The sequence below is a fragment of the Pocillopora verrucosa genome, chromosome 8, assembly GCF_036669915.1.
Source record: "Pocillopora verrucosa isolate sample1 chromosome 8, ASM3666991v2, whole genome shotgun sequence".
NCBI lineage: Eukaryota > Metazoa > Cnidaria > Anthozoa > Scleractinia > Pocilloporidae > Pocillopora > Pocillopora verrucosa.
Window position 1 is genome coordinate 15,973,931 of NC_089319.1, and position 72,089 is coordinate 16,046,019.

The 72,089-nt window shown below is 38.5% G+C and overlaps 2 protein-coding genes, 1 long non-coding RNA gene and 2 pseudogenes across 4 annotated transcripts in view; 3 read left to right on the forward strand and 2 right to left on the reverse strand.

Moving 5' to 3' along the window:
- Positions 1-24,221: 24,221 nt before the first annotated feature.
- LOC131769143 (uncharacterized) lies at positions 24,222-30,849 on the forward strand. 2 transcript variants are annotated; one of them, XR_010718409.1, is made up of 6 exons: positions 24,222-24,493; positions 25,997-26,046; positions 28,002-28,049; positions 28,566-29,093; positions 29,462-29,533; positions 29,851-30,849. It is a non-coding gene; the product is annotated as an uncharacterized lncRNA (long non-coding RNA). The 2 variants fall into 2 exon arrangements; XR_010718408.1 differs by lacking the exon at positions 25,997-26,046.
- A 6,641-nt stretch (positions 30,850-37,490) lies between these two features.
- On the reverse strand, positions 37,491-38,922 carry LOC136283008 (uncharacterized; annotated as a pseudogene).
- Positions 38,923-66,498: 27,576 nt separating this feature from the next.
- Positions 66,499-66,968, forward strand: LOC131769071 (uncharacterized; annotated as a pseudogene).
- Positions 66,969-68,195: 1,227 nt separating this feature from the next.
- Positions 68,196-70,483, forward strand: LOC136283106 (uncharacterized). Its single transcript, XM_066171376.1, has 2 exons — positions 68,196-68,342; positions 68,484-70,483. Exon 2 carries the CDS (start codon positions 68,496-68,498, stop codon positions 70,191-70,193), a length of 1,698 nt encoding a protein of 565 aa, XP_066027473.1. The 5' UTR covers positions 68,196-68,342; positions 68,484-68,495; the 3' UTR covers positions 70,194-70,483.
- Positions 70,484-70,631: 148 nt separating this feature from the next.
- Positions 70,632-72,089, reverse strand: part of LOC131784260 (uncharacterized) — a 2,606-nt gene continuing 1,148 nt past the window's right edge. The window contains exons 2-3 of the mRNA XM_066171377.1: positions 72,010-72,089; positions 70,632-71,863 (exon numbers count right to left, since the gene is read on the reverse strand). The exon at positions 72,010-72,089 is cut by the window's right edge and continues 108 nt beyond it. Of these exons, the coding sequence (XP_066027474.1) occupies positions 70,950-71,863; positions 72,010-72,089 (994 nt within the window). The 3' untranslated portion in view covers positions 70,632-70,949. The remainder of the gene's footprint in view (positions 71,864-72,009) is intronic.

The window sequence follows — 72,089 nt, forward strand, 5'->3', positions numbered from 1 at the left end:
AAATGTAAGCAATGAGTAAGCTCATCCCCTGGGCTTTCCATCTCCCCTGTCAGGGGAAGGCTACACAATGTAAAACACTCTTCGCATTTTTGAGTACATTTTTCGGAACACTATCGAGCTCCAAAAAGCGTTGTTAGCAAGGATTTATTTATTTACTTATTTATTTATTCATTCGTTCAAACTTATGCTCTGATTGGTGCATCGATATAGGACAGGTTTCTATGTGGAGACAGGAGAGGTCCCCTGGCGATCCTACTTGTTACACTAGCTACTATTGAATGACCACTTTGCCAGATAACAAGACTGAGGTATTCCCCGTTTGTAAAGAGAGCACCACTGCTGACGCGGCTTGTGTTAGTTCGATGGTAAACAACAACAATACGAGGAAATGAGTACCATCCAATTTTTTCACAATTGATGGAACTGAAATTCACGGAAGCTGCTCGTGCGCACCCTAAAGATATTTTAGAGCATTTTCGTTTGGAATGGAGGACTTGAAGTCATGTGGTATCGATATTCTAACTTCTTATAGAGCTGCTCCATACAATTGATGGAACTGAAATTCACGGAAGCTGCTCGTGCGCTCCCTAAGGATATTTTAGAGCATTTTCTTTTGGGATGGAGGACTTGAAGTCATGTCATATCGATATCATAGCTTCTTATAGAGCTGCTCCATACACCTGCAGCGCTGATATCTTTTAATCGAAACACTTTTGAGCTGTAAAAGAAAGTTAAATAATGTTAGCGGGTTAGACGCCTATTTTATTACAAGCGAGTATCTTGACCCTTAAATTAAATGATTAGTAATTCGTTTTGCAGGTATTTTTGCTGTAAAAGTAGGTATCAATATAAGCGAAAAAGATGCAATGTGAATTCATGATCCTGAGAAATAAACACTGATCTTTCTTGTAAGAGAGTACATTGTGGTGCAAATTTAGAAACCAGTTTTCAGGAGTACGAGCGGGAAACACATTTTCGACCGAGATCCTGTCGTGGAAGCTAAAAAGAGAAATCATTTGTCACGTATCACAATCATATCACAACTTAAAATCAGAGTACCGCATATGTATGTTTGGAAGAACTATAAATCTATCCAGCCTTAGGTTTCTATACTTTCGAGAACCCCTTTAATGACGTCTTGAAGAAAAAAACTAAGACCACCTTACCAGTAAAATGAAACAGTGTTTAGCTTCAGTCAAACATTTTGTATCACTTTTTTGCATTCAGGTCATGATTTCCCAGCAGTTGCCCTTGAATCTACTGTGTCCGTTCAATAAGAGAGCATGAAAGAATTACTACGATATAGTTTGATTTAAATGATGAAGACAATTTAATCAAAGATTTATGTTACAATTGTTCGTTTTCGTGCAACTCAGGGTGTAATTACTTCCCCATGCGTCACGTACAGATGCGTCACTCACTTTGCCAAGCAACAAAACAATAGCTGTTCCTACTTGTATGATAACGTCTTACCAAACTGCATGCATCAATCCAGTAGCAAACAACAACAACCAAAGGAAATGTGTTCCATCTCGTATAATCAAGTGAAATGAGTGTCGTTTGATACAGCCTGTTCATGTGCACTATTGAATTGTTTAAGCTCAAGCCTTCTGAATTCTACAATGTTTCAGGAACACAAGAAATACACTTATATCGAACCTTACAATATTCATCATTGAAGTATGTCTCATAATATGTATATGTATATATATATATATATATATATATATATATATATATATACAAGTATTTAAGAACTTATATACATTAAAAAACTTACTGACCCTTTTTTTCGCATTCGTTTACAAGTAACCTTCACATCTTTAAACAAACTCTTTGAATCCGCGGTTATGAAATATTCATCGGTAACTTGAGGGGTAAATGAAAACATTAAGCTTTTCAGTTGTTATGATCTTCATTGAATTCATTTAAGGGTGGCATTCTAATTAAAGAAGTTGACATTTCACTATTTTTGTGGTTTTTCTAGATGTATCACAGGGTGTATTTAACGAACAGATAGTATAGCAGACCTGTGTCCCAGCAGAATCATTTGTTAAAGTCTCAACTGAGCCCACGATAACGTATAACTGCATAATAAAAAAAATAAGTTGACCTGTTTCATTCTCATTTTTAAGACTTCTGATCTCTTCTGTTTTTGAATATTCCATACCTATAAAAACTTTCTTTTCTCAATTTGTCTGCGATATGAAAAAATAAACCTGAATGAAAAATACCTATCAATTCAATTATTTCAATTTTTTCTCCTCTTGGTGAGTTAGAGTCAAATTGAATTTTATCAAATCTTTCTTTTTGATTTTTTCCATTTCGCTAACTTTACTGCTCGAAAATCCAACTTGACTGAAGATGCGTGTTTTTTCCAGATTCACATATATTTTGGGTCAACTTTTTGACGTAGATATTCTGCATTTTAAACGATTATGACAAGATTTGTTTAGTTTTGGTAACTTAATGCACGCTTCTAGATATTTCCGTCTTTTTAAATCACAAATAATACGATAGCTTTACCAATTCCATGTTGCTCCGAAACTGTGTTGATAGCACCGAGCTTCTAAGCGAAACTTTTTTGGTCCAATGAGTGGGCCTTTATGATCATAACAAATAATATCAGTCTCCTCACCTCGGATAATTTTATTTCCTTACTTCCAGTTACTTAATACAAATAACATTTTTAACAACTACTAACCTATTCATTTAATGTTCGAGGTTTATTTCTGGGAACAGTTTAAGCCAACAGACCATATACATCTGCGCAAGTTTTGCCGCGGTTATCGCCCTCTGTAAAGCCACGTAAATCTTCTCCGTACCACAGGCGGAGCTCGGTGTTAGCGAAGATACAGTGGGGCTTCTTGGAGGCACAAAACACGAGGACAGAAGACGAAGTGGTGTAACCTACCAGACTGTACCATCCACCACTATCGGTAGAGATGGGGGCCAATAATTTGTTTGCATGATCTGTTATAACAACACCAAGACCTGAGGCATTTGCTCCACAACCCCAGCAGCTGTAACCCTTTTTGTTACATGTAACCGATCCTGTTCGGTGCACGACCATGAACGAGCTCACGAAAATGTTCCGAGAGTAGGTAAACTTGCCATACTGATTGTCTAGGGCCCCGAAGCAGACTGGACTCTTGTTAAGCTTCATCCAAAGAGGACAGGACTTTGAAGAAGCGTCGTTAATGATCACAGTGGCCACCAGGGTGATTATGATAAAATTGAATAACGTGCCCATTTGGTCTTAATCTGAAGTATAGAGAAGATTTATAATTGTAGCTAGTTTTAATGGGGACAGCAGAAGGATGACACTTCTACCTCAGTTCATTTTGAGATTCGAGAGTAACTCAAGAACAACGAATTGTAAGGCTCAAAAGGGAAATTACTGTTGCATATCATATATCAATTCTGGCAACCAGGTCAGAACTTTGATGCAACGATAAAATTGATCAACTCTCAAATCCGTGATTATTAAGTGCCCGATGTCATAAACAAAATGTTAAAAACGATTTCAAGTAAACAGTTAGCATCATTCAAATTTCTCAGTTACCTTTTGGAATGACGAAAGGAAAAGAACAAGCTTGATTATTGAGTCTCCGATGCTGCGGCTGACAACAAACAGGAATGAGAAATAGGGCAATTGCAGTCAACGTCGACTGCGTCAGAAGTAATAAACTGGAAATTTCTCGTTTGTAAATACGTTTCTTCCTTATTAAAACAGTAACACTATTGACGAAAAATCAGTTATATATAATTACGATGGTTAACAAAATATTCATTGACATAATACTGCCACAGCATGGTTCAAGTTCATTTCATCGCTCAATTGCTATACGTCTTGAAGATGAATGTCTGTTCGTTTTATTGATCTCGACATTACTTATGGTTATTCCTTTTACCGTTAGATCTTCGATACGACTATGCTCTAGTCGTATGCTTTCGATTTTTTCAGAGTCTGTGCTTCTATCTGCCTGAAATATTTACCGGTCATAACGCCACGTTTTAAAGTTTTATGAATTTGATTATATATCGAATGTTTCAGGCCCTGGGGCGACGATTAAATTGTTGAATAGTTGCGAACTTAATTCTAAGATAAGTTTCTATGAACATTGTCAACGGCAGTCTCAATGCACGATGTCAAAGAAAATCATAAGAAAAAAATTGAAAAGAAAATTCTTCATAAAAAACAACCTGCAAATGAAACAAACGTCTCTGCCATCCTTTGTCACACATGGACTCATTCTACCCTAAAAATCACTTCAGGGAAAACAAAACTTAATGAAAAACTATCACACGAACTACCAAACTACCTACCCTCGGTAATTGATCTTCATGAAATGGCTCAGCAGGTGTAAACAGCTTATCAAAATGGTCAGTTTTTCATTCCTTTTCAGTATTCCGTTTGCTTTCCTTAGTTAGGCATACTTGCCTTTGTAACTGAATTAAAACAACACCAAGACGGAACCTAATGAATATTCCTATCATTAATTCAGGTTTTGTTTTTGAATTTTTGACGAGGAAACAAAAGAAGAATGATCAGATTTGTCGCCAAATTAGTGCTAAGCTCGCTGCCGGTTGACGCTAAAACGTTTGTGTCAGAAAATCCGCGGAAAACTACGGTTTTTCCAATGATTAATGTAGTGTGAACATTTAACAGCATGATGAGAAGAAGGTGCCGGAGTCAAGTTCGTAAATAAGCCTTTGTTGGTAACTTATTGTATTTGCATTGATTTAAGCTCTCCAAAGAAATCGTGCTGGCTCCGCTTTTTACATACAAAATTAGATGAAACCCTTGCAGAAAAAAATTGTAAAGTACGGAAAACAACCTTATCTATTCTTTAAACAACAACGGAAGTTGGAACACCTTAGCATAGACGATGGTGTAGTACGAACTACTAACCTGAAGAATATTTGCTCTCTTTGGTAGTTATCATATCGAACAGGAATTATTTTTCTTTGACAAATTCATGTTAGCATATCCGTACTCGGGTAATAAACCGTTCAAAAGTAAGCAGGGGACGATGCTTTGGCTATGGGCGAATTTAAAATCAATAAACATGAAGCGGATTGAAGTAAGAAACCTTAAAAATGTCTAGAACGAAAGGTTTTAGAGACCTCGCTTCCTATCCACTTCAGACATCGTATGACACAAGTATATTCAATTTTGGCAGAGAAACATCAATTATCTGAAGAATTGCTGCGTTGAGATACAGCCGAATCCCGATGTCTTGCTCCATCTACCAGAACTATTTTTTATTTCATTTGTTTGGTCAAGGTCTCCATCACTGGGGACTAGAAATTTTTAATTTTGTATCCTGTGACCCTCCTATTACAACTAGGATTTTACAAGGTAAAGAGGTCTATGTAAAAATATCTGTTTTACCAATCACTGAATGAGCTCGAAGACACGCTAAAGGGTGATGTGAGCCCGCGATTTATCCTGGAAATGGTTGCTGGGAAGCATGAACTATGTTTTTTACGTCATGCTGACGTGGCAAGCAAAAGCCCTAAGTGTTTGTTCAAGAACGAAATGCTTGCTACTTAGTTCGTCAAGGAATGTAAGTACTTCACACAAGCACAATCACGCTCACAATCGGACAATTTTTTTCTTCCAGTAATTTTTTTTCCGCTCTTTTCCATTGATATATCAACTGCCTTTGCCTCAAGGAAAACTAGAAACTATTTGCACTCTTTAAATTGTCCAAAGCAATAACGCTCTTTAACTACTCAGCTGAGAGGATCTAGAGTTTCACCCGATATTTACACTTTCAAATGCAATTATTTAAACCGTAAGAATGCCAATGAAATGTCTTTGTTGGTGGCGGATTGACGTTAAGCAACCAGTTAATTATGCTGGGGTAGTCTCTCATATACCGGGTTCTGAAATAGCTAGTAATTGAAATATAAATGTGGCAGAAGGGTAAGGAGAGAGGGTACAAGCTGGTACAGAGGACCAGTGGAACAGTGATTTGCTACCACACATTCATTTGAAAACAACTTTCTGCTAACAACCAAAGTGATTTGAGAGTGGGAAAAGAGACGATTAATAAGTTTTTAATCGGCTTGATTTGAATTAAAATACTTTGCTTGAAAATAATGCCTAGCTGGAAAAACAAAATTTAATTATATGAAGAATGGCAACGAAGCTAAGGATGCTCTTGGTGACTCACGAGAGCGTTACCGAGCCCGTGGCAGAGATAAGAAAGTACGGACCGCGCTAAGAACCAAGATTGCAAGATTCGTTACCGTGCCCTCTGGGAAAAAAAATAAATATTTAGATCAACTCACTCTTTCGAAGTTACTTCGGAAAGACAGGGGATGTGTTCAACGTTTTTCAATCGACGCCGATGTTAGTCGTAGTCATTTTACTTCACTGTTGTTTTGTAGAGGAAGTCAAGAATATCTATCGACTCACGTGCACATAAATTGTTTCTGTTTGTTAAATCCTTTGTCTCACGACTTAAGGGCCTTGTATTCATTGGCAAGATGCAATTCTTGAATTTCCCTGTTACATGCTTTCGGTTTCCCGCGTAAAACCTGTTGAGCCTGTCTTTTCACGTGTGTGTCCCATAAGGCGTCTACTGAAATTTTTTATCGATCGTTCGTCTTTGGTTCCTTGCCGATACAAAGAATGCAATTAGCCGAGTTGTTTCCTCACCACCATCGTTTTTGTAAGCGATGGAGCGCGAAGTGCGCACGGAAGAGCAAACCCACAGCGAGGGGGAAAAAGTAAAATCCTCTGAGGCTCTTCATTCACTCGCGTTATTGATGGTGACTTTACAGAAAACTGAAGATTGCTAACAAACTAGATGTTTTCAGCAGAACCTCTCAGCCATCCTCGCATTATTTCCTCTTTGTTTGGCAGATCATAAGCATAAACTCTTTTGGTTCGACACGCGCGAGCTGGAGCAGAAAACAAGGTTAAATCTTGTTCTCAGTGTAAACCGGAATCCTAAAGAGTAAAGTCACTGTTTGCACATCTAAAACCAATTTATTGAGATTTAGCATAGACATTTCTAGTTGTTCATTTGCAGCTCGTTTCTATATTTCTTATATCCATGTTGCATCTTGATTTATTCACTGGCACCTAAGTGTTTTTTATTCATTTGCAGTCCGTATCAATCTTGTCCATCCTTACTCGTCCTTTTCCCCTCTGGTTACTTGTCATCTCTTTTAATGTTTTTCTATCTTACCGAACTTATACTTTGTAGCCATTTGTAGTCTTCTCCAGTCTGGGTCATCCATCTTCCTTCTTGGTTTATCATTACTTCTATTTCATCAAACTATTATTCTGAAGTAATTTACAATCCTTTTCAATCTCGCTCAACCATAGTCATCCTTGTTGCTTTTGGATTTCATTGTCGCCTAGCTCTTTTGTGTCTGCGTGTCTTACTAAACAGAAATTTTGTAGATTCCCTCGAATTATAGAAAGTTTTTCGAAGCACAAAATCTGACACTGCATGTCTCGATACAACTTCCTTGAGTTGCAAGAATTTTGCAAGTCTAAAAAGTGTGCTCTTGTAAACCTAACCTACACTCCCAAAAAAGGGCTGTGATAGATATCTACACTTAAGGAAGTTACCTCCGCCGTTCTCGTGACAGAGATACGGAAAACGCCAAATATTCCCCAAGCCTACAGCATAACCGATACATGACGCTATGAAATCACTTTTCGATGTCCATTTTTCGCGCTCTTCATCATGGCTCGCATCGGATCTTTCGCCCATCATTATAACAACAGGTTTGGACCTTGCTCGTCATTTGTTCAACTTCTTACGTTATGTTTTAAATCAGCTTCCCAAATTCAAGCTCACTTCTCCAAATGAATCTTCTTCCTTACTGACGGAAACCAAAGTGAGAAGTGACTATGATGTCATAGAAAGTAATGAAGCAATCAGTTGCTGACGTCATTGATAAGCTGATTGTTATGAATGGAAATTGAGTATAATTGACCAACAACCCGAACTCTCTCTTGATTGAGCAGCTATGTGATCAAACTGCTTCTTTATTTCATTAACGAGCTCAAAATGACTGACCTTCATTTCTTAATCTGCTTCCTCGCATGACACTTTCGTATCCGCTACTTGGTAAAGTTTACAAACTCAAAACAATATATGTGCGCGCGCTCTGCCATATCGTTTCACCGCGAGTGCCATACCAGTTCAGTCGTCTTCTTTACAATCCCTATGAACACGTATCTGCTACGCTTTAAGAGCCTTAATAAGCATGGAACTACAAACATAAAAAATCAAAATCCGAATAAACTAAGCCAGTCAAATAATTCAATAATTTTAATAATTTGAATGTTACCTGCTCCGGTACAACCTCATGACTTATCAAGTATAGGAGCTTTTATAGTTTGCTAGGCGATTGTTGATATGCACTTGTTTGTGATTGAACTTTTGTTCCATTTTCACGATTTTACAAAAATGATGACATTAAAAACCTAGATCCAAAGAAATCCCATCTTGTCAATTTACAGCAATTAACAACTGAGAACAGGATCGAGTCTGAACGGCTTTTTTAATTTTGATGTGACTAGAAAAATCTCTAAATGGTGGTATCATTAGTAGAGGATGCCTGTGCACGCATTGCACGCACATTTCTTGGCGTCAATTTGAATAACAACAGTTTGAGCAAGGTAGTCGATACACACGATCTTATCTCAGCTTGGTTGTTGTTGCGGTATGTGCATTAGCATCTTTTTACAAGGTAGTTTTTTTTCTTTGTTTTCGTTGTATGCACGAACTACCAAGCGTAAGGTCACAAGGGACTCGTACGCTTAAACACCCTTCATTATGCACATTTTGTACCTTGCACGTTTAGTTTTAGTTCAGTTGGCGTCCAAGTTCAAGTTGTGCCGTTTCTTTTAAATGAAAAACACCGGAAAGGTTTGTCTGTTTTGCTTCTAGATTTTGTAATTTTAGCTTTTTTATTCTATTGTATCTGCAACATGGGTTCTTTCTTTTTAACCGGCAGATTGAATGTATGGTCGGTGGACTGTTGAAGGATGGAGTAAAATTCGTGTCCTCGAATTCGTTTGTGTGCAGATATTATCTCAGCCTGAGTACTTTTCTGAACAGGTTCCCATTGCACATAATAAGGAGAGAGAACCGTGTATTCCCTTATTACACGTCGTTTCCCGTGAATTTCTTAAAGGAGAGTCAGAGAGAAAAGGAAGGAAAAGTACTCACACACTGCCGCTGAGGAAAACGTCTGAGAAAGAAACAGAAAATCAAAATTATCAACAGTTGTTGCAAATTCTAGCCAGGTGAGTTTACTATGGTGTGGTAATTTTCACAAAGAACGATCAACTAAAACGGCTTTGGAATAACTCACAAAATCTTAAAATCACACCCTCACGAGGTAAGACAAAAATTTAATTATTTCCAATTTGTGGCATTTAGCATTTCCACATTCAGTGGGAGGGTCCCCAGTAGGTTTTTTGGGATCCGGGATTGGGCTTATTCGAAGGCCGGGATCCGGGAATTTAGAGTAAGAAGGGAGCGAGGTGCGGGATTGTTATCATGAACGGGACACGGGAATCGGCGAAGTTGATGAACGGGATTTAGGAAATCACTTGAACGAACCGATAACGGGATGTCTGTTAATGATAATTTTTGAAGAAAGTGATCTACTGAGTCCATGAAAAGCATCTGCCGTACAGGTTCCCTTGCATTCAAGGGCGGCCAGGCTGGTCAGCGACACCTTTCAGTTATTACGCGGGAATGAAAATTCTACTAGCAGCGAAGTTGCCGATTTACCAAAAGTCCTCAATGGCCCACAGGGTAACGTGGTATCTGACTGCTGTGTCAACTGAAATGCTTAACGGCTTTGAAAATCTTCAGCAAGTCTCAGAATTATACCGATATGACGCTTTTAACCTGTTGAGTTGCATGACCATAGACGTCGAGAATATTCACTTGGTAGTGCACCGCAAAGATCTACTTTTCAAGGTAATAGATTACCCTAGAAACTTTACAAATCCAGTCAAGGAGGGCTTAAAGAGAGCAACCCATTGGGTGGCGTACTATTTTACAAACTTAAATTCTTGATATGCTATACCCGAACGTGCCATAATCCTATTGGGCATACAGTGGAAACTCGATTAAACGAAGCTCTATATAACGAGGTCCTCGGTATAACTAATGATACTCTCAGAGTTGGTTGGTGTAAAGTATTCATAGGCCAAGTGATCACTCTCATTCCTCTTGTTGAACTGTCTTTTATTCAACATTCACGAGTCGACTGTAGAACTGAGGTTTAGGTAAATTGCCTGGAGCAGCTAGTAGTATAGTGTCGTCAATGTATATACTAAATGTTCTATTCTTTTTACACATTGTTTACAGGGAGAAGAGACCTAAAACATTATGTTGCCAGTAATCCCGAGTTATGTTGAAAATCGATTGACAGAAAGAAATGAAGGTACTTATGATTCGAGCAACCCTGTTTCAACCAAATCAAATGTTAACTTTAATTAAGGTAAATAAACTGGCGCTTCTAATAGTCTTATTACATGCGGGGACATGTGAGTGTCTGATTGACACCCGCCCCTTTAAAAATCAAATGTAAACTTTAAGGTAAATAAACTGGCGCATCTTAGGATCTCCCAACTGGTCCGTTAAGGTAGCTGCATAGTTTCAACAACCGCCGAGCTGAAATCTTCTTGCTGTTGAAGTCTTCCCAGTGATTGAAGACACGTTCCTGGAGTTGCTGGTATTTCTTTCGCTGGATCCTGAACAGCTTCCCGTCGGAGACCAGTCGGATTTGGATGGACACTAGGCGAGATTCTTCATGTAACAGTTCCACTAACAGGTAGAACGGAAGGTGCACCTTGTTGCCTGATCTTCTGTTTAAGCTGTGGTGCCACCCCTCGATGCTGGCTCTAGTCCAAGCTCTTGTGTTTATAATATTGAAAAAGAAAGAAACAAAATAGGTAAGTACATAATCAGTCACATAACGTAGCTTTTTCTGTTTGTTTGTCTGTTTTTTTTCTCCGTTAGTGTGTATGCTTTTAGTGTTTGTTATCTTAACTCTTTTAGTGCTTTTGTTACTAGGTTGATAGTAAATGATACGTACCTTTCTCCATAAAGCCTGAGTCCAGTGAAACAGGCAACCTTGAAAGGCAACGTCTGGCAGCAGCTCCCTAAAGACGGTCCATACGGCTCGTTCGAAGTCCAACGTTACTTTGCGGACTGAAATTGATGACGGAAGCAGATCCAGTATTTCCTTAAGGACTGCACGGTAATCCTTCTTCTTTTTCCAGACATAAGCACGAACACGAGGGGGATCTGCTTTGCCTGCTCGCCGCTTCGGACAAAAGCGTTGATTGTAAACAGCTGGCCCGGGCCAACTGATGCAGTTGCTCCTCTGTTGCAAAAACCAAGTGGCGTTTGCGTCTGGTCTGAACGTCGGCCTTGAGGAAATCAGATGGTATGCAATCTTCTGAAAGTTCGAACTGCAGGACTGTCTTCTGCAGGACTGTCTTCGGCGAGAGGTAAGGCACTAAGGTTTATCAAAACTCGCAAGAAACGCATCAGTCTCAGCAGCACGAGGCCAAAACAACCTGTGATCGTCGTTTATTACAACAATGCATTCTACTTCTTGTTTATTAAGTAATGGTAACGTAGCTCCATATAGACATTAAAGCACACGTTATTTACAGTAATCGTTCCGATCTCACAATGCTGGTAAGCGCGACGTCACACCACACACACAAAAAAAAGCAAAACATATATTAACCATCCCTTGATATAACGAACATTTTGGTTGTTTTTCCACAAATTCGTTAAATCGAGGTTTTCGATATAACAAATTAATTTCCACAGTCTATTGACACTTAGTGAAATCGAGGTTCCGCTGAACTAGTAATTTAACTGTTACCACCTGTATCAATGGCACCACAGAGCATACAGACGATGAGAGAATGGGCGAAACTTGACATTTGAGCGAACTTGAAACTTGAGCGCTCTGTCAGATAGGAAACAACGAAGGCAAGAGTTTGAACTCCCCGTCGTACTTCTATCAGAGAGAAATTCAGCCGGGCGAACTGGGCAGCCTCGAACGCTCAGACTTCGAGGAGCAGCAAGAAAACAGCGGGAAACAAGGCGAAGAGGAAGATGGAATGTTAGAGAGCGATTCCCCAAATGATGATGGTGACACTCCTTCCCTGGAACGAGAGCTGATTTTTACCTCGGAAGAGGTTCCCGCTTCTGAAGAAGTATTCACTTCAACAGCAGAATTAGGTACAGTTGATTTTTCATTTACATTTTTACATTTACCATATTACGAGCATTCCCTCTCTACAAGGCTTATATGCTCGGACTCGGTCACTTTCGTAAAGGTTCTTAATGTTTCAGCTCACAGACCCCACTGTTAAAAACATTAAGACTAGGGGCTGTGGCTAGTGTGGTGGGCAAACTGTTCCACTGCTTTATAGTTCTAGGTAAAAAGTTGTACTGAAGATAGGTTTTCTTTTCGTAGGGAATTCCAAAGGATTTGGCGTGACTATTTCTAGAGTGTCTTATAAGTGGTATAAGTTCTTTAGAAAGATCAACTTCAACTAGATTGTTAACAATTTTGTATTACATAATTAATCTTTGGTCTGCTTGAGACTGCGCCAGCCAAGCTCGTCAAGCATGGTAGTGATAGTTGCTTCGCGTCTGTAGTTGTTGCAAACAAAGCGGGCAGCTCTTCTCTGTACCATCTAAATTTTATTTTGGTTCCCTTAGGTAAAAGGATCCCATATAGTAGACGCATACTCGATTTGTGGTTGAACAAGAATCTTGTATGCATTAGCTTTGATGTGTTTCTGGTGAATTTGTAGGTTTCGTCTGAGAAAACCTATGGATAAATTAGCTCTCTTAACTATAGAGCGTATATGTTCGTTCCAAGACATCTTATGGTGTACAGTGACGCCAAGATATTTAACTGCATCTTTGTCTTTAAGGATTTGGTTGTGTAGGATGTAATCATGGGTGAGGGGGTTCCTGCACCGTGTGACTCTTGGCACATTACACTTGTCCAGGTGGAAGGACATCTGTGATCTATTTTCCCATTCTTCAAGAAGTTGAGATCTTTTTGTAAGATTGCAGCATCGGTTTCGTTAGTCACAGCCATATACAAAATAGTGTTGTCTGCAAATAGTCGAACTTTAGACTGTAATTTAGCTGGGAGATCATTTATAAATACTAAAAATAGTATAGGTCCAATCAAGGATCCTTGAGGTACGCCGCTTGTTACCGAAACCCATGAGGATATTTTCCCTTCGCATACTGCTCTTCGTTGTCGTTGATGCAAGAAACTCTCTATCCACTGATTGATAGAACTATTGATACCATACCCTCTGAGTTTGCGTATTAACTTCTTATGGGATACCTTATCAAAGGCCTTCGCAAAGTCCATAACTATAACATCTGTTTGGCAATTGTCGCGGAGGTTCTTGTATAGATCTTGGACAAATGTAAGAAGCTGGGTTTCGTTTGAGCGCTTTGCTCTAAATCCATGTTGTAGCATGTATAGTATGTTGTTACATTCCAGGTGTTTCATTATGTGTTTTGTTACTATGTGTTCCATTATCTTTGATGCAATACAAGTAAGTGAAATGGGACGATAACTTTCTGCATTGTAACGTTTACCTTTCTTAAAGATGGGAGCAACATTTGCCTTCCTCCAGTCTTCGAACACCTCACCAGAGTGTAGTGATTTGTTAAAGACAGCTGTAAGTATCGAAACAACAGCTGTGGCAAGCTGTATCAACACCCTCTGATGAATTTGATCGGGTCCCATAGATCTATTTGGATTGAGGTTTTCGAGTAATTATTGTACACCATCTGATGTAATACGTAGTTCATCAATATCAGGGTAAGGCCTATCTGTTTCGGTGACAGGAGATTCGGGTTCATCATGTGTTGGATCTGGGAAAACAGACTTAAATTGTTCATTTAAGATTTCTGCTTTGTCCTTGGGTTTGTCCCATAACGTTCCTTTGTATTTCCGTGGGGTTACGCCGACTGAGTTTGTTTTTCTGTGATTGATGAAGGACCACAGTTTTTTATTGCCTCTATTTGGCTCATCTGATGTTTCAGGGAGGATGTTGGTTTCCACATAATTCCAATAGGCAGCTATAGTTTCCCTTCTTATCTTGTGTTTTAGATTACGTAGTTTGTTCTTAATACTCTCCTTGTTTTTCTTTCTAGCTTGTGCTCTTGCGGTATGACCTATCTGTTGACCTTAGAAGTTTACATATCTTGGCAGAAATCCATGGGGGCCTATTACGTGAGGAACAGCATTTGTGCAGTACGTGTTTCTCAATAGCTGCATGCAGATCAGATTTGAATTTATTCCATAGACCATCAGTAGTTTCAGAATTAGTATGCTCTTGAATATATTGATTCGTGGTGTTAATTTGGCTAGCAATTCCTTTCCAATCAGCTTTCCTATAAAGGGGAATCTTACCTTCAGCCTGATCCTACCTTTTGGGTTTAATATCAATTTCTGCAAAAACTGCATTGTGATCTGAGATCACTGGAAGTGTCTCAGTTCTGTTCACAAGTGTGAGGTTATTAACAGCTATGAGGTCTGGAGTGTTCTCGCCTCTCGTTAGTTTCTCTGTCTATGCGATATATTGTATAGCCAGGTGGAAAGATCTCATTATCCTTTGTTAGCCATGATTCAGTCCCGGTAACAATGTCGCAGCCAATACTGTCTAGAATTGAAGCGAATGCTTCACTGTTCTTAAGGGCAGATTGACAATTTATGTTAAGTATCCTGGTTGGTTTACCATTGGGAGCTATTGTTTGCAGGTTATGGTGTAGCTGAGTCGGGGACGAGCTTGCCAGTGGAGAACCGAGAGAGAGCAAGGGATTGTTACGGTCATCTCCATCTCTAGTTGAAATTAGCAAGGAATCAGCGGAGTTTGTTGGTGATGAATGAAGGTCAAACAATGTGGTACTGTGATTAGGCAGAGGGCATTCCGAGCATTTCCATGTGTCTTTATTTAGTTCTTGCTCATGCTCAACAGAGCACATGTTTTGGCAACCTATATAGTACCATTGTTGACAGTAAGAGTTTTCACATCTAATGCCTTTTTGTCTCCATGACACTGATCTGTTACAAATACCACAAGGATATTCTCTTTGTCTGGTAGCTTGATCTTTTGGCTCGTTAGTATGTAGAGTGGTTTCGGCCTGAGCTGCAAGTGGGGAATAAAATCCAGGTGAATTAAATAAGTCCAGCAAAGAATTACATGATACAGATGAGTCGTTGGCAGTGTTACAGTCGCAGCATATCCATACACATGATGAGGTTCCGAGGGTTTCCTAAGTTTGGTCGCTAATAGTATAGCAGCGAGTATGAAAGCATCGATCACAGTTGTCACACTGAATGCCTCGTTGATTTCGCTTAACAGGTTTAGAGCAAAGCCCACAAGGAAACTTCTATTGAGACCCGGATTTGAACTAACATCACCAGCCAGTGAGAGTAAACTGAGTAGCAGTTGACGAGGAGAGCTCAGAGTTTGAATCCGAGATGGCGCCTGCTTGGCTAATTCGTGGACAAGCTCGGAAGGCCTCCAAACCTATGGATATTGGTCTAGTTAAGTTTATTAAAGCAGACCAGTCGGTAGGTTTGACGCATTTGGAAGATGATATACCAAAATTATTGAATTTAAGGCGGAAAAACAATGCTAAGATTAGAAATTTGATCGCATTAGAAAATTTTGCTCCCGCCATGATCGACGACCGCTGACCAACTTTATTTCCAATCTTTATTTCCCTTGTTATGGAACTATGGGATTGCCGTCACCTTTTGTGGTTTTTATGCACTTTTTGACATTTCTATTCGTTTCTTTAATACTGACTTGTCTTAACCTGTACGTTTGTCCGTGATCGGAGTTAAACGGAAGGAAGGCGTTACCTTGACTAGCGTGCGATACTCGTGCAAAACTTTTAAAACTTCGAAAATGAACGATATCGTCATTTTGGTGAAAAGAGATAAACTTACGCCTTACGGCGACCGTAGACTTCAACGGATCAACGCTGGTTGAGCAAATCATCACCTACTGAATAGGCCCTCTTACGTTGAATGGACTAAGACAACATTTAATGATCGAAATTAGCCAGTATAAACCTTCGGAACCGCGGAATTGAGAGAAAAATTTTAGTTGGGATCACGGGATTGAAGAACCTTATCAGGGACCCTCTTCAGTCACCATTTGAACGCTCCGCAAGATTTTTTCAATTACAGCCCACGGAAACGTCTGTTTTCGTGGTTGAATGGGAGTAATCGTCAATCTTTTGACTGTCAGACACTTTAATTAATAATCTACGCAATTCTCTCTTCTCTGTTCGCTTTTAAATGCTAAGGAGATTCACTGTAAGTAAATCCAAATGAGTGTTAATTAACAATTGGTTCATGCTTTAGCGTGCACTATCGAGTTATGGAGCACGTGGGAAGTTTGGAGAGCACGAAAGAAGCGTAAGAGTTGCCCGAGGCAATAGCCGAGGGCAGCTCTAGCTTCTTGATTGCTCTCCAAACCTCCCACGTGCTCCATAACTCGATAGTGCTCAGCTAAAAGCATGAACCAACTGTTTTATAACATACCCGGTTGGAATTGTGCATCAAATCCGACGCGAAAAACGGACAACAATATCAGAAGTGATTGTTCACGGTAAGCGAAATATTAAGCAAAATAGGAATTGGTTTTATTTCAAATTTTCTGTTGAAAGCTCGAGTTTTAGTTTATTTAAATACAAAATTCTTTATTTTTAAAAATAACAATGGCGGCTCGCGCGAAAAAAAATTTCTGGCGAAGCGATTTGCTCACGTTATCAGTGTGCACTATCGGGATTTTGAGCACGCTTACGTATACTGAATTTGATTGTGTGGCTCTGCTAGCTTTGTTATAAAAAAATTTTTTAAAGTTTTGATAGTTAAAATGTTTGTTCCCTCTAATGGTGCCTCAAAATCTTTTCTTTCTTCCTCCGTGAAACTGACGTTGAATGAGGCAACTTCACTGAACTCGAGGGAACTATTGCAGACTCCATTCACTGAATTTCTTCAGATTCTAAAACGCAATTTATGGGCTGAGATCAACGCTATGAGTAGTAGTAAAGAGCGAAGGAGAGATCAAGTTAAGAAAAGGACAGAGGAAAACTGGTTCAAAATGAACTCAAAATGACATGACCTTTTGAATGTGTTATTTTTTTTAAGGATTACAATGAATAAAGCATTCTTCCCTTGCAAGCCGTTATGTTTACGTGCTGTCAACTTGCCTACTGAGCGCGCGAGAGGAAAAACATGACTTTCAGGAAATTGTCTTCGACAAGAGGTAAGGCCCTTAGATTTATCAAAATTCGCAGGAAACGCATCAGTCTCAACAGCACGAGGCCAAAACAACTTGTGATTGTCGCTTATTACAACAACGCACTCTACTTCTTGTTGATTAAGTAATGGTGACAGTAATTCATGTGGTCCAATTCGGTCTGTAATCATTCGCGTGATTACAAAATCGGACTTCAGCCAGTGCCCATGCTCCTTGCGTAACTGATCGACTCGATCTAAGATGGCGGAATATTTGAGCCGACTAGGACAAGGAAAGCAATATATATCATCGTCCTAAACCAGATGAGCCCACGGCATATCAGCGGCATCTTGTATGAGTATCCACATGTTACAACGTGACTTCCGCTTATTCTTGTGGAAGCGTATTTACAGTGTACCCATGGAATAGGAAGTTCGCGTAGTGTGTTTGAGCCAGTTTCTGGCAGATTTGAACAGAAAAGCGGGTCTTCTGTTGGAATTTAATGACATTTTGATCGATGGCGCTGTTAACGAAATGTTTGGCTGGTTCGTAAGTTGTCGACCTGGTTTCGGTCGATCTGATTGATTGACAACACCTAGGCCAATTCATATCATCGTCCCAAACCAGATGAGCCCACGACACGTCAGCGGAATCGTAGCGGGAGTCTTCTATTTTTCTGCTCGTTTCCGGCGAATCAAGAGACCGTGACCTGTGTGACTGACGATAAAGCGTTGTGTTCTTCAATATTTTATTGCGAAAGTATTCTTTCCATAACTTGTACAAACAAATTTCTGTCTAGATCACATATTTAAGAAAAATCTAGCCTGTTATAAAGGCGTTAAAAGGAGGATCGACACTTGAATATGACCGGCCTAATAGTTTCGGTCGATGTTATCCTCTGACCTCGCTATCATCGACCAAAAGCAGATTCAGGTCAAAGATCATTTGCATAACTTTGCACTGTAAAATCTTTCGATTGGAACAAACATACAGTTCTTTTCTGTTTGTAATAAATTATCTTTACGTTTTATTTGACCATGACCTCTTGGTTTTTGTTCAACATCTTATTTGCTACTAATAAATATATTTGCCAAGGGGTGGTCCAGTTAATTTTTAACACTCACGCATTTATGTTTTGCGGCTCGCGGGTAAATATTGGCGGGAAATCTAAATGTTTGGTAGAAGAACAAACATGGCTGATAACAGTACACCTTGGGCTTCAAGATGGACCGTACAGTTTGACCCTTATTCCAGGTATGTTAACGATGAAAGCAACGCTGACGAACTCATAAAACAGTACGAGATAGCTACGACGACACGCTTCACTGTATTTAAACAAACAGGAGGATTTTCAAATTGCAGTAGGCTGGGTAAGTAAGCTCACATGTAAAGATTTACAAAACAAACCATACTGACAGTAAAGTAAAGTGAAGTATGACTTTATTTAGACACTATAGGTATTTAAAGCCAGGGGCGTGTGAGATCTTGTTATTAACATGAAATATAGATAAATCAAAATAAAAAAAGGGATTTAACTTTTTTCCAATAATTATTGATATCTTAAGAATACATGTACACATCATTATTCTTCGGTTTACACTCTCAGTTAGACTTTCAAAATTAAAATGTAATTAAAATTCAACTTAGCTTCAAGTGTCAATTTACTGTGAGCCTGCAGCAAGAGTTGGCAAGAAATGCTTAATTAATTAAGATTAAGCTTAAAGTGTCAAAACCCTACTCAGTGCTATTGACACACAGCTGCCAGCATCCCCATCCATTACACCAGTCCTTGGGCTACATCTGGGTGGGGCAGGCTTGATTTTCAGGCCCTCCATTTTAAGCACCCATGTGTATATATGTAGGTATGTGTTTGTGTACATGTATCGTATTGCTAACTTAGCTCGGTTCCCCTTCCCACGTAAAAACGTAGGAGTAAAAGAAAATGCAGATAAAAATGCTAAGAACCACTTTATACAATAGGCTGACTCACAGGAGATGACAGGATGCAGACTAAGTTTTGATGGCATCCCATTCCAAATTGTGGGGCCAAAGTTTTAGAATGCCAAAATGGGCCAGACAGAAATAAGGCACTCAAAAGGAAGGAGGCTCAAAAGAGACTACAAAAAGATGTAAGCATGCATAATAATTAACTAAATAAGAATGTAAACAAGATGATATTATTACTTAAGGACTCCCAAAGAGGATATCATATATAGGGCATTACATAGTTATTGATTTACCTTCACCTATTTGCTCTTAAGCTAACAAGGTGGTAAGTCCCAACTGATTTTCCTAAGCAAGTTGGTGAGCACTCCCTCTCCCTCAGGGCTAATAGCATGCAATAATGTTTTCTTTTTTACCACTTGCAAGTAAAAGGACATCACATTTTATTTGTTAATATAAGCAAAGTCGCAAAAAAGGACCACTGTGACTGCAGTTTACAAGGTAGGAATCAAGTACTATTTTAAAGGATACTCTTCATTACTTCTAAGTTTATTGATAACTTGACTATTCCCATATGACTGCTCTATCTAACAATCCAATAAATCTATTTGGTTTCAGAAGGAGAATGCTGATCACTGCTATAACAACACCTAACAGTGCTTTATAGTACAGGACACGAAGAAACGTGACTGTCCAGCAAAGATCCACCAAAGGAAAATAATCAAGTATCCTGAAAATAAGGTCAGTTTATCTAAATTATTGAATAGGGGTTCAGGGGGCACTACCATTAACATGAATGATCACTAGCCTAATAAAGGGTGCTTAATCCCAATGGGCCTTATGTTACATGTAGGTGAAGTGGACATATGATAAGACAACATGGACATTTCGTTGTGCAGAATTGAAACAAATTTACCTGTAATGGAAACAGAGTGAATATTTTAGAAACCAATCTTTCAAATATTATTTTAATTAAAACATTGTATCATTAGATTTCAGAGAACACAAAGAGTAGAAGGGAGACAATGTCAAAATTTCTGAGAACATCCCTAGAGTCAGAAAAGAAGCAAACAATAGCTACAGAGGAGTGTATTTACATATTACTTCCTAAACCTACGGATCACTTATTTCAGCCCATGGGGAGGGTAAGTACTTGGCCATCAATTAAATTTTTTTTGGAATCAGGAAACTGAAGTTTGGTGGGGGATTTAAGGTGACTTAACTTGACACAGATCATGAGTCTACTGTAGACTGTGCTGCTTCTACTGTCATGTGGAATATATATAAAGAATGAATAAAGATTATAAATCACAAAAGACCAATTAAATGTACTACATGTACAGCTTCTTTAAGCTACACTAGCAGTTATTCCTCAAACTCAAAGTCAAGACTATAATATCACAATTTTATCGGAGAGGGATTTCCACTGGCATTGTTTTAATGGAATGCTGTCATGGACTATTTAAATGGATTTTCTTTAAAAATAGAGTGTTCAGTAATCTGTAATTATAACATTCTGTAACTATTACTGAAAAACCCTACCAGAGGACTGCCTATAGTAATGTTGGTATAATTTGCATTATTATTCATTCAAAACATTTTCCTGTTTCTGATAGGTTAAAACCACTTGCATATTTCATCATAACCAGCTGCTGTTGACCAAATTTGGAAAAAATTTTCTCATATTGAACCAATGACATCAAAAGCAGCTGGCTCCAGGTTATTGAACCATTGACCAAGAAAACCTGGGGATGAGGTTGTGTAATTTTTTCAATGAATAAATAATAAAGCAATTATTCTTTCTTTCTTGTTGTGTAATCAGACTGCTGGGCTACTTCAGCCTATTGATGAGACACTGGTTAAAAAAATTCATGAGCTTGTTGGAAGTGGTGTTAATTATGTTTCTGAAATGTAACGGCACCTGCATCATTATGTAAAGAAGGAACTTTTCACAGGCCAACAGCCTCCAGATCTAACCAACAGACGGTTCTTCCCAACAACCATGGATGTCAGGAACCACAAGTATCATGCCACAGTGGTATGCAGACATTCACATTCAAGAAAACCTTGACTTAAAAATCAAGAAGTGGAAAGAAGAAAGCCCAGATGATAATTTCTTTTTCAGGCCTTACTGCCTTACAAGTGATAGTGAGTCCTATCAACAACCACAGTCACTGAAGGAAGAAGACAGCACTGATGTAATTAAAATAAGTATAGGTGATCCATCCAACAACCTCCTCCTTGTTCACCAGATGAAGTGGCAAAGAGAGCTGCTTTTAAAGTATGGTGGTGAAATTTGCCTACTGGATGCAACATACAAAACTTCACGTTAATTGCCCTCCCCACATTCTTTCCGTGTGTGAAAACCAATGTAGATTACTGTGTTGTTGCTTCTTTCTTCTGTGGTTCAGCTGGAAAATGCAGATGCCATTAATGAAGCTCTACAGCTCATTAAGGACTGGAACCCAACATGGATGGATTTCTTTAAGGTGGACTTTAGTGAGGCAGAGATCAATGCCATTGAAAGGCTGTTTCCAAGTAAGCATGTAAACATATACTAGTAAATATCGATAATAACCATTTTATAACCATTTTCTTTATTTCATGTGGGAAATATAGAGGCAATACTTATTAGGAATGACTTCTTCCCTCCCCCCCCCCAAAAAAAAAAAAAAAAAAAAAAAATTCTTTCTTACAGGACTAAAATAATGACAATAAATTATTGCCAATTACCAGTAATTCTCCAGACATTCCAAAATCATTACTTTAATTTCAGGAAAATATCAACAGTGTTCATACTTGTCCTGGAAAACCTGGAAAGTCCCGGAATTTTATTTTGGCATTTCCACAACTGGAAAGTCCTGGAAAAAGGCTTCTGGTCCTAGAAAGTTTGGGAAATCTTTTAGAATCAATTAAAAAATAAGAAATGTGTAGATGATGGTAAGGATAATTAACATTTATTTAACAACTTTATTGGGTACGTCTACAAGCTCAAAATGAATACATATACAAGGAAAGAGACAAAAAATGGATAGACATATGCCAAAAGGGTCAGTGTGAACGGGACATGGAGTCCCATGCGGGGAAGCAAAAGGGTCAATGTGTACTTTAGATTCCTGGAAAAAAACAATGTTACTATCATAATAATAATGATAAAAATAATAAATTACTAGTATTATTATTATTATTATTAGCATTATCAGTATTATTTTTAGTAGTAGTAGTAGTAATAGTATTATTATTTTACTCCATGGCTCACAGGTCATGCTAGGTGCCCTTCGTTGGTAGTTTAATTTTTAGCATACAACAGGCCTTGTGTTGGCTGAAGTGGTTGGCAGCATGTATTCTCTTATCAGAGAGATTTTACAACTCAGTTTTGTAACTGTTCCAGGCTGTCTTGCATATATTTGCGATTTCCATTGAGAACAAGCATGGGTACGGTGGATCAACAACTCAAAGAATGGCATTAACAAAGACAAGAAAGACAACCTTCTGAACAGTTTGCAAAACCTTGCAAGAACTTCCACAGAAGGGGACTTCAATTTAGCACTCAGAGATCTTCAAGACAGTGAACTGTGGAGGACCAATACAAGACTCCAAAAGTGGATGAACACAACATGGCTTCCCGAAAGACAGGCAAGTGTATCCCTTGCATATATAATAATAATTGTGGAATTATCCCTTATAAATTATCCAGCAACAATTCAAGATTTTTGGCTTAAAAATTTCACACATCTTATTATGTTCACTTAAAATCCTTGTCGCTCTGACTTTAAACATCAAACAGGCCATCTCCACGGATGATGTCATTTTGGGCCATGAATCATTCAGCATGAGTCTGAGATGAGTCCAAGATGCTCTTACAAGGAGATCCACAAGGTGAAAATCAGATTACATGCAGCTTATATTCATGAAGTTTACTTGGACACTTTGTTTCTATTGGCAGCGCTGGGTTTGGGCATACAGGAGGGACCGCTTCAATGTGAAAGTGAACACTACCAATGGTGTGGAAAGAAAGAATAGGACATATAAGCACCAGTTTCTTGCAGACAATAGAGACAAGACCTTAAGTGGTGTCATCACAGTTTTAGTGACACAATTTCTGCCAAATGAGTACAGAAGGTAAGGAATCAAAAGCTCATCTTGACCTTAGATCTCAGTGTGTTATATATTGATATCACATGACTATGATTTTAGGCCTAAGGTGTTTTCAGAGAATGTAGATATATAAAAGTTTTTTTTCTACAAGTGAGAAGGATGTATAAAGGTGTCATGCTTACTCTGGGATGAAAATTGCCTGTAAGAATTTCATGGATGATACTTAGACCCACATTTAATCCATAGGTTATATTCTACAAGTTCAAATTGAAATACTTAACATTTTGGAGGAAGCTCAAGCTGAATATTCGAATGTTGACCGTCGGTGTACTGTCATCACACAATCATCTTAAAATTGTGAAATATGTACATCAATTTATTTAATACAAGTTTGAAGGCTTATCATGTGATAAACTTCTGATTAAGTACCTCTTCAGAAATTTCTATACATATAAGTTTAACACAAATGCAATTAAAATTAATACTTAACTCTCTCGAGTATTCTGATGTCATTGTTCTTCTGCTCACTTGGCAGCTATGAGGTTTAGGTCGATGGTGTTTAGGATTTCAGAGGTGTTGCTAATCAATCAGACCGATCGAACCCAGGTTGACAACTTACGAACCGGCCAAACATTTCGTTAACAGCGCCATCGATCAAAGTATCATTACAGTCCAACAAAGGACCTGTTTTTCTGTTCAAATCTGGCAGAAACTGGCTCAGACGCACTACGCGAACTTCCTAACACTCGAGTACACTGTGAGTACGCGTCAACAAGAAAAAGCGGAAGTCACGTTGTAAACTGCGGATACTCATACAAGATGCCGCTGATATGTCGTGGGCTCATGTGGTTTAGGACGATGATATATATTGCTTTCCCTAGGACAACGCGGGATTCGGCTATCCTTTCGCGTCCCTTCCAACATTGAATGTGTTTGGGAATCCACACCATAGTTTCATTTAGTATATAACAAGTGCACTGGATCTTTTAAAAGTTCTGTTACCGAGCAATTCAACGATCGAACGAAACAGCTGACAGACCTGAATGGCACACCTGGCAGATTGTCGATGTGTTAGGAAAGACAGTGTTGTATGCAACTGGGCCCAAGGTTGTTACAGAGCCATCTCAGTGACAGGTATGTAGCATGCATTTAAATTTAGGATAATGGCAGTTTAATAAATATATTTTAATTTAACATTTTTAATTCTTATTTTTACACGGTTGTTAACTCGTCACATATAGCTGGCATTTCTGCTGGGTTGAGTTCAATTGGTGATTTAAGCATTACCCCCTGCAGGGCTGTCAATAATTTTTCAGGCAGGCAGGGAAATGAACAAGTAGCTGGGGTTTTAGGAGTCTGCTAGGGGGAGAAGTGGGAAGGGGTAGGAATTAAGATTCAGGGAACAAAAAACCTTCTTGTGGATAAGCACAAAAAAAACTTTGAAAAGGTTTTGACAGTCAATCATAATCACCCTCATGCTGTTTATTGTGGGATACAAACCAATTACATCCACTCACACAAAAAGAGCTTGTGTGACTTGTGACTGATTATTAATGACTGGTTAGTACCAGTGTGACTATTAAGAGACTACTGGAAACAAATCAAATGAGCCAAAAACATGGTGCTGTAAACATTTTGGGAATGTAAGCTTTTCTTCTTCATTCTCAAAGCAAAACTTGTAAGAAATTAATGAAAGGCATGTAAGAAATTGCTGAAAGAAAACTGTCTACGCTGATGTGCTTTAGATAGTCTGGTGGGAGTTTTGTAAAATGCATTCAAGCTGTGCTAGCCAAAAAATTTTGTTGACATGTGATTTGTTGGAGAGGAAGACTAGTGATTTACACTTGGTACCATTTGTGAAAGTGATAGATGTCATTGATTTCTGACAGAAATTCTAGTCTCACTTGCTGCATACCATGTGTAAAAAAAAAAATAGGGCAAGATTTGTTTTCAATTTTGGTTTTATCTAAGTGATAGTGCAATGTCTTTCATTATTCTATGATGTACTTGCATGTTAAAATTAATTTTTTTAACAAACCTGTTTGAAAAAAGATTTGATTAATTGTCAAATTAATCAATGTTAATTGTTTGGGTTGGACCAGAGTATTATGAACTGGGGTCAGTTTGAGGAATGATTTATGTGCACTTATCTTTTTTTATCTGTGAAACTGACTTGTCAATAGCACACAAAATGTAACAAAAAGCAGTGACCATATGCCAAAGAGTTGTCTCCAAATTTGAATTGGAGTCACAAATTTAGTTATTCCGCCACAGTTGACCGGCAATTGAGGTGATACCACTAATTTAAAAAATTTGCCAATTTTTAAATGTTTGTGTAGTGGAAATTTTTTTAGCAAAATGCAGCTAGTCTGTAATCAGCTGACCAATAACAATATAAGTAAAGAATAATTATCCTCAGGCTCTGAGAGTGTTGTCATATAATACCCGTGATAAAGCAGAGGGAATTATTCAAGAATATTCCCCTCACTTTTTGCTTATAATTGTTAAATATTTGGTTTGTTACCTTGTGATATAAATAAACACCTTTTTTTGTCTCAGTGTTAAATAAATCCAAATTTGTCATTTAGCTATTATTATGTCATACAAGTATACTTATATTACCGTTTTTATCCTCAGCTAGGCTACATAGAAATAGGATAAAAGTTGGGGGTGCAGCCTAAATGCAGGTAAAAGTGTTTTGGCACCAAGTCTCCTGCCTCCAAACAATACATCTTGGACCATATTAAGACTGCAAGTTTCCCTTTTTTAACTGAGTGAAATATAGATATGCAGCAGTCAATTTCTTGAATTTTGAAAAGCACATGATTATTGTGGTCTGTTGAAGTGTTTAAAAGCTTATCCCCATCAATCCAGATGCTAATGTTGACATAAGATTTTTGAATCAAATCAATCAGGCAGTCACCTTAAACTGTTCCCACAGCTCGTTTTCACATCAGTTCACAAACAATTAAAATTACTTGAGATAGTGTTGGATTTGCACTTAAAACTCCAATAATTTTTTGTTCAATGATACCTGAAATAAACTCTAAAGTGTAAGGTGAAAATTTACATGTTACAGGTTAGAAATGATTGAAAGAACTAAGGTAAATCTGGAGATGTTTTGAGTCTAACTTGGTGAGATTGCTCTGAAAGCTTCCAAATAGTCACAGAACCACTCAGTGCCATTACCGGTACCTGTTTCTTATTGTTCTGTTACTTATTACTCTGTATAGCAAACTGTGGCCTCTTGTTAATTTTATTCTAAGCCTGGTTAATAAAACTATTGCAATTTTTCTTTGTCAATGGGTTTCATCGGGACAGCTACACTCACTATTTCTGATTGCAATTCACTGATCGTTATTTCCACCAAAATTAATCAAAAGTTTGGGGTGGCTTATTGGTGAGTAAACACAGTTCCCTTTGCACTTGGGCAAGACTTCAAGTACAACATTATGCCAACAATTCTTGGCTTCCATCATGCTATTCTGCTCTAACTTGAATAATCAAAACAGCTGCAAGATATTAGAAATCCTGGGAGATTACTGGAATATGGCCTGTATGGTAAATGCTGTACATTTGAAGGAAAAAACTAGTAAAGATGTGGATAAAGATCCAAATGAAAAAAGAGATGAATATGACACTCATCTGGAAACAGAGACCTAAACTGTGGAACTTGCTGAAATCTCTACACACTAGGCAATAATCTGCCAACAAATTGGAAGAACCTGGAGGGACTGAAGTACTTGACTGGTAACTGGATGGTCCTCAAGAAGAACTAGCTTGTTGCTGCCGGCAATGCTTATCCTTAACCACTTTCCTCTCTGCTCTCCTCTCTGCTTGAAACATTTTCTTTTCATCATCAGAGCTTGTCAGATAGATATTTGTTGACTGTAAGCCAACCAAACCTGCACTTATCAGTTAGAATTATGACCTTTATTCTTTTTCAATACTAAAGCGGTACCTTCTTTCAGGGCACATTTTGCTTTCTCTAAGGAACTACTTCTCAAGGGGTTCAAAACTTCATCCAACTTATTGAGAACTTGAAACTCATGATTAAGTTGTTGTAGGGTTCTCTTCCAAACAAATGTATAGTTCACATGATGAGCCTTCCTCATGGCTTGCTTAACTGTAGCTCTGTTACTCTTAGAAAAACCTTGAGCAAAACTGGCTAGCATTGATTTTACATGTAGCACTTGCATTAAGTTTTCTGTTGAAGAGCCAGTCAACATTGAAAAAGCAGATTTGATTACTATGAATGGATAGATCCAATATGGATCTTCTTCTGCTGCATCCACAAAGCGAGATGCTGGGAGTTTGTCCATGTTAGAATTAACTGCAGTGCAGAGGTGTTCATAGACTCTCAGAATTAATACTCAATTACTTGACACTTATGTACTGTTATTCAAATAACTTAACACTTAAGAGAGATACCAAAACACTCACTAATAAGTACAAAATGGCATTCAAGACATGAAAAAGAAAAAATCTGCTCAACTTCACAATGCAGATATTTTGATATTTCAGCAAGGACAATTTTTTTTACATTTTCCATCTTGTTAACAGCACATGTTAAACACAAAGCATTTTTATTTTCAACAAGGTTGTAAAGTTATCGATCTATTTAACTTTTCTTACTGTGTAGACCAGGAATGACACTGAGCAACTCAGGATGGATCATATCACTGAAGAGGTTTGTTCTTTTTAATGAATATGTTCTTAAATTTTTATTCTAACACATATGGCTTTTGTAATGATGGCTGGCAAAAGGCCTTCATTAGTTAAATGTAACTTAAATAACACAAACATCGAGCAAAATCTAGTTGTGGGAATCTGAATTGGGTTTTAACCTTTAATGCTTTGTTTTCAGTAAACCTACTATTGGTGACAAAATTGTTGACATATTGACCTTTTTAACCCCCTATTCCTTCAATTTTATCTCTTTTGCCCTTGTTAGTTAACCTATTCACCTACTCCCCAAAACAATGTTGTATGGTGTTTCCATGAACCTTTAGCTAGATACAGGCAACTTTGAATGAGGGAAGCGAGGTTCTTGTCAATGATTTAGAGTGTGGTAGAGACAGGAGTGTTATTCTACACATAAATAGAACTCTTCAAATAAGTTCCAACTCATTTTGATGTTGATTGTAGCATGGAATTGCATTAACTTTCTCCTGTATCAAACATTTATCTTGGTGGTATTCTCCAGGCTATTGACAAACAGCTTATCAACAGAATGCAAGAGATGAAAGACACTGTAAGCAGTTTGTCAAAAGAGATAAAATTATGCAAGCCAAAATCCACCACAACTACCAACAAATAGGCACTTCTAGCCAACAGACCCACACATCCCAGGCATCTATGAAGATGTGGTCCAGAGTTGACCAGCAAAACCAAAGAAGAGGAAGTGATGAAACAACAAAAGCTGAAACTGTGTTGGTTGCACAACAAAAAAACAGAAGTAGCTGTTAAATCAATTTGGAAATGAGATTACACTTCTGGATGCTATTTAAAAGACTGTGAGATACAACTTGCCACTATTCTTTCTGGTTGTTAAAACCAATGTGAACTGTGGAGGGATGGGATCTTTCATTATTCAAAGTGAAACAACAGCTGCAATATTGAGGACTGTTAGCAATCTCTAATTATGAAAATGACACTTGGAAGCCCTGATATTTTTTGACAGACTTTTGTCTTGAGAAAATACAGACAAACACAATCAAGCAAACATTTACAGGTAGGGAATTAATAATAAAGATTGAAAATGCGCTAACTTCTGAAAACAACAGCAGTCATTTGGAGGTTGCTTAATCAATGCACCTGTTTGGTGCTGTAGATTTGCATTGTAGATGCATTATTTTTACACTTCTTATAAAGACTCTAAACAACTAACACAAGTCCTAATAAATGGCACCTTTGTATGCTTTCACATACATAAAGTGGTGTGCTACAAATGGACCCCACACATCTGTGACTTTCTCTGTTAGCACTGGTGGTGGGAAATGTGACTGGGGAAGACTAAAAATGAAGGTTTTGACTTTGGTTTGAGCTGTTGCCAAATCAACATCAAAGGATTAATTTTAGAAAAATGTGACTTCCCTACAGGACAAAAGCCTCTGGATGGCAAATCCAAAGCTGAAGAACTGGTTTGATAAAACATGGTTGGCAGAAGCAAAGGTAATGATTATTTCACTCTGTTTACATGGCTTAGCACTGCTGATAGTAACATGTGAGACATCACTGTTTTATTAAAGAATTTTAGAATGAAATGCATCAACTAAGAATAGGGAAAGGAAGAGAAATGTCATAATTCCTAATTTCTCAGTTCTGACCATTTTCTCCAGCTTATAACATTATTACTTTGCATATATTTCTTATACAGGAAACTCTGAACTACTCAATTTTTAATTTTTTATTTAGGGTTAAGGAAGTGCTTTAATTAATTAGAATAACATAATGATCTGAGATACCAACATGTGATCTTTGCTATTTAGGTGATGAATGTGGGCATATAGACAAGACAGGTTTATGGTCTATATCATCACCAATAATGGCATTGAGTCTTAGAATGAATCTTTAAAATATCATCACCTCAAAGATCACAATCCTAACAGTCTAGCTGGAATGATAACAGTACTGAACCAGGAGATCTGGTGTAACAAACACCAAAGGTAGGTACCAACATAGCCAACAATGATGGCAATTATGTGATATGTATGTTATTGTGTGAAGAAAAAAAGCTGATTGAAAGAAGTCATAGCATTAGTGAATAATGATAAGATTGCCTCTGATGTAGCAGCTCCTTCTGATTCTTGGGTTCTTTGTGAGGACTTGAGATTTAAAGGGACATCATCAATCAGAATGTATTTATTCAGTTAAGAAATAACATGACATCCATACTGAGTTTTTATTTCTGTTGCTTGTAGTGAGTTACAGTACTAAAACAGTTGTACACATTCAAAGAATAATGAAGAGTGAACACGTAAGAGTTAAGGTACATTTAAAGTGCTCTGAATATTTCTTCTCTTATGCATTGAAAACATACAGACGGTGAACTAACTTACAGTTCATTTTACTTGCCTTGTCACTTTCTGATACGTGCAGTCCCTTGTACAATTTCAGTATACTTTAAGTATACTTCAAGTATACTTTTTCTGTACTTTCCAGAAACGAAGTACATTTGAAGTATACTTAATTTAGACTTCAACAAAAAAGTGTAAATGAAGTTTATTCAGAAAATTGTAATAAATGTACTTTATTTGTACTTAAATGGGAAAAGTATACTTCAAGTATACTTTCCTAAACCTTGGAATTTGCAAAAAAGTTGCCATAGAAAATGAAGTATACTTTGTGTATACCTTTAAAACTTAATTACAGACAATCTGGCCTGCAAGTCTACAATCTTGAAATCTCTACACAGCTCCTTTAAAACTGAAACACTTTAAGCACTAAATTTAATATATGTTCAAAAACCATTCCAAGAAAGAAGATTTTAAATCAGTAGAACACAACTGTCTAGAAGCCACAGGAACTGTGTTTCTTGCAAAATGTCATTAGAAGAAGTGCCGTAACAAGTTGTAAGCACTCAGGTGAAGCTGAAATCTGATCTAATAGCCAGATTGCTTCCACAAGAAGAATAAAATGCTGAAAATATTCATCAAGCAAAATATTCCACAGACATAGGATGCCACAAAAAACAAAAACGACTGGAATTCAGAAGCTTTCCAATAAGAAAAATCCTTCACAATGCTTCTTGGTGTTCTTGAAAAGCAGTTGCGTGGTGTAATATTAAGCAAGCACCTCTCAACTTCATCCAGTCTTTTGCTTACAACCCCTAAAAGTGACCAGCAACTACATGTAATAAATAATGTTACTGTGAATGAAAAGTCGACAGCTACTAGTGATGTGATTCTCAAGAAAGCTCTAACAAAACTTGCTCATCACAAAAGAACCCATGAAGGTTTAGACTTTATTCTGCTTTTCCCTGACCAGATTTGGGTGATGAATTTACTTCGTACAAAAAAGGTTTTGAAAAATGCACAATTGTACTACTAGTTCAATTTTTTTGCAAGTAAAGTGACTCTTTGTTCTCTGAGTTATCATTTTCTTATGAAAGTGACAATGAATGGGAAGATCAGCCTAGTTGAAGTGATGACAAAACATGGGGAACAGGTGTTCAGAAAAGACCCAGCAAGTAAAGATTCGGTGTTACCTACAGTTGAGATCATCCCTGACAACAATTATGTGGAATGACCCACATATTGTTTCATTTTTCCTGTAATTACAATTATCAAAAAACATGCAGATGTGTGCTACAATGTTTGGGTGAGCAATGTATCAAATGATGGAAAGCAACAAAATTCAAATTGTGCGGATGAAGGAAGAGAAGTTTGCATAATAGATGCAGCTCTACAGGTTACTCAGCCTGAGACCAAGGAAAGCATCAAGGGTATCCTCCATGGGTTGCTCAACAACATGTTATTCATTTTAGTCAGAATGAATATCCGGCAGAGGCACATATGGAAAGATATTAAACAGCCTAGATGAAATCAGCTACGAGGTGTAGATGATCATGTTAAAATTGTATCCATTGGAGAACTGACAATAGACAATGGGGAGCAAAGAGAGTGCTTCACAGGTATGCCTTTTTGTGCTTTTAATTAAATAATTGTGAGTCATAAAAAACTTTGTAACAGAGTTTCAGGTGACTGGTATTAGATCAAAGGGATTGCTGCTTGGCTGCTGAGCTGAAGGTTGTGTCAATTATGCAAAGTGGACCTTCACCATCATTTCTTCACACAGCTGTTGTTCAATAGTTAAGTCGTGGAAAGCTTTCGTCAGTTAATCATGAAAGCACTCTTTAAGGAGCAGCATTAAAGGTAAATAAATAAATAATTTATTTTGCAATTTTTAAGTGGGGGTATCGAATATTTATCAGCCATGATTCTTTTGATAAATTCGTTGAATACTTTCCAAAATGAAATGCATGAAAAAGTCATTATCCATGGCTAATTATTATAGAGTAGGGTTATTTCAGTAATAAGACAAATTTTGTTTCTGGCTAGTTATTACTTTTGAGGAAGGTTACTGATACATGGTTTCTGATGTTTTCGTGTGGTCGGAGAGCCATGAATTTCAGGTAAATTCTGTGAAATTCACAAAACCATATAAAATATCACAAACTATGCTAGAGATCTTGCCAAATACATGTCGCCGCGACATATTTGAAACTTATAATATATTTGAACTTACCCTGGCTGTTGGAGCTGTTTAATTGCCATAAAATTGCAAATTGTGACCGTGAAAGGCAAAACGGACACAAACGGAAAACCATTTGAATGGCAAAAATGCACAGATGTAGAACGGTAGAACGGCTAACAAGCAATCAGTTTGCCTAACCGTTCAATAAATTATTAATTAAATTATTTGAACAGTTTTGTCAGCCATTCAAACGGATGAATAAAAATTTCGAACGGACGGGCAAACCGTTCAAATGGGTTAATTAATTATTATTTGAACAGTTTCAATGGTTTGCTTAGCCGTTCGAATGGATGAATAAAACGCACAATGTCGAACAGACTGGTAAGCTTTTGGAACGGATGAAAATATTAATTAATCCATACGATTGGTTTACCAATCGTACGGATGAATAAATTGCTTAAATGGTTTGCAAAACCATTCCAAGCGCATGGCTTGATCATGGAACGAGCAATGTTGCTGTGTATTGTTTTCATTTCATTTGTCGTTATTGTCAATTTCAAGACCTTTATTCTCACGATCGAAAATGGAGACTGTTTCAATTTCTCATCGAAATAGGGTTATTAAAGAAAAATTAATGCTTTGCTGATGGACCAAAAACCGTGGGGCGCTTAGAACTTGATTTCAATTAACCGAAACCGATTTTTAACCGATTTTTTCTTTTCTCCTACAAAAATAATCCACCTCTCACTGGCATCAATCGAGCGAACCCTAATCTATGGCACACCTTGAATAAACATGAGCTGATTGGCTAAAACGATATTGCTGACAGAAAAATAACAAACGTACTCTATTTCACAATAACACGTGGAATAACGTGATCTTTGCCATTCAGATAAAAATTAACACCTTCAAAGATTGGCAGTTCGTGACAAAATAAACATTAAAAGCCCTATGCTATTATCGAGTTTCCGACGAATGACCTGATTTTCAATTTGTCTACCGACATACAGAGGGACCTGGTAATTGAAAGCTCACTTCTCACATCTAATAAATATAATTAATGAGAGTTTTATTATTTTAAATGGGAGCATAATTTATTGTATTACAGCAAAGAGAAACTATTACACTCACCTTTGCAAGATCTTCGTTTCGGTTTTCCATTGCCATTGCATTGGTCTTGCGGACAGCCTCCAACTCATTCTTCAAGACATCACACCTTGTTTTTTGTGAGCAGTTGATGTTTTAGAGAACAGATTTCGACCACTTAACCATTTAGTTCTTCTTTTGTCCTCTTTGCTTCTCGATCAGTGGCCCACTTCATTTCCCTCTGCAGATTTTCTGCTGGGAAGGATGTATACGGATCCTGCGCGATGTTAGGATCAGGTGTCGTAGATGATTCGGCATTCTTTTCCTATTTAGAGACAGTAATTACTACAGCAATAACTTCGAGCTTCGAGATGGCATAAGACAATCAAAAAGAAGTTGTCGAAGAAAACATGATGATTTTTTCTGACAAAGTTCTGCATTAGATCGTGAACAACACGATATCCAAGATTTTGTTTCGTCATGCCATGTTGTTTCTTTCAAGTATACACTTGGAAATCAGAAACATACCCACTTGACGCTTCTGCACAAACCCACACTAATACCACGCTTTACAGGCTTCACTGGCAAATACTGCTTCATGCCAAGGTGTCCTTTAAATTTAACCATGGCTTAGTCCACAGACAAATTTCTCCCTGGTCATAGTGTCTCTACAATTTTCAACAACATGATCCAGAATGGGGCGAACTTTGTTCGAACAAAGTTCTGCATTAGATCGTGAACAACGCGATATCCAAGATTTTGTTCCATCATGCCATGTTGTTTCTTTCAAGTATACACTTGGAAATCACAAACATACCCTCTTGACGCTTCTGCACAAACCCACACTTTAATACCACGCTTTACAGGCTTCACTGGCAAATACTGCTTCATGCCAAGGTGTCCTTTAAATTTAACCATGGCTTCGTCCACAGACAAATTTCTCCCTGGTCATAGTGTCTCTACAATTTTCAACAACATGATCCAGAATGGGGCGAACTTTGAACAACTTGTTATGTCTTGAATCTTCTTGCAGAACTTGTCTTGTGTTGGTATTCAAATGAAAGTACTGAGACAATTTGTCAAAATGATTTTTTGACATGCCTTTTCTACGGACGGAACACCAATGAGTGGATCGCTGCTCCAGTAGAGGTGATTTGCTGGCAGCTGTTTGATGCCAAACAACAGCTGTACTCTGAGGAATGCTTTCATCTCTTCAAGTGTCATTCCATGCCATTCAGTGTCAGGTTTTGCAGCGATGCATTCTTGTGCAAATCAATTAGTTTCACTGACGATATGTTCAATCAAGTCCTGAAAACATTAAGTAAAAAAAGTCAATCGCAGTTCCATCCTCTGCGACTCCCTAGGTTGGACCAGTGGCAGTGGTGAATGGTGAGACTTCAACTAGATGGTTGTTGTCTTTCCACCGACAGCATTGTCTTCTTCTTCGCTCTTGGACAAAAGCCCAAACATTGATTTTAAAGGGATGTTTGCACCTTGGCTTCATCTTTGGGCTTCTCCCTTTTCCCTGAAAAAGATCTCTCTGTGGTGCTCCACTTAATAAGGAACAAGGAAGGCAAAAATAATGGCCTATCTTTTAGCAAATTATATTTAAAACTAGAGCTTTAAAACTGTATTTATAGTACGAAGTGTCTGGCTACAGATAGCCAGAATCAAAATAAATTATCATTTCAAAAAATAAACTTGAATTGTCTGGAATGTTTTGTAATTGTAATAATAAACATTAAGATAGCTTTTTAAACTATGCACATATTCAAAATTGCTTATTTTTCTGCCCACCAAAGACCAAACATGAAGTCATATTGTTCTTCATTAAGAGCTGGCCATGGGAATTCCTTTGAGGCAAAGGGTTGTTTATGAAGGTGCTCAATCATTCCAAACTTTTTTCCTGATTCACAGCCAGCAAATAAACAATACTTGCTCATCGTTTTTGTTGTTGATTGAATGCATACAGGCATTCACAAGAGACTTCTGCTTTGCAGTGCAGTGTTGTGAAAACATTGCAGCTACAGTTTAAAGTCCTGCATGGAGAGCAATTAAACCTCGTCGTAGTGTGATTCCAACTGACCTCCCTGAGGTCTCCATTATGAAATGGTTGATGAAGATATATAGTATAATTATTAATGACAAAAAGTAAGTCCAACGAAAGTTTATCAATTTAACAAATGTAATCCTATGAATGCGATTTTGAGTTGATAATGTTTACAAAGTGAAACTGAAGAATTGTTTAATATACTAATTTATTATCATTTATCCAGGCTGGCAAGCTGGATTGATTGAGAGCCTGCAGACAATAATTTAAATCTACAAAATATCTCTAGAAATGTTCAGTGAAAAAAAGTTCAGTAGCAAGCTTGAATTGAATGGGAGCCTGTTAAAATAATACAAGTATGTGACCTAGGCAGGTTCTGATGTTATTTGAACAACGAGACACTTATAGCCACAAATAAATTATTTATAGTAGAAAATACAAGAAAAGAAAAGGGTGATTGCAAGCTAAAAGAAATAAAAACAAATAGCAAATCACAAACAAATAATTTATGATAAAATAATTGAAATAATGAAAATAAAACAACTAGTAAAAGTACAATAGATTGTCATGGCAATGCACTGAATTTAACATACGACAATTTTAAAGTGTTGCATGACCATTGTCATGCAACACTTTAACACTTTTTTGCATGATCATTGTGTGACATTCAATAAAAGAAAATCCTCTTATTCAAACATATAACTATTGAATAGCAAGCTATTCTTAAAATTAAACAAAATAACTGAAAACAAGTAAATACTGATAAAACAATAGCTCAAAACAACAATATTAAATAAAACTAGTCTCAATAGCTAACTGTACTTCTCTTGTAAGGGATCTAACAATAGCAGGAAATTCTTATGATTTTGAAGTTAGGTGTGGTAGTGCGACATAAAGGAAATTTTTGATGCAAATCCTGTGTGTGGGATGATTTGATTATCAATAGGAAATAGTTCCTGGAGATGTAACTCTAAAACTATGACCAAAATGTCATGCATTTTGTGAGCCTGGTCACAAGTATAACAAAGTACATATAGAAATATGAAATGCAAAATTAGCCCTTCAAAAAACTTTACAGCATGTTACATTAAAGTGCATATTACATTAATTACAAATTAAAAATTAAAAATTGGGATATAGCAACAAATCAAATTGCTTTATCTGCAAAAGCTGGAATTCACCATGCAGAAATACCTATGGTAACTAAACAAGGCTGGTAGAGGCTATTCCATTGTTCTCACATACAGCCTTGAGTGGAGAGGAAAATTTACCTTAGTCTGAGATGGACCTTTTATGACATAGTACAGATAATATAGAGGAGCTTGGTAGTTTGTCAAGGCCCAGGGATGTATTGGAGGACAAGGCCATAATCGCTTTTCTTACATCATTACAGCATACTTGTTGGAATTCAAATGTTCTTTGCTGATGTACAACTTCTTGGCAGTGGCCAAGGAGGGGCGGGTGTTGAGACCGCATTTCTGTGCAATCTCTCAAACTTGCTCCTTAGTATACTGGTATCTTTGGTTTACTGATGACACTTAGAGGAATTCTTGGGAAGGGCACGTCTGATTGTTTTCCATATACTGCTGCTGTTGCCTTTGTTAGCTGTCACCTGCTCATTGTAATGCACTTCAAGTATTTGGGTGACAGTGATTTCAGCAGCACCCAAGATGCCACTGCATTGCAGCATGCGGCTATGTACAAAGAAAGAATATCGCAAAGAAGAAATAGGAGAGAAGGTCTCTTACTTCAAACTTCTCACTGAAGAAGGGCTGAGAAAGTTGTGGATTCATGCTATTAAGTATATTTCAGTCCATTTTCAACGTGTCTGGAAGAGAATGACTGTGGGTTAATGAGCTCAGAAGCAAACTTGTCATGGTTTCTTTACCTTTTACTTATTAGCTGAAATCTTGAAGCTTTGAATCCATATTTATGCTCATTCTTTCAGAGATTAGAATTTGATTGCTCCCTTGTGGCAGATTCATTGCTGTTAATAGAATTCTCATCAACTTCAAGAGTTCGAAGGAGCACTTTTTCAGCATCATTCAGGCTATCAGAAATAAAAAATGTATCCATTGCCAATAAAGGAAATTTGGGGTAGGTCAGTTCTGTTGGTGGAGAGTTTTTTAATCGATGAATTGAGGCAATGTTAATGGTGGCACTAAAATTTGCTTCTGTATGAGTTAGCTGATAACTACAGATTGATCCTGTCTGACTCTGACCAAATTTTGTTTGTGCAAAGGCTGGTGATAAATTTTCCGCAGTCATCAGTGATTAACTGAACTGTGGGTTTATACCTTGAAGGGTCTTCTTAAGTTCCACTTCTGACTGGAGGTCATGGTTAGGATTCATCCTAGCTTCATACAGCAGAGACTTCTTCAAACAGTAATTTCCATAAGTGGTTGAGGATGGATGTTGTTGCCACAGCCTTTGGTGTGCCATCTCTGAATGTTTGAAGTGCATCCTAAATCAGGATGTTCATCATTTTCCAGGTTCAGGTCATCAGTTTTCTTGCTGTCATAAAAGCTAAACTTGCATGCTCTAAACAGTAAGGCAAGAACATGGTTGCAATTACTCACATTTCCAGCTTTACATAAACAGTTGGCATGCATAACTTGACCTAAACGACGCAAAGCACAAATCAAAGACTGTGGGGAGAATCTTTCTTTCTGAAGCTATGGTAGCATTTTGCTCTCATGTCAAAGTACCTTTGATAACTGTTTGCTTCTATATCTCTAAGGTATGCGTCCTTTAAAAATGTCTTTGCCTTCCTCAAGTTTGTGGGGATAGAATGATGATCTGCATTTCCCACTCTTTTTTCAGAATCTTTGATGTGCTGGTTCATTTCTGCTGGCGTAAACGTAGGCATTCTTTCCAGTGCGTTTCTCAGCCATCACTTAGATATTTTGGGGTTGAAGTTTCAGTGGAGCATTTGGTTGAAAGGTCAAAAGCCTAGTCTTCCCTTTAGTATAAATCTCATCAGGATCCAGATCAACTATCATTTTATCTTGACCAGATGTGATATATTCTTGGACTCTATGATTAAAACAAAGATTATCAATGTAAGAATTTCACAGCCACATGTTTAAATAGTTGTGTGTGCTCTCTGTTTTGCAAGGCACGCTTTCGTTTCGAGTCCCTTAAGTGAATAACCACAACATCTTAACCAAAACTTCAATTCCTCAGTGGGAATAATGTTTTCTGCCAACAAGGAACTGGATGACACCATCATTTCTCTGTTGTTGACTTTCCTGAGGCCTTTCCGACCTCATTTCCATGTTCTTGAATCCAGGCCACTCTGCGTAGTGGCCATTTATGAATACAGTGTATAGAAGTCCTAATCAAAATTGGTGACATCTTCAGAGATGTGACAAATGAATGAGCAATGAAATCATTGGAACTAATTTGAAACCCTAATTGGCAACATCAGGTCAATGGTGAGTAACTTCCTGCAAGGTTACTGTGAATTGCCACAGTATTTGCAATCTAGTTACATTGATATTTTGACTAGACAATAGCCTTTACTTATTCTATTATTACTAATGTTATACATCTTATCTGGCGATATAAAAGTTATCTCTAATTGTAATAATTTGCCAAAAAGTTGGCTTAATCAGAAGATGGGAAGGTTTGGCAACAAAGATAATGTAGCTTTAAGGGAAGTGGTGCTGCAGAGATTTTTCATTTATGACAAACCATTGAAATGTAGTGAGTTGTTTGTATAGTATTTAGGGTGAGGTTGGATTGGATGATAACTTGCACTTCTATAATGCATCTGATTCTGTCAAAATTTTTCCCGAAGTGAGGCAGTTCACCATACTGACTCAAAAAAAGTCAAGCGTGGGTCATGAATGATGTATTTCTTTTAACAGGCTGAGCTTGTGGTGATGGTTCATATGGCCTTCTTTATTTTAAGAAACCTTTTTTTTAATTAGCTTTCTGTTTTGCTTTTTCTTTCTATTGTGAAAAATATTTTAATGACCAAATGAGATCAAACTGAATGGTGAATAGCTACATCCACCCAGCATCATGTCTGTAGACTGCTATGTAACAGACTACATCATGGGGCAATTAGGGTAGCACAGAAACTTTAGTTAGGATACATTCAGGATGTTTAAGCTATTTATATTTTAAACTTGCGAGACTGTAGTGATACATTTTTGGCACTTTCCTTAATTGTCCTGTAGTATGATATGTTAAATTAGTAAATGTGGTTGTTTGTATATGTCTTAAAATCGGCAGCACAACGCTCTCTTGATAAATGTATACACCTAGACTATAGAATTTTGTTTTAAACTGTCAAAATTTTATTTTCAATAATTGACTTTTTGTGACTGTGGTTGAAGAAATTTCACAGTTTTTTCTCAAGCGATATATATTTTAGATAAATTTAATAACTAAGAAGACGAAACTTGAGTGAAATTAACAAACTGTTGATACTTTGAATGGCCTCTGCTTCTCTTCTCTTCCCTTTAGTTCTTGTGAAATTTTGATGGTCACAATGATGATCATAGTATTACTGTATGGCTGCTGTATTGTTTTGATGCTCTAACAGCTTTTTTTAAGCTTTCAAAAGGTGTTGGTAAGGAACGGTGAACAAAAAAATTAAATTTTGGTGGTTATTTCTATAATTTCTTTATGAACATTCCATTTCTTATTATTACCTCATTTAATTGAAAAGTTCAGGCAGTGGCAGAGAACCCTAATAGCAGAAAGTAGTTGCCCTGTACACTTGATGTGAAAAATGGACCCTCTGGTGTTGCCTCTCGCCACAAAATTGGTCATCTAACAAGGCCCACCTATTGCCAATTTTTTATGAAAGCTGCAGTTTTACTTTGGTGCAAGCTTGTGGCACAAGCAATGTAGTGAGATCACATGTGGATTTACTTTCTTGAGGTGACTAGCCACGCCACTAAGTGACCAGTTATCAGTTTTGATGCTCTAACAGCTTTTTTTAAGCTTTCAAAAGGTGTTGGTAAGGAACGGTGAACAAAAAAATTAAATTTTGGTGGTTATTTCTTATAATTTCTTTATGAACATTCCATTTCTTATTATTACCTCATTTAATTGAAAAGTTCAGGCAGTGGCAGAGAACCCTAATAGCAGAAAGTAGTTGCCCTGTACACTTGATGTGAAAAATGGACCCTCTGGTGTTGCCTCTCGCCACAAAATTGGTCATCTAACAAGGCCCACCTATTGCCAATTTTTTTATGAAAGCTGCAGTTTTACTTTGGTGCAAGCTTGTGGCACAAGCAATGTAGTGAGATCACATGTGGATTTACTTTCTTGAGGTGACTAGCCACGCCACTAAGTGACCAGTTATCAGTATTGCACAATCAGAAGCCAGAGAGCTTTAGTCTTTCACCTTTAGACTGAGATTGCTTTTTTGAGCTGTAAGGAGTGTCAAGGTGGTTTTCACATTGGCTATGTCTAGTTTTTCAAAACAATTTCAATCCACAAGGAATGTGTTTCAACGTTCTCTGTTTTATTCCCAGGAAAGTTACATCTGTGACCACAGCACAGGAGGAGACTTAACGATAATAATAATAAGGATTTTTGTAGCACCATATCTACATGCTCACGGTGCTTTTCAACTGAATATTCAAGACCAAAAATTTTGTCGATCAAAAACAACATCAATAACAAAACACAAATAAATAAAAGTACAAATTAAAAATTCCTATCTAAAATTAAGATTAAAATTAAGGAAAAAATTTAGAATTCAAATTCTTATTGCAATATTTCTAACAGAACTTTAATTAAAATGTTCTTTGAATGAGAAAGTCTTTATAGAAGTTTTAAATCTTGAAATATCATCATGATTATGTATGGGTTCTGGCAGTGAGTTCCATTGTAGGTGCTGTAAACGAGAATGATCTACAGCCATGTGTCTTCAATTTTGCTGATGGTATTGTGGGGAGCCACTTAGAAGATCATAAGCTTCTTGATGGTTTGCAGGGCTGTAACATATCTGTTATATAGGAAAGTGCTAACCTATGTAAGGCCTTAAAAGTTAACAGAAGTATCTTGTATTTGATACAGCTGTATACGGGAAGCCAGTGTAACTGTTTGAGAGTTGGTGTGATATGATCATTTTTCCTGGAAAAACGACCAATCAGAGATTGAGGAGAGCCATCAATAAATGAATTACAACTATTTAATGTAGAGGATATAAGAGATTTCTGAGAAACTGAGATTTCAGCATCTTTTTGTGAGAGACTGTCTCTTATTATATAGCTGTATTCCTAAGATGAAGAAAGCAAGTTTTAAATATGGCAGTGACGTGTTCAACAAGAGTCAATCCTTGGTCAAAGGTGACTCTGATTTTCCTAGCAGAACTCACAGCCACTGAATACTGGAAATTCTTCATCTCGTGAAGACAGAAAATTGTTGGTAGATTAGCCAGTGACTATTCAGGGGTGAATGAAAGCATTTGCCACAAGGTGCTGTCGACCTCAAAGAAGTGCTTGTCTATAATGCCAGGTTGATTAAACAAAGAACCATTGTCTGTAAAGCAACTTTACTGCACCAACTACCATGAATAAAGCCGCTCAGAGCCCACCAGGGTCATAGTTTCCGCCTTCATTTTGCTTCTTTTGATCATGTTTTTCTTCTAAAGCCTCTGATCTTTTCAAGTCTTCTTGATACTTGCTTTTATGTTGTGCAACATCTACACTGAGCAGATCTTGAAGTCTGTAACCCTCTTCTGTATATTTGCAAGGAGGAATGTCAAGGGCTTGGAAAAGGCTAACAACAGCAACTTAACCAATATTGAAATGAGAAAGTGCCTCCTACAGTACTTTTTTTAATGTATCGCTTCCACCATCTCATTCAAAGATCTGTTTTGATTCTGTTTCTTGCCATGAAGGCACTTCTGCAGTAAGTTATCCGCACCTAGTCTAACATTCAGTCTTTAGCTTGGCAATGACCATGCCTGATATTCTAGGAAAGTCTTATCCATGTGGTTGTGAGGCTTATGCTGTTCACATTCTTGGCTTGTGTGACAAGTAGCCCAGCTTTTGCCATTCGTTGCCTAGTTGCTGTGGAGAAATTTCTCAGTTCCAGGTGGAGGCATATTCATAATTGAGTGGAAGTGGCCTAAAATTAGACATTAGGACTGTATTTAAGGGTGAAATTGGAAAAAAATCTAAATAACTAAATCTAAAGAAGTTATTTAAAAAGTATTAAAAGATATTAAGTGATAATCTAATCTACAATATCTATAATCTGACTTAGCTCTGACATGTTTTGGTTAATTCTGGTTTTAAATGAAAGTAAAGATCAGTAGAGTCAAATGTTTTCAGAGAGAAAGCTCCACAGTCTAGCACCACTTTAAGGAAAAATTTTTTGGATGTATTTGGTCTTTTTATCACTTTCCCTTGATTTCCAGGTAGATGCCACTAACGACAGAGTAAACAAACCCTTCTACACACTGGTAATGTCCAGAGTTAAAGTTACCTTAGTACCCTGAAAAAATATCAGCTCTACACGTTTTCATTAGTTGTGTGATGGATTTAATTGGCTTATACTGTTTCAGAAGTGTGTACCCCTTATACTTGACCCTTGCTTTTTCCACTTCCTGCTTGTTATTGTGGGTATGACAGTGAGATGAATTAACTGTTACGCTTGCTAGGAGTGGCCTTAGTTGGTAACATGTATGTGCCTCGGCAGAATTACAAGGTGGCATCTAAGAGTTATCGTCTGGATGTAAAAATATAATTATCTTTGAGTCTTTTTTTTGGCATCACCTTTGCAAATTCAGGGATGCCTGAAATGTAATACTCTGTAAGTGATGACAAATAATGGATGCTCATGGCAATTATCAACCTACCAAAAAATCTCCCTAAAGTCAGTTCCCTCAACAAGGTATGATTTCTTTTCCACTTGGACTTTGAACTGCAAACTGGTTTGTTTTGCAAACAGTTTAAGTCAGCATGCAGCTGTTAACAAGGAAAAAGTAATCCAGTGCCTTATGGGTTATGAATAAAATTCTAGAATTATGCAATGATTCACTGGAAGCTGGTAATAATTTAAAAGAATGTGTGTAATATGGTCTTGCTTTCTTGTAAGTGTGATGAGTCAAGTAGCAGCATTCTGGATGTGCTGTGAGGTAGACTCAAATGCATGAATGAGTAGTTCAGTGATGGTCAGCATTAGCAAGACAGCAAATGTGCTGTGTTAGCCTTTCCTGAAATATCTTGGATATTGAAACTGCACTGATGTAGTCTCCAGGCTGATTGTCAGATACGTGTGGCAGGCCCTTACTGAATAGCAGATGGAACATGCCTGAAAGAGGTTTGCTATCTATCAATAATGTAAATTGTATCCCAAACAAATAGTTATGGGAGCATTCGACTGGTCAGACACATCCAAGTGCTTCACATTTGATTTGTGAATGTCTATGCTTAGTAGGCGTTAATGATCAACCTGAGTATGTGATTGATTTTCGTTCACCTCCATTTTGAACTTTAAGTAGGATAGCTCCTAACCCTACTGGACTAGCATCCAAGATTACCTATATGTAGACGGAAACATGCAAGAACAGACTCACAAGACAATGCTTCCCTTAAAGCTTCGAATGCCTCTCTTTGCTCCTTTTTCCCATGACCGTTTCTCTTCTCTTCGGGTGAGCTTTCTTCAAGGATCCACAATGTTGGCATACGTTATATGAATTTTGCAATATATCCATACGTTCTGAGAAGTGACGGGATATCAGATACATTATCAGGTGGTGGTGTATCTTAATTGCTTCACACTTTTTTGGATTGGGCTTGACACTGTTGGCAGATACTACATGACCTAAAACTGAGTTCTTGGTTATGCCAAATTCTCATTTGCTTTGGTTGTAAGGTTTTTTGCATGGCATCATTTGAAAACTTTATGGAGTCAGTTGATAAGCTCTGCCATCATGGTGGCATGTATAGTAACATTGTCAATTGATATTTGCACTCCATCTACTCTGAAGAAAATTTGTTCCATCATCTTTTGGAAAGCTTCACTTACATCACAAAGATTGAAGAGAGTGCACTTAAATCTATGGCAACCTCTAGGCGTTATGAATATAATGTACCTAGATTCCTCAGCCAGTGGAAGCTGAAAGAAACCACTTGAAGCATCGGTTTTGCAAAATACTTTAAACCATGCATTGCTTGCAAAGTATCATCTACTTTAAGGAGTATTTAACATTCCCTAATAACTTGAGGTCACAACATACTCTAGTTCACCAGATTTCTTGGAAACTATCACAAGGTTTGGCACCCACGGACTAGCTTTTTTGACCTCAATAACATCATCTTTAAGCATTCTGTCAAGCTCGTTGTTAACTGCTTCAATTTGGCTAAAGGTTATTTGTCTTAGATGCTGACTAACTGGTTTAGCACTGAGATCAGTGGCAGTTTTATGATTGAAGTTGGGTACTTTCCCTATTCCATGAAAAATTTCATCAAACTTGTGAAGTGAAGAATCTAATTCACTATTTCTGCTGGCTTTAGGGGGGCATGGTTTGTCTCCAATAACATTCACTTGTTTGATTATCTCCACATCCAAACTTGAGTCTCTACGTAGGAGGGACTCTGAATGACCCTCTACAACATACACCTTGGCTGTTATCATGTTCTCACCTACTTTAAGAGTAGCAACAAAATAACCCTTTCAATTTAATGCATCCTTTTGTCCATAAGCAACAAATCGCTTTTTGGTTTTTTTCAATTCATAATGTTTGAATTGAGATTTGTACAATTCAGAGAAAATGATGTTGTACTTACATGCAGTATCCATTATCATTTTTGTCTTCCATCCATTTAAGTTCACTAGGACTGAACTATCTTGTTTGTTTCTTGAATACACAGGTTCCTTCTCATCATCAGAGCTCGTTTCTTCATTAATCCATCCTGCTCTCAGGTTGTGTGCTTTCTTGTCAGATCTCTTTGGATTCTTGCTTGACTTCAAGTTACTGTTTCAGTTTGAACAGCGGTGGGGTTTCTTAGTCAATTTACACACCCTGGCAAGATGACCCATTTTTTTGTAGGCAGTGCATCTCAAGCTTATCTCACCACATTCATCAAGACTGTGTCCATCCATTCTTCGACATTGGTAACACGTGAAGTTCTTGCTGTGTCTGGTTCTATCTAGTTCTTTAGTGTGCATTTGATCCACTTGTATTGGGTTTTCTTTTGTTCCTTTCTTAATCAAGGTAGCATCCTGTTTTGAGGTTTGGTTGCTTCTCGCTAGTTTGAAGGTCTTCCTGAATTCCAGATCATCTTGCTGTAGAAGTTTTTATGAAAGGCTCTTCAATGCACATTTCTCCCAGATCTGATCTTGGATCATTTCCTCTAATGTGCCAAAATCGCGTGTCTTTGTTAGTTCTCTAAGGGCAGTGTGATCGGTATCAATCGTTTCATGGGCCCTTTGTCCTCTGAATTGGAAATTGTATCTTTGGGAAACCACGTTTCTTTTTGGGGAGAAGACGTTTTCCAATGCTTCCTTGGTTTCATCTAGGACCGCTTGGCAGAATCTTAAAAATTCTTTGAACTGTGGGACCAAGGCAGTGCTAAAGAGTCATTTGCTAGGTAGGGTTGTTCTTCTTCGCAGAATGCCAGAATGTGATAATAAACAGTATCAAAAGCAGCAGATAAGTTATCTCCTTTCTCAAGCAATTTTTTGAGTGTGTCCAAGTTATGAGCCAAGCACAAATATTTTCCTTCATTCAGCCCATCAGTAAGCTTAGAGCTAAATCTATAATGATCTTTGTTGGCTTTCTCTCTAAGCTGAGGTAGCTTTTTAGTTAACCCACATGTAGGCTGTGTATTCTAAGGAGTCACGCTTCATACCATACTGCACCTTTGGTTGTGGTGTTTTTCTTTAGATACTGCAAAAAGGCAGTACAAACTGCATAACTTGTCTGGTCTAGGCTTACTAATAAGAAACAATCTTCTCTCCCTCTCTTGCCCTTAACTTTGGCCATTGCTTCTTTCTCCTCTCTCTTATTTCCACACAGGTACGTAACATTTGGAAAATGAACTCATGCTTCTTGGTGTTTTTAAAGAAGTCTGCTAGCCTTTTCATTTTATTCTAATTCCTTCAATGCTAAATAAGCAAAATTTATTTCATTTTTAAATCCAAAACGTTTTTGTTTAGACCATTGGAGGGCATTTGGGTTGATTTTCTTCCCTGGAAAAGATAGTTAATTAGGTCCAAGTTGAGGTCAACTTGCTAGTAGATAGGACTAGGAGTTGCAGTTGCAGTTGCAGATTCAACATTTTTGGGACTAGATGCCCTGCCTTATTTGGCTTCTTTGCTTAATAAAAACCAATCCTAGGTAGGTTCTGATTTTTGGTGTCTAGCAATGGAATATCACTTTTGGAGTTACTGATTATTTTTGTCTTCCACATAGATGCTTGGGCCACAAAAAATATAGTGCAAGCCGACACACACGAGAGAAAAACTGATGATTGGTTGGTATAAACTTGTTATCAGCACTGTAATTATAAAATACATATTGAAAATATGTACACAACTAAATAAAAAAATTAAACGGAATATCATGTCTGTATGGGAAATAATACATAAAAAAAGAAAAACAAAAGATGTATACATTACTAATGAAAATGGGAATGCTCATATCAAAATCTAACCAACACCTTAATCACTAAGAATTTCCTTTGGAAGTTTTATTTTACAAATCTTGCAATCAAGCAATATTCCTTGATGGATTGGGTACACATAGCCATTGATGTTCTAAGTGTAAAAGACAGTCACCTGGATGATATTCCTTTGTGAACTTTGTCCTAATTTTGCAGTCAGTCATCAGGAATGAAGAACTTTGAAAAAGAATTCTCTCCTTCTGTCTCACCTAAAGAACCAGTAGTTCAAACTAGGCCAAGTAAAATGAGCAAGAAATGGGAACCTCCAAACTGTGTGTGTGCACATTATCACAGCAATGATAGTTGCCCCAGACTCCTGTGTGATCTTCATGTACCAATTGCCACACTGAGAGATTGACTTTTGAATTGAAAAAGTGCTATTTGGCATGGGACTCGTTGTTATAGTTTTGAATTGAACTGAATAGGGTTGGGCACTGTTCAGTGACAGTATTTATAATGATTATTTTTCTTGTAAAACCCTTAAACTACTCATACTGATCACTTTTATAGTGTGGTGGCCAATTGCTTCAGATTACTATGTTAAGACCAGTCATTACCCACATATTCTCTTCTCAAGTGAATTGAGACAGAGCACATTATTAGAGATTTAGAATTTTGCCACTCTTCACTTTGAAATGTTAATGTTTGTGACAGTGCTATGGAAGTGGTAGTGTACTCCACTTTTTCCTAGGACATTGTCTCTCTTCTGTTCACTTTGGTGCCTCTCATTCTTGCATCCATTTCCTGCAGCAAAATTAAGCTGGGCATCAACATTCAAAGTATTCAACGGCAGACTCTTTTTTTCCCTTTTCTTTTTTTTCTTTCTTTTGTTTATCAGACATTTTATTTTTTGTAATTGATTTAGGAAGAATTGATTGGGTAACAAAAATTTTGGTTGCCATGGCCATTGCCTTTTTGCCATGGTTTCCAAAGTAATGGCCCATGGTTAATCTCTACTTGCGTTCAAAGTTGAAGAAGTGGTAAATACCTTTAACTCTTAAAAACACAAAAGTTTTTTTTTCACTTTTTCACTTTCAGTTTGCTTTGCTCTTTCTCTCAATGGCATTATTTTGACCTGCCATTTAGAATTCTCATAATCCATCTGTCGCGTACCCAAGTGTAGGGAAAGGTAAGTGTCAACCCCAGCATGCAAAACTTGATTTTCTCAGCTTTATTCGCAAACCAAATATCGCACACATGCGGTGAAAACTGCGTGGCAAATTATGATCGCGTAATTAGAAACAAAGCTAAAGAAATTACAAGCAAAATAGAATTCAAGAAAGGCAAAAAGCGATCAATATGTACAATGGTAACTCATGTCTGATCCTGCGTAAAAAGAAAGGTGAGCAAATAACTTCGAAAAGGTAACTCCGGTGACTCCAAAAGGAAAACTCCAACTACTCCGATACTGAACACTCCGATCACTGAGTGGTTACGCAAGTGATTCCTTATTTAAGCTAGATTGATAGCTAAATCACATGGTACAATAAGCTCCGATTAATGATTAAAAACATGAACAATGGAACGATAAAAAGCGATCATAAAAATAAACAAAGCTGCAATGATTAAATTATATGTGGAAACAAAACACGAATTCTAAAGTTTCTTTTTGCTACATTACGGATACTTAAACGTTCATCACACTCCTTGCCCAAGGATTTTAATCCTTGCTAATTATTTGTTGCACATCCTTGTGATAGGCTTGGTTGAATCGTCATTCCATCATCAGGTAGTAGCAAGACAAGCTCCTTGATGGGTCGTAGATAGGTCTTTCTTTCCCCGTCTCTGATGACCTCAACTTTAACCTTTCGAACTCTGTCATCCTCGCTTCTTATTGCCTCCACGACTCGTCCCAGTGGCCAGTCGTTCTGATGCTGTGACTCGTCTCGCATGAGGAAGACATCTCCTGCACACAGGTCCCGCCATGTCTCTGTCCACTTTCATCTCGTCCAGAACTGCTCCGCCAGGAATTGAACTCTCCTCCAACAACGACGCACGTAGATGTCAGGGGGGAGGAACTGACCTGGGGGTGGTCCAGTTGGATGTGTTTTCATAGTGAGTAACATTGCGGGAGATAGAGGCTGAGGGTCGTCTGGGTCGGATGGCAGCGCAGATATCGGCCTGGCATTGACGATGGCTGCCACTTCTGCCATCAGCATGACCAGTAGCTCGTGTGTCAACTGAGTTTTGCCTAATTCGGCGAACATAGCTTCCAATACTCTTTGGATGGTATTGATCTGCCTCTCCCATACACCGCCAAAATGTGATGCGTGGGGAGGGTTGAACTCCCATTAACATCCGTACTCTATTACGAATCTCTCCACTCTCTTCTTGTCGAGTTCTGATGCTGCTTCTCTGAGCTCTGTTTTGGCTCCGATGAAATTGGTGCCTCGATCGCATCTCAGAAGCTTAGCGAGGCCTCGTAGTGCGAAGAATCTCCTTAGCCCATAGATGAAGGCACTAGCATCCATGGCTTCTAGGACTTCTATGTGGATGGCTCTACTGCTAAGGCATATAAACACCAGACCCCAGCGTTTAGCGTTTGGAGCTCCTCCTCTAGTCTTGCGAGTTTGTACTGCCCAGCCCACGTTAGTGAGGGGAGGGCAGACTTTAGTCCTATCGTGCGGAAGGTCTGCCATGCGCTGCTCCAATGGAGGTCCTCTCAGCTTCTTGCAGCATTCTCTGACCAAGACGATAAGATTGGCGATTGCGCATTGCAGGGACCTTAGGGAAGAAAACTTCTGGAATCTCTCTGTCTAAAGGTCCGGTTCCTTGCTTCTATCCATTGTGACTTTAACGCTGAGAACTCCCTTGCGAACTTCAGGATCGCTAGCACTTAGTGTGAACGTTTCATCAACTTGGGGGTACTCTCTGGTTTCTTAAGAAATCCTGGGCCTTTAAGCCAGCTCAACTCCATTAGCTTGTTAGTGGGAACCCCGCGTGTGGCCAAGTCTGCTGGATTCTGCTTGCTCTCCACATATCTCCACTGCTCTCGAGTAGACAGACTTCTGATTAGGTATACTCGGTTGGCCACATAGATGTAGAATCGACGGCTTTTGTTTGTGATGTAGCCTAGCACCACTTTTGAATCCAGGGTTCTCAGTAGAATTTTGTACAGCCGTTGCTTTGGTAGTTACAGGCGTAACCCTAATATAGGGGGGTCCGGGGTCATGCTCCCCCCCGGGAAATTTTTTATTTAAGATGCTCAGAAATGCTTTTTCCTAAATTTTGGGGGCATATTTTCTCATTTTCTCCAAACAAGTTTAAGTACATTTTGTAATCTGTTCAGTGGCTTTGAACTATGGAAAGTTGAAATTATCTCTTATCAAACTGAAAACTACACTGCAATATTCAATGAAATATTAACCTGCAATAACAATGCTTTGCTTTCTGAGTTAATGGCATTCATTTTAAACGAAAATAATTATTAGGTAACCAGTCCTCTCCAAATGGGGGCATCCACTTACAAAAACTAATTTTCAAGGCCACACTGACCCAGTAACTGCTATATATCTAAATGAGAAAGAGTATAAGATAGTGCAAATATTTGTTAATGAATGAATCTGAACAACAACTTTGATCTAACTCTTCTCCGCAACGGCAGTGATTTACTGTGTTCTTCACTTTCTTTGTTACTATTTACTGTGATTTGTTTACTGTTTTAACTGTCATCATCACTCTCATCTGTCCCATCCTCTTGCTCACTCTCGCATCCAGTATGACAGAACTGCAGAAGCATATTCTTCAACAGTAGCGTGCTGTGATCAGCATGAATCATTTCGACCTCCAGTTGATCTTCTAGTTACTGTACCCTTACTTCTAGTTCAGTTCTACTAGATTGATTCTGATCTACACTTGAAGCACCAGCTTCTGTTTCACTTTCTTGCACGTCTTGTCTGCTAGGTAGCTTCCTTCTCTCTTTCGCTGTTACAAACCTTGTTGAAGCTTCCTGTATGATAGCAGAAGCTTCATCTGAGCCAGGAGGTGGTGCATTGATCGATAAGTGTAAGAAGCTGTCGAGCATCTTGTCTGCGAGCCTGTTTCTTAGCCTTGTTTTAATATGTTTAATTGCACTGCCTCTCTCGGGCCAGGCATTGGTGACAGGTATGCTCTGTGCCAATTCTGCTAGCGAGACAAGGTTTGGAAACATGAAGCTGTAGGACTTTGAACTTGTCAGCTTTGAAAGAAGCCATTCAGTTGGCGTGGTTTTGAGCATTGTGCTGACAGTTGAATACTCCTGATTTATCTCTAGAGCCATGAACTTGAAGTGATCCCATTCTCATTTTAACCTTTCAGTATCCAATGTAGAGCTGAAGTGGTCTGCCAGTTTGGCCAGCTTTTCCTCACCATATCTTTTGAACTCTGGTGAATTCCTTTCAGGGATGGCCTCTGGATTAAAGATCGAGAAAGCAGCTATGAGTGGGATGTTGGGGAAACGACTAGAGATGTTCTTCTTTAGGTTCTGTACATAGGAAATGCCGAGACAACTCAGGAACTGCGTAGTTACATCATTAGGTGATAGCTCGATCATTCCAAACTTGCCATTCTCCTCCATATCCTGGCTTAACTGGGCAAGGATTTCATCTTTCTCACTCACAACTTTATCCAACTTTGCTATACAGGCAGAAATTGCTGAAGGAATTGCATCAAAACTAAGTTCCCCAAATTGAAAAGCTTTGCTGAGGATTGCCAGGGGAGGCAAAACAGCATCCATGATGTAAATTGCACCAATAAACTTGTGATTCCGAGTCTGGGTTAACAAACCACATGCTGTTGCATCTGATTCTTTAAAGAAATCAAACACAGTAATATGTACCACAAATTATTGCTTCATAGGTTCCACTGAAGCCTTGTGTGAAAGCCATCTGGTTGCTGCTGCTTTCTTGGCTTTCCTTACTCTCTTTTTGGCCTGCACCATTTGCTCAGTAGGAAGGAGCTTAAGAAGTTCCATTTGTACCATCACTAACTTGGCCGTTTTCTTAGGAGAGTAGTCATAAAATTTCCACACTTGATTCAGCAATCTTTCCACGGTCAGCAAGTACGTCAGTTCTTTGCACGTGTCGACACACGCCAATGCTAACCGGTGACACACACAGTGAATGTTAACAAGGTCAGGGACTTTCTTTCGGATGTGTGCGACCATTCCATTATGTGCCCCCACGCATTGCATCGGCCCCATCAGAAACACAGCACTTCATCTTCGAAATGTCAAGAGAACATTTTTCCAGGATACCTTCAAGGGATTCTGCAGTGCTTTACCTGTAGCTTCAGACAGATGTTCTGTGTGCAAAAACTCAGTCCTGCTTTCCCCTCATGAACGTTCTTAACAAAAGTGACAAACTGTTGAAGAACAGAAACGTCTGTCACTTCATCAACAAGACAGCCAAAAAATTTGGACTTATTCACTCTTTCAGTTACTCTGTCCTTCACAACTTGCCCTAGAATGAGAAACATTTCTTGCAGTGTACCTTCCCCAGTATATGTAAAATGTTTGAGGTTTTGTAAACCTGCCCGTTCCATCAAGTTTAAAAGGGACAAAAGTTTTGTGTTAGAAATCTCTTCTTTTGCCAACCAGTAGATGGACATAAAGACTTTTTTCAATACTTCATTTTCACATTGCTTCCTTGATTCATGCTCTTTCTGGAAAGGGGAAATTTGCTTGAGATGCTCCTTTTCAATTGCAGAACGGTGCATGTCACTATTGAAGTGCAGCTGAATGGCTTGAGTTATCATTCTAACACATGGTTTGGTGTTCCACGTGTAGTCCTTGTTTCTTTTCGTACATGTATCATGGAGTCTGCACAGCAAACAAAACATCCCTACATTTTCTTGGAAGGCCAGCCACCAAACTCCAGTAGAAGGCTCATAGACATCATGGTTTTCAGATCTTTGGAACAACCATCCATGCTGAAATTTGTGAATTCGACTTCCCGAGGCTGTAGAAGCTTTGTTAAACTTAAACGCACCACCTGAAGGATCTGAAAGAGAATGGCAGTCCTTCTCTTTGCATGTATAATACGTGTCTATTTGCCCCTTCTGCTTATCCAACCTGGACAATGATGATAGGATTTCTTCTTGAGGGATTTCCGATGGACAGTTGTTGCTAGGGGGACGTTTTGACAAGGGGTTTGAAGCTGATGATTTGTCATTGACCTCTATATTTTTAGAAACATCATTTGTGCCAACAGCTAATGCTTCAGTTTGCCTAGAGGTCCTGTAAAAAATTATTTTACAAATAGTTTTAAAAAGCTGTAATAAAATACTTTTTAAACTATATTAGTGTTAGTTTCTGTCTTGTTTTGAACTTTCACTATATCCTCAATTAACTTTTGTATAAAAATAAAATTGCCATTGTGCGAACAGTTAGTGCCACAAAGTCTGGAATACTAATTAAATTTACAGAATTTACTCTTCCTGTGTACAGTGTTAATTTTGTTATACAGACAAACTAAATTTGTCGTTACAGGCAGTGTTTATTTTTTCTAATCCCTGACGTTTTACTTGCAAAATGTAACTTGCTGCTTCTTGAGAAAGGTCACCAAACATGAGCTAACAATGCTTACTTCAAACCGGTAAACCGGAACGACCTTTACACCGGTTTACAGTGTGACAGGACACCGATAATACCCTCCTCAAATAATTTCACTATTAAAGTGAGGTCTCGAAAGTAAATAGATGAAACTGGTCTCTTTTAAATCTCTTTTGAACATACTATGACACTTACTTTGCGAAGAAGTTTGGTATCCCCGGCTGGTCGGCCTTTCGCTTTGCAGCGGCCATGTTTTTGCACGTGAAAAGACGACATCTGCAAGAGGCCTGGGTTCAAATTTACAAATTCAATATGGCGGCCATATTCAACGTTGCTCCCTTCGAGCATAACAGGCACCGCGAAACCAAGCGGGTAATACACAGAGTTGACTATTGACAAGACTCCTCTCCTGGTGAATGGTTTCTCTGGCAAAGACACCTTGAAGGTGAAGGCAGCTGTCTCCAAATCCCAGAAAACTCTGAGTGACTGTTGCACGGGCAGGGTATCACTGCGCAGGCCAAGATCATGAACGTCTTTTGCCTGATCTTCAGCGGGGAAGGCTTCCATGACTTTTGCTGAGTTTGACACGACTTTGTGAAGTCGAAGTTTAGCAGTGGCTAGGGTGGCTTGCGCACCTTTAACCAAGTCTATTGCTCCTTGGGTGGTTGGCAGCAAAGCCAAACCGTCATCTACGTAGAAATTGCAGCATATATATATAAAATTCTTGGCCTCCTCAGCATATTCCTCCTCGCCATCTACAGCCATTCTGCGTAGTCCATACGTGGCGACTGCGGGACTCGGTCCGTTGCCAAACAGGTGGACATTCATGCGATATTCTGTGATAGGCTTCGACGGGTCATTGCCTTCTAACCACAGAAAATGAAGGAAGTCTCTGTGTGCTGGGTTAACATGGAACGAATGGAACATTTGTTCCACATTGCACATCACGGCCACATTCTCTTTGCGGAAGCGCATTAGAACACCAAGGAGGTTGTTCATTAGGTCAGGGCCAGGCAAAAGCACTTTGTTTAACAAAACTCCACTAAACTCGCAACTCGAGTGGAACACGACGCGAATTGTATGTTTTGTGTTATGGTATGTTGTGAAATGTGTTAAGTACCAGGAACGGCCAGGGGCAGATTGTACACTGTATGGGAGTGTTACACTCACTTGAGATATGGGCGTTGCTGGTGAGTGTCTTAAGAAGTCCTTGTAGGTGCTGCATGGCCTGTGCTCTGTTGTTTGGCATGGTCTGACGTTCATTGCGGAATGGCAGGGGCATCTCCCAGTTGCCACTTGCGTTCTTGTGTATCCCCATCTCCATAATCTCTAGGAAGGCGCGGTCCTCGCGAGAGAGACTGGGCTCGTTGTCACTTCGTGTAGTCTTAAAAATACTGTCAGCGGTGCGCTCCAAAGGGGGATCTGTGACCTTGAATTGGTTTGGGCAGGGTACTAATTCGTAGTTTCTGTCTCCAGTCTTCTGTTCTCTCCGTGTATCAGTGGACAGATTCGTAAGGCGGGTAAGAACGTGCGTAGGACGACTAGGGAAGTCAAGGCACATCTGACCACTGATGGTCCAGCCGAGGGCTAGTCATTGTCCCCAGGGGGATCCTCTTGGGCCATTTCTGGATTCTCTAACTTTTAGCAGCGCCGGTGCGTCTTGGCCGATTAACAGGTGAACTTTGGCAGTTTCATCTAGGGGAGGTATTTCGTGTGCTATGGCTGTTAGGTGTGGGAACTTTCTCGCCATGCTTGGGGTTGGAATCTCACACTTATCCTGAGGAATGATATCGCACTCGGTGAGGGTAGGCAAGACAAACTCCGCTCCGCTAATAGACCGTGCTGTTATGCCCGCCACTCTTTGGCCGTATTTCTCCTCTCTCTCTCTACTGCATGTGGACAGGAAGTATTTATCTGGGGACCCATCAGCTCCAAGATCGTCAGCCAATTCACTGGTGATGAGGGAGCTGTTGCTCTGCTTGTCGATGATGGCGTAGACACACTTGGTGAGGTGTGGGTTACACTTGCTATAGACGTCCACTAGCAGGGTTTTGCTACAGGACACGCCTCCTGTAGGTTAGCAGATTGCGGTACATTTCGGGTTGACTGTTTCGTTCTCTCCTTGGCGGTCTCTCCTTGTGTAGTAAGGCACTATGGCACTTGTCTCCACAGATTGTACACTGTATGGGAGTGTTACACTCACTCGAGATATGGGCGTTGCTGAAGCAGCGAAAGCACAGGCGCAACTAAATGCTCTTTTGTAAATTCATGACTTGCTTAAGTATGAACCAACTTGACCAATTAGCAGGACTTAATCTCCACCTTGGATATTTAGCAACTTAACAGACGAAACCATGTTTGAGGAAGTTGGAATGTCTTCCTTTTCAGGGTTCTGACCTTTCAACCCTCCTTGATCTTTACTTGTGGCCATTTGTTCTCTGTTAAGAAATAAATTGTGGTCCATTCTACCAAAATTCTTTTGTCATAGGAGTCTTTGATACTCATCCCACAGGAACAAATTTCTTGGGTTTCAATATATATTCTCATTGATGCGGGCATGTAAGGTTTGTATTTCTCCAGTTTATTTGCCATGAATGGATGGAACTCTCCTCCTCTACCATAAATCCAATAAAGCACATTTGTACTACTAACTTGAAATTTACATCTGTTAAATGAAAATTCCATATGAAAAATGTCTCATCTTATTTCTCTCACACTTTCAGTGTTTCAAGTCAAACATCCTTGTTTATCCTCTTGCTGTTTAGTGCTTTTTTTTGTACTCTTTGCATCCTGCATTAGAGTCACTTTGCAAATAAGAATTTCTTTTTTGAGTTATTGACTTGCTTATTTTCTTTTCTAGCATTTCCCTTCTTGGGCCTAGGCTGCTGAGCATGAAAGAAGCATAAGAGTTACTTAAGGCAACAGAGGAGAGTTACTCAAGATTCTGGATTTCTGAGCAAACCTCCTGCATGCATCCATACCTCAATAATAATAATGATGATAATGATAATAATAAACTTTATTCAAGTGTTGTGTAACTTTGGCATGGTGTTGCTAATTGGGGACACCGTAATGTAAATAACAAAAAATAAAAGATATGATAGAGTCATGTGTATATGTACAATGTTAAAAATTATAAGGAATAGCCAAACAAGTGAGCAATAGTTTAGCTTTGAGAGAATTACCACTTTAAACAGATGTAATTTTGTGTTTTCAGGAATTAGGTTCTTCTTCCTCGAGAGGAAACCAATTTTGCAATTAGCTTTCTGACAGACTTGTTGAATGTGTGCACCAAAGCTAAGTTTGTTATCTATAAGGACTCCTTATAGTTTTTATGAACTTGTACATTCTATTTCTTCATTGCCAATGACAATCCGAGCCTCCTGTGTATTCTTTGCTTTTGATGCCAGAAACATTTCCCGGAATTTGTCAGGCAAAAGCTTTCTTGTTTAACAGAGTAACAACATTTTTAATTGGCTGATGAGAGGCACATATTTAATGGTCATTTGCATACATAGAAAAATCGCTATTCTTGATACTATAATTTAACCCTACCTTGCCGGTGTTGGAAATACGATCTTAGGAGACGTTATGACTCATCAGAGAAAGTATAGGCTTGTAGTTTCTTGACCATGAGCAAGGGATAGAAAGAGTAAAATGCTTTGCTAGTATCAGTAAAGATGATCCCCGCAAACTTTCCTTTGTCAATGGCCAACCTCCAATCTTTAATGTGTGTTATTAAGGCCATGCGATAGCTGTGACCCTTTCTTTTGGCTGACATGTTTTAGGAGGGATGCAAATCTACTTTAGTTGCTACATGCTTGCTTAACAGCTTTTCAAAGATTTTTTTTACAGCATTTAACACTGTCACAGGCCTATAGTTCTTCTTCTCCATTTTGTCGTCTTTCTTGAAAACAGGTGCCCAATCCTCTCCCATCTCTTGGGATATATAATACCCAGATGTTAGTGATAAATAAAAGATTTTTGTCGGTGAGGGTGCAAGTTCCTTTACAGCTAGCTTCAAGACTGTTGGTAGTATTAAGTCAGGACCAATGGACTCTGAAGTATTAAGACCATCTAAGGCTTTGGCAGTTTCGTCATGAGAGATCTCTGTAACTGTGAAGGTATCAGGGAAAGGCCAGTTATTTTCAATGTGTGTGACACTTGGATGGGCTCTAAAATCGTCCTCCTTTGAAGATAAGCTGGATTTACCACCATTATCATTAGCCAAGGTAGAACAGTAACCAGCAAATTCTTCCGCAACTATGTTTTGTTCTTTAGCCACACTTCCAGTCACATTCCATAAAATACAATTGTTACCAGAGGATTCATTTCCATTTGCCAAAAGAGGTTTGAAAGTTTTGAAGAATTCCCCTGGTTTAGAGTGCAATTCCTCAGATTTACTTAAAGAAATTTTTTAATAGCAAAATTTCGTTGTTTTGTAGCCGCATCTCCCAGTTCTCCTCTGTTTTGTTGTTTGCATATGCTTTTGCTGCCTTTCACTTGTCCCTGGTTTCTTTCTTCCACTTTTTGGTCATGAAAGGGACATCTTTAGATTGCACACTCTTTTTCTCTACTGGGATGTGTTGATCAATAACAGGGTTATGAGACCATGCCAATAATTACAATTTTATTTAAGAAATTCAAATATGTCCATAACATGCAATGGTGCAGTAAACAGGTCTTTCCTAAAGTCTTCTTCATCCAGTTTTGCACAATTTCTACGTGAGAGAATTTTAAAGGGTAAGTCTCTAAGTTCTTCTACTTTGTTTTGGACGCTATTGATGTTTAAGTGTGCAATGAACATATTTCTGGAGTCTTGTTTTTTCTGAGTAAGCAAATCAGGATCAGAACAATACAGGTTTGCATAATTTTCCATGCTTGTTGACTCATCTTTCTCAGTTGCATTTTCAACGTGACTTTTGTTTTTCTCTTCAAAGAAAGAGTCAGAGAAATTAAAAACTCCTTAGATTGACTTGTTACAATTTAAGCAGTTCCAGTCCTGAATTTGTTTATAATTTGTGACAGACAGGCCACTGCAGACAGGCCACTGTGAGAGACAGACTACTGTACTTGATGTGAAACCTTGTTTGCACATAGTGCATGTTGTGCTTCGATGAGTGAGTGATGGTTCTTGAACATTCCTGCATCCCAACCGGGATCTTAGATGGGATTTCTGCATCCCACCTGGGAGTTTAGGCGGGACTTGTGCATTCTACCCAGGATCCTAGTGGGGACTTACATATCCCACCTATGAAAATATTGTTTTGCTCTTTTTATTCTTACAAAACATTTTTGTGAGAGTTCCAATACTTATGGATCATCCACACACTCTACAAATATTTGGCATGCGGACAAGACAGAGGTGATCACTGTTCCCTTCAAGAAAATACACCTTTTAAATTACTTCTTCAATTTGCTTTATTTGAAACTCTGATCTGAAAATATTTGACTTGTTAGTAGTGAGAAGTACAAACCGAGTTTCTTTTCATAACTTAATTTTTTAGATGTCCCAATCACTGGACCTCCTAAAAAATTTTACTACTTTATATTTTTGGTGCAAAATACAATTCCCTCTTTACATACAAATGAAAAGTACAAGTCACAGTTCAATAATAACAGCTCTAAAGTTTACTTGTTGTTCTTCTCTGAGTCAGTGATCAACAAAATTTTTCTATACCTTGTAGCTCTGGTATAAAATTGTACTTGTAGTATAAAATGACAACCTTGTATCTTGGTTCTCTCCACCCCTTTCCAAGCTCGGTAATGCTTCGGACTGTGCATAACCATTTGCAGACGAGAATTCCAATGCACCTCTGTAATCGCATGTAGTTGCTTCTGTCTCTCGTGCAAATGTTTTCTCCATTATGAGACGCACTTGACTCTGTTGGCACCACTGCTAGTTCACTGGAAAGACCGACTGAGGAATCGAGATGGCTAGCTGTGTTGGAACGTGTTGCTGAACGCTTGTTGTGGTCAAGCCTTGTTGATTTGGGTACTGGTACACTGGGATCATCTAGGTATCTCTTATACTTCCTAATGTTATTGGCTTGTGTTGTTTCTCACCTTCGCCGTGAACATAACTCGAGTGGGTTTCGAGTCTTTCTTTCCTCGAAAACTTTCGGCCACAAATCGTGCATTCTTGTTCGATTCTTGTCGATTATTTTTACATAGAGTGAATTCACATCATTATTTATGTCATCATCAAAACATGTATCCAAGGTATCCACCATCTAAGAGAGGAGAACTGATCAGAAGAGACAGAATAATGTTGCCCGCTTCTCTTGAGACTGCAATCGGTCAAGTCAGCAGATTCTCTTTGCTAAAAGATCCACGTGATCATGGCTGTGATCGGAAACAAAGAAGACTCCATTTGGCGCTCATCTTTGAATGTACTTTTCATCGGTTAACTGCTCTTGCTTCAAGTTGTTTCTTTTCTCCACTGTTTTGCTTAATATAAAACTTCTAAAGATGGGTTTTATTTATTGTGGTTCAATGGGAAAATGAGAAGAGCGTGAATGTTGTGAATGAAAAGAAAGTCGTTGGCGCCGTGGAATTAGAAGAAGGGACAATTAACAGTTGACATATTGACTGGTTCAAACAACGATCGAGTGGCCATTCATAAAGCTAGGATTTTCAAAGTTTGTGGTGAGTACAAATTGAGATATTTGTTACGTGATCATGACCCCTGGGCACCCAGGGGCATTTGTCACAGCTGCCGTGACAAATACATGCTAAAGCCCCTTGGGTAGGGCAAAAAATTGGGACAAATACCCCCACCCCTGGAGCAACCTGGGCAACATATACAAAGGCAATCGAACAATAAAGAGGAATAAACTATGTACAAGTTCAGGAACCATTAGGAACAATAAAAACATTCTTATTAGTCCTTATTCACAAAGTTAGTAAGAGAGCGCAACAAAACACGAAATACATTGAAAAAGTAGAATTGAAACTTGCAACACTAATTGCCTTATTTACGTTCTTGATCAGAAAGACTTACCCATGTTCTATATCTCTACAATAACACCAGAGATCTCCACCATCACTTTCAATTTCATCCTCTTGTGCAGCTGTTAAAAGAAATGTATATTCAACAATAAATAAAAGTTCCTTGCTCAAAAGACCAATTTCGAGATGTTAAAATTCATACTTGGCTCCGAGGCTTGGGGGGATAAAACAAAAGAAATGAATAATTCAACGCCAGACCTCAATGTGCTTTCGATTGTTTTATTCCCCCAAGCCTTGGAGCCAAGTATGAATTTTAATATCTCGAAATTGGTCCATTAGATCTCCTTGCATGTAGTCATTTTATCATTCGGATACATTTTGAGGACATTACAATACAGCAGCAGCTACTGGCTCTTGATATGTAACCTTACCTTGGCGATCCTGTCTCTTCCTTGCTCTAGTTTCAGTAGCTTTTTTAGCCCCTGCCTTTCTTCTCCCTGATGTTAGGCCAACATGTTCTACCCAAATACGAGCATCTTCAGCAGAAAGAAGCTCCTGCTTGGCGATGTTTTCGTAGTCTGCCTGTGTCCACTCTTCATTTTTCTCAAACTTTAACTTGGCTGCTGATTCCAGCTGATCTTTTGGCGGGACAAATACACATTTCTCTGTCCCATTCCTTGCAACAAACTCAGCATGATCATTTGGGTTTAAATAATGGCCGGTGTAAAGGCCCTTGCATCGGTCACATGGCTGTCCCCAACAATGCTTTGGGTCTGGAACAGGAATGGGAAGATACGAAAGGGGTGGTCCACCAGCGTACCACACAGGCTCTTTATCAGGTTTACCTTTTCTGCAGACTGGGTGAATGCAGACATCTTTGGTAGGAGCTGGAATATGTACTGACTTGGGAGCCCCTCCACCATGTGCCGATCTCTAAGCTGCCAAATTTCTCTGAAGTATTCAAAAAGGGCTGGGTTTTCTTCCTTGAGTTTTCTTTTGCTCTGCTGTGAACCCTTCAAAAATGCAATGAGGTGAGGTCATCTGCTTTTGTAATTCCTTGCAAGATCATTCCTGTTGCCCTTAAAAAGTGCTATGGATAAGTTTCCAAATGGCGCATTATTACACTTGCTGATATAAACATCCGTAGCAGCATCAAGATTTCTTTCAAGTTTTTCATAATCAATTGACCCATTCTTTCCAAAGTTGGATCCATGAATGGTTGACGGAATGAAGATATTTCCACGGGCTACAGACAAACATCCATTTTGAAGCTCAACTCTGTTTAGGTATGACGAGCGACTGCAGTGGGTGGTGACCAAGGTGCACACTTTTTCCTGCTCCAAATGTTGCTCGGTCCACATAAATTGTACTTCTTTATGTGACGGACCTTCATCAGCTGCACCGTCTACTTGAATGCAATCTATTGGCTTGTTCTTCATGCAGGGCTTGAATTCCTGTTCATTCTCAAGCATAACAACATCTGCTGCATGCTGCGATGGATCTTTTGGGTACACAATGTGTGCTTTGACAATGCCTGCTGAGTATTGGGGAGTTGTTTTTGTACCTGGCACTAGATACGATGTCACTTGTAATATGGATACATATTTGTTAACATAGTCTGTTCTTGTTGTGACTTCTTGTTGACTTGCATCCGAGATTGCCTTATACTGCTTATGAGTATATGTGGTGTCTAATCTGAAGCCAGCTGCATCGTCACGATTGATTGTACACTTGTCTCTACCATCTTCTAACTGTATCTTGTCCAGTCCTTTGTAGAAGGAGGAACTCCAGTGTGCATCTGGGTTTAGCTTGATGTTAAATCCTTTTCAAGCCCTTCTGCAAGTAATCTGTGCTGCACCCCAATAGCGTTTGGAAGATTGGCGCCTTTTGTTCCAGACAACAGACAGCTGGACAATTGCCCCATAACTAAACTTTCTCTGATACTTTCTTTCTAGGTGTTCTTTGATTCTGCGGTATGTCACACGAGGCCCACTCTTAACGTTTCCATCAAAGGTGGCAACACCCGTTCCTCTCCATGCATCTGCCCCAATTCGATTTGCGTGTACGAAATCTTCAATATTTTTCCCAAGGTTAGGGAATTGCTTAAGTAATTTTGAAGCACGTTTTGGAACCCTTCTCTTCAGTACACTTTTCTCTGCCACCAGCTTAAGAAACCTTCTCCTATCCCTTTTCTTCTGTTTTCTCTTTTCGTTTACCACAAGTGATTTTATCTTCTCAGTGAGCCCTTGACCCACATCCACCCAATCCTCTGGATCATCGCTCTCTGAATCAGACAACACATCATCATCTTCTCTTGCTACTCTTCTCCTCTCTGTCATCAAGAATGCTTGCTGGGATTGTTCTACTAGTCTTTCTTCTTCATCAGACAAGTCACTGAAGGGCAGGAATGCTGCAAAATCCACAAGCACCTGGTTTAGGACCTCAGGGGTGTACATGTGAAGCAACATCTTCAATTCCCCCACAAATGAAAACCAATTGTGATTGTTTTCTCTGAGAAGCATCAGGAGGTGTTCATTGCCTGGTGCAGGGGAAACTGTGGCCATTCCTTTCATAATGACATCAGGGTCTAAGGCACTGCTGTTGGGTGGAACATCGGAATTCTGACCATTGTTTTCACTATCCACGTCATCGGGGCAGCCTGTGTCACTGCCATTTTCACTTGTTTCATCGTCACTTGATTCACTTTCGTCACTGTCACTTTTGGAATCATTACCACAAAATATACCAAGTTCTTCTAGGATGCAGTCCTCTTTTACATTTACATTACAGATGACAACGTCATTAACATCGACCTCACTGCTGGTGGATTTGGTTGAAAATGCCCTACTTGAACTGGCAACATTTTTACCTGCACTGCAACACTCACTTGGTGTACCATTTTGCATGACAGCATCATTGACATCGGCCTCGCTGCTGGTGGACTCGGTTGAACTGCATGACCCAGATGAGGTAGACACATCACTTGGTCCTTTCGATTTACTAATGATAAACCTTTCCATGGTTTTCAGCTCTGCTCTGCCCTTGGCACTTTTTCCCTTGTGATACTTCATTGACCGAGCATCAGCCTTTTGAAGCTTACTAAGCTCTGCTTGCAGCTTTCTCTGTTTCCCTCGCCATTCGGTTATTTGGGAGACCACTTCAGTGGCTTGAAGGTACTTTTCGCCAGTCACAAACTTGCTTCTTTGAAGCTCTAACAACTTTATGGTATCTGTGGCACTTGTCATATCCTCCACCAACTCCTCAGTTTGTCGCTGACATTGGTCGAACAGCAACTTCTGACGCTTTGCACTTTCCATGGTTTCAGTTTGACAAGTCTCTCAGGGTAACTTAAGTCAGTTTTCAGGATAAATTTAGTTGCATGTCTTTGTACATGCTCAAGTGCACTGATCTTTTCTTTAGTGTAAGGTGACCAGACCTGTGGAGCATACTCCAGCTGTGATTGAACAATTGATTTGTATAGAATTATCAATGTTTTCTGATCACATTTATTGGTACAAGTTCTTTTGATCATGCCCAGCATCATGTTGGCTTTACTGATGATAACATCAATGTGATTATTCCAAGATAACTTGGTAGAAATATGCACACCAAGGTCTTTCTCAGTTGTAACTGACATAATCTGCGAGCCTTTAAGTGTATAGGTTGAATCAACAATATTCTTTTTCCTTGTGATTGCAAGATATTTGCATTTCTCTGAACCAAACTCCATGAAGTGATCAGCTGACCAATTTGGATTTGACAGGTCACTTTGTAGTTGTTAAACATTGGTGTTATCAATGATGCTGAAGCGTTTTATATCATCAACATACAGTTGTACAGTGGTGCTTGAGTGTATAGCTTTAGGAGCCATATTCATATTAATTATAAACAAAAGTGGTCCTAAATTGGACCCCTGAGGCATCCCTGATGATATTGGTAACAACAATGATTCACAACCATCAATGACTGTTCTGTGGTGTCTACATGTTGAATATGATCTAAACCAGAAGCAGGAAAGCAGTATACCTCTTTTACTCACATCAAACAGCTCTTTTGTGCAGGTGAAGGCCTCTTTTGAAAACCAGCTTCAGGGACAAGCATTTGAATGCCACTAAGTGATTTTTGAAAGTTTTCCTTGCACTTTCCATGTTAAGTGGCATATATTGCTTCCCCAATGCTTTTTAATTTCCTTTTTTTTTAAACATATTTTTCATTGTTTTCCCCAAAAGCACCTAGGCTTAATGAAGGGGATCACCATATTAGAAATATAAAATCTATTGATTCAGGCTTACACACAAATAGACACAAAAAACAACACACACAGGTTGCAATAACAAGGAGTTATAAACACTAAGCTAGGAATATATTAATGAAACAATCAAGCAATGACCTCAGAAAAGCAATTAGTGTGAATTAAAATTTTGTACTTTGCAAAAAAAAAAAAGCACAGTTGACATCATAATTTACAGACTCGACACCATACAATAAGAAATTTTGTTTCATACTGTAGCATCAGTACTCAATGACCATGTTTCACCTAGAATATTAGTAGCAGAGGTAAGGAGGACATCACGTTAAGCGGCATACCCTGGACAATACAAGAAAAAGTGCTTCACCAATTCAGAGTCAAAACTGCACTCGCAAATAGGTGACACACCACTATTAATTTTAAAGAGATATTCTCTTAGACAACAAGACCCAAGTCTAAGGCATGTGTGATCAACAGATGCATGCCTTGTAAAAGAGCAATCATATAACCTATTGTAAGTATGCAGAAAGAGCATTGACCGAACTTGAAAAAGGTACTGGAATTGACAAAAACTACTCTAAGAACGATACAGAATGCAATCCATAAAAAAGAATAAACAAACTTAAAACATCACACCAAGGCCAAGGGTTTTTTTTTTCTGTGGCGTTTCAGGGTTGCTTTGGTTTTTTCTTTCTTTGATCTTCTTTGGCTGCCACAGGTTGTATAAAGCATTTGTGTTCTGTAAGTTTTACATATTCATGGCATACAAAGCATTTGTCAAAGTAGCATTGGTGAGGTTCTTTTGACGCTGAGGGTTCAAACTCCTTACGACACATAGGGCATTGAACAATGCTGTCGCAGATCTTTTTCTCTTTATGCATGTCATAACATGTCTGACTGTAAAACTTTCAGCAACAAAGAATAACAGGGTACTTCATGTAAGGCATAATCAGGTTTTGCGCCACATTCTACTTGCTTGCATGCATGACATCTTCGACCCTCACATGGATGATGTCTGAAGTCATTATGATCAAATCCCTTGTTGCACTGATCCAAAAAATAGGATCGTTCTAGAAAACCAGCATAAGATGTGCAAGTGTCATAGTGACCAATCTCAGAGTCGTTGTGTTTCTGGAGCAAGAGGCGGATAATACGGGGTGCTTTTGGGCCTACAAATACCATCACGTAGGGGTAGGAAGTTGCCATCACTTTCAATTGGTAGTTTGGTGCTTGGAAGTCTTGAAATTTTTTCAATTCTTCGGGCTGGAAAGTGGAGTCGATTAATTTTTAAGATCAGATTTTTATCAATTTAATGAAACTTGAAACTATACAAACCTTCACCTAGCTCAATTGTTTCACTGTAGTGTGTCTACTATTTCAAACATTGTTACAACTTTTATTCATGTTTTGCATTGCATTTTGTTTGATGACTTAATGACAACCATTCCCTCTAGATGAAAAAACAAACTTTCTGCACCATCCTCATTCAGTCAATTTGGCTCATGCAGGATTATTATAGACTGTACTGACATAGAAGTGGCTGCTTCTGGATTGATGAGCCAACAAAATGCCACATACTCATCCTACAGAGGAATGAACTCTTTCAGGTGATTATTGGTGTTGCACCAAATGCTGTCATTGCTTATGTCAGTAATTTATATTCAGGATCCATTTCAGACAAGGCTATTGTTCAGCAGTCTGGTCTGGTAAATCATTTCAGTGCTGGTGACATGATCCTGGCTGACAAGGGGTTTCTTATCCAGGATATTCTACCCAATGGTGTCTCTGTTAATATTCCACCTTTCCTGAACAGTGGAACATTCACAGAAAGTGAGGCAAGGGCAACCAAGGCTGTAGCCAAATGCTGAATCCATGCAGAGAGAGCCAATGCTAGAACCGCCTGATTTTTTCAAGTTCTGCCACCGTGACAGTGTCGCTTTAAACTGCAAACTATACTTTACTAGTGAGATACCGTTTCGCAGATGCGTATTAATACCTCTTACATATATCTTCATAATATCTCTTACTATATATTTTAGTATTATGAACTTCTGATCTTACATATGTGCTATGTCAAACGGTAAAAGCATTAAAAATTTGGCTAGTATAGGTTTTAATCGTGTTATTGGCTAGTTTTCCCGTTTAGAGAAAGAAAGTTACATTGTATTTACAAATTTTCAACACAATATTATATTCTCTTTAAAGTCTCAGCCTCTGGTTTATGCTTGAAATATTCTTAAAATTTCGCACATTTTAGCCTTGGTATTACGTTAAAATAAGATGTTCATTTATCCTTTGGTTCTGGTTCGGCGGCCTCCATGGTTAAGTAAAACTGGCGCTGGGGCTCAGGGACGAAGGCAGCTATTTGTTGCAGGTCTTCCAGTTTGGCTGGGACCACCTTCAAACGAGCAGGATAGAGGCGGCCGGGTGTTTGGTTGGCATCTGTTTGGTGTCTGCGGCACCGGATGTTTACCTTTTTCCAGGGTTCATCTGTGGAAAACCCATACCTTACCCAAACTTCGTCTGGATGGTGGACCATTTGGGTTTGCCCAGTGATAGGATCTTTCTCCTCTCCCCAACCAAAGTTTAACCTATGCGTGTCGAGAATTCGGACGCGCTTCCCATCCTGGTCCTTTGCTATCGGTTGGTACCTAGCAAGAATATTAATAATGGTTAAGTGATATGAAATATAAAAAGATCCATACGAGTCCTATTCTACAAGGTTTCCAAAGTTCATTGTGGCTTCGTGGTTTTAAAAACAAGCATTGCGTGCCTTATTTTTATTTAGCTTACTTTAGATCCAGGAAATAGATGATATATTCAAAAAATTTTAGTGGAAATATCCGGAGAATTAAGTAATGATTTTCTTGTAGCACACCGCGAATATCGCACCCTTGAACTTTCACCCCCCCCCCCCTTATCTTTATAAGGCTTAGGTGCAAAAACAAGCTATTACCGGGATTTTTTACGGTTGGCCACTCTAAAATGCTCTATAACTTGTACATACATATTGGCGCAATAAAACGGGAGTGCATATCTGGTGACCTCATACCAGAAACGCACGTCGATACGTGCATCAAGAGTTCCGGAAGGTAATTCGCGCGCAATGCATTCTGGGATAGTCTCACAAAAAAAGTGGGCACCAAGCGTGACAATATGGCGTGTGTCTCTGTATTCAATGCGTTCTTTGAAGCGTGTCTTTATCTATAATACAGTCTTTTTGTTCTTGTAAGTGATATCAACTGGAAAATAATCTTCGTGGGTATTATATTCAAAAGGTAAGTTACAAATTTTAACTTTGTTTTAGCTGTTTTTAAGCTTTTAATGGTAGTAGATTCAATCCTGCGCGCGAGTGACATTCGCGAATACAAGAACTGTCAAAAGTCAAAGATTCTCATCGTATTTTTATTACTTTGCAGCCGTTTAATGACATGGTCTTTGGGCACAGAAATTGTGCAGTATTTGGGTGCCATAACAGTGGGAAAAAGCTTGAGAAATGGGCTTCACAGCAATGCGAAGTTCACGATTGTTTACACGGCACTCCGCCATGTGACTGTCCGCTGCCGTTCAAGCTATTTCCGTTCCCTACTGAACGCAAAAACAATGAGGGTAGAAAGCGCTGGATCCATCTTCTAAAGAGAAAAGGCCCGAAAGGAGAAGTCTGGCAACCTAATAATTCGTCGAGAGTCTGCAATGAGCACTTTGTTGATGGGAAACCCACGAAAGAAAACCCTGATCCTGTACTCAAAATGGGCTACGAGACAAAGTCTACTCGTAACCGTAAACCGCCTACTGATAGATCATCATTACTAGAAGAAATGAAACGTTTAAGAACTCAAGATAATACTCAAGATAACACACAAGATAATATTCAAGATGATACTCAAGATAATGCACATGATAGTCAAGATGCTCCTGTGATTCAAGAACCAAGTAGTTCCTCGTTTATAACAGAAGAAGAACATTGTACTACTGCCGGTCGACCCGACCATATCACTCACGATCATGCATATTCGTTTGGCTGGTACAACCTAGAAGATCCTGACTTCTGTATGAAAGAAAAATGCTTGCAGGAAAGACTCAAGCAGTTCAATGAGATCAAAGATCTCAAAGAAAAACTCCAAGAACTTGAAAGTGAACTCAAAGCATGTAAGATAAAACTCAAGGCCAGACAGCGTAAGGGACTAGAACATTCTGATTTGAAAACAAATTCATCTGTTCGTCTACTAACCGGCCTACCATCAAAACGAGTATTCAATAAGTTGTTTGAAGTAGTGAAGGGAAACATTAAAAAAGTAAACTACTGGAGTGGCCCAAAAAAATCTACTAAAAAAGGAAGAAACTTCAAAAAAACACCAAATAAGTTTGGCCCTAAAAGAGCTTTGTCAGAAAAAGATGAGTTTCTTTTGACCTTAATGAAACTTCGACTTGGATCAACAAATGCTGACTTAGCACAGAGGTTTGGAATTTCAACTACAAATGTAACAAATGTTGTTACTACCTGGGTGAAAATCCTAGCAAGTGAACTTAAATGTTTGGTTTACAATCCCTCCATCGATGTTGTGAAAGCAACTTTGCCCGCAAAGTTTAAAAAGCCAGGCTACTCTAATGTACGCCACATCATTGATTGCACAGAAATATTTATTGAAACCCCAAGCGACCCAAACCTTAGAGCAGCTACGTGGTCAGACTACAAGCATCACAACACTGCTAAGCTGTTGGTATCAATAACACCACATGGTTTTTTCAATTTCTTATCCAAAGCATGGGGAGGGAGAACTTCAGATGTGCATCTGACAAGAGAATCATCATTTTATGATATCATTGAACCTGGCGATGAAGTGATGGCAGACCGTGGATTCACAATTGCTGAAGACCTCTTAATCAGAAGCTCAAGACTACACATCCCCCCTGGTAAACGTGGACAAGAGCAGTTCACTAAAGCTGAAGTTGCTAAAACAAAAGAAATTGCAAATCTTAGAATCTTTGTTGAGCAAGCAATAAGACGGTTGAAGACGTTTAGACTGATAAAGCATGAACTACCAATATCACTGCTTGGCAGTATAGACAACATTGTACTTATTTGTGCAGCCTTATGTAACTTGTATAGACCCTTGGGTAAAAAATGATTAACAAGAAATGTACAAATAGCTAAAAAGATTGACAGCATTTAACCCATGAAAGAATATAAACTTCATAAATTTAGAGGATACCAATATGTATTAGTCTAAGTTCTTTCTTAGGTTAAATGTTATTCAAAATCTCTGCTCTACTTTACTAGCAACTAGTATAGAGTGCAATCACTTAATCTTTCATACAAATGGTACCAAATAATACTAAATAGTGTTGATAATGGTACATAACAAGAAAATTAAGTAATAGTATGATTTAGTACCATTTAATGCTTCAGCTATTAAGTATGTGCACTCTGAATAAGAACTGTTATATTATTTGCACCACAAGGACCTCACAAGAGAAAAATTATTCTGGTAGAGTGATTACAATCATTAGATATAATTTGTAAATATTTTTCTTCATTTCACAGCTCATGTGTCGCTGAACACAAATAAATAATATATTATTTATTATTACTATATATATAACTGCAAACAATATCAAACTGTAACATTTTCAATCATACTGAAGTGTGGTCAATGCATTACTTGTATAAAATTTCATGATTTGATTCATCCATTCCAGTTTCCACAACAGACAATTTTACTGTTCTATTCAGAGACTATTTGAGTTCAATTTAGAACTGTCAGACCAGTTTTTCCAGATATGAAATTGTAAAAATTCTAAATTGTATATAAAATGTACAAATGTATTTTTAGTGTTTACACCATGTAAATAAAGTTTTGTATCAAGTTATAATTAACGAGCATTCATTCACTTAAATACTTATTATAAAACCAAATTAGGTTTTGCTTTATCTTTTCCCAGTAATCATTATTGAACTTGATTAGCTCCAGATGATAACCCTTTTGGGTGTAGACCAGGAAGTGACACCATGTTCTCTTTGTCACAGCCATTTGTCCCTGTATCTGTGCAAAATATGCATGCTTCTCTTTCAAGACAATTTTGCCATTAATCTTTACCAGGTAGGAAAGATTGTCTTCTGATGGTAAATCATTAACAATAGAATAAGGGCACTTCACTTCTAGCACCCCTAATCCACAACAGGAACATTCAACAAGCAGATCAGGGGATGCTCCAATGAATTGGTCAGATTCATCAATAAATAGTCCACACTCTCTGAATTTTGCATCTTTGTGCTCCCTCTGAAACAGTTTCACATACTTATCCTTAGCAACTTTCTCCATGTTTCTTCCATATTTTAGAGCAGGTAAATGTTCCGACGGTCCATTACTTTTACCCTGGATTGTGTCCACTAGTTCCTGTGCATCACCCCCCTTAGTTTTAAGGGTTTCAACTTTTGTGTACACTCTATAGAAATTAGAGGCAGTTAATCGGCCTTTTCTGTAATCGTGCCATGCCTCATTCTCAGACTGACCAATGGTGCCTTGTTCAATCAGATGTATATCATCAGCACTTAAGTCTTTCTTTGATGACTTAGGCATTACACATTCAGGTACTTCAGTATTAATTTCTATTGTAACGGAAGTTGAACACGGTTCCTCAAACTCAGCCGTTGCTAATTTGATGAATGCCGATTCTGGCAACAAGTCCTTCAAATTATTATAAAACGACTTCCTCTTTCCTTTTGGAGTCAGGGGCTTCAACTCTTCATGTGAATTGAATAACTTTCGGCGACTATCGATGGCAGGTCTGGTCGTCTCTAGAAAAACACAAAATAAAAGTAAATTAATTGCTAGGTTACAAGCTAATAAGAACTTTCTTATTTATGTCCCCAGATAACACTTATGTCTATCCAGTATACATACTGTAAATACTTTGTTTAGAATTTTAAACATAATAACATACCTTTATTTAGCTTTGAAGCCTTCCACTCCATATCACAAATTCTAGAGGGCTTGATTACAGTCTTGTTTCCTATTGGAACA

Coding starts and splice junctions, on each gene's coding strand:
- LOC136283106 (XM_066171376.1), top strand. CDS start 68,496: ATGGTCTTTGGGCACAGAAATTGTGCAGTATTTGGGTGCCATAACAGT.